At 32.8% G+C, this 72089-nt stretch overlaps 2 protein-coding genes and 1 long non-coding RNA gene across 5 annotated transcripts in view; 1 reads left to right on the top strand and 2 right to left on the bottom strand.

Annotated features, from left to right (window-relative positions):
- LOC117687062 (uncharacterized) overlaps positions 1-2815 on the top strand; it is a 7132-nt gene extending 4317 nt beyond the window's left edge. The window contains exon 3 of the long non-coding RNA XR_010711941.1: positions 2520-2815. This is a non-coding gene — a long non-coding RNA (uncharacterized lncRNA). The remainder of the gene's footprint in view (positions 1-2519) is intronic.
- A 25821-nt stretch (positions 2816-28636) lies between these two features.
- Positions 28637-44757, bottom strand: LOC105320988 (scavenger receptor class F member 2-like). 2 transcript variants are annotated; one of them, XM_066066460.1, is made up of 9 exons: positions 44564-44757; positions 37154-37381; positions 35139-35396; positions 34458-34589; positions 32790-32927; positions 31677-31814; positions 31317-31454; positions 29938-30055; positions 28637-29846 (listed from the first exon to the last, which is right to left on the bottom strand). In XM_066066460.1, the coding sequence occupies exons 2-7, from the start codon at positions 37347-37349 to the stop codon at positions 31330-31332; spliced, it is 987 nt and encodes a 328-aa protein (XP_065922532.1). In that variant the 5' UTR covers positions 37350-37381; positions 44564-44757; the 3' UTR covers positions 28637-29846; positions 29938-30055; positions 31317-31329. The 2 variants fall into 2 exon arrangements, with proteins under 2 accessions (XP_065922532.1, XP_065922528.1); XM_066066456.1 differs by lacking the exon at positions 44564-44757 and adding an exon at positions 38261-39021.
- A 12258-nt stretch (positions 44758-57015) lies between these two features.
- LOC105320987 (uncharacterized) lies at positions 57016-66294 on the bottom strand. Of its 2 annotated transcripts, none has more exons than XM_011419138.4 (5): positions 66207-66294; positions 61591-61888; positions 59115-59174; positions 57995-58070; positions 57016-57622 (listed from the first exon to the last, which is right to left on the bottom strand). In XM_011419138.4, the coding sequence occupies exons 2-5, from the start codon at positions 61754-61756 to the stop codon at positions 57475-57477; spliced, it is 450 nt and encodes a 149-aa protein (XP_011417440.3). In that variant the 5' UTR covers positions 61757-61888; positions 66207-66294; the 3' UTR covers positions 57016-57474. The 2 variants fall into 2 exon arrangements, with proteins under 2 accessions (XP_011417440.3, XP_011417439.3); XM_011419137.4 differs by having other exon boundaries at positions 66186-66288.
- Positions 66295-72089: the final 5795 nt, after the last annotated feature.

Below are 72089 nucleotides of genomic sequence, written 5' to 3'. Positions count from 1 at the left end.
AAACAATCGCAGATAAATCACCTAAGTAACACATGTGACATTAGAGCATTACACCTTTTGATTTTTAAGTTCATGTTTTGTGTAAATCTTTGAAAAGTTTGATTTATTTTCGACATTTCATATATAAAATCAAGGGATTTGTTAACACATTTTGGGGAAAACCATTAAGTTTACATTTTTCACAAACATCGTAATACATTAGCGCAATATCAAACTCTTTTTTTGTACCTCCATATGATGTGCAAACAAATGTCACATGTACACTATGAGTATTTTGTTTATTGTACAAGTTCCTCTTCTTCATTTCTTAATTCCTTCATATGGCATTTTTGTATGACTAGTTAGAGATTGATCAACATCCCTTCCAGCTCCACCCATCAGCTGAACCAAAGTACCCATCTCTCTTTGAAGACCATATCGATCGCCATTGTGAACCACCCATAAAATTACAACCATCCAAGATGGGTTTTTACAAATTAAAACAAGAGGCCCATGGGGCAACATCGCTCACCTGAGCAACAATGTCTTATATGGGCGTTCAAAAGATAGTGTTCCATATGGCCCCTCGATACAATAACAAACAATAAATATTGTAAAGTATTCGAATTTAACACTTATTTTTACATACCTTTCATCTTTGACATTGTACCTTTATGGAATACCATTTTTACCAACAAAAAAAAAGAAAACCCTATGCAAGATTTAAAAAGCTAAACTTTTGGTAGGGGTACTCTGTAAACTTCCAATTCCCTATATTTCAGTTCTGCCCCTCTCCCCTTCCTCCTTCCCCCACTTTATAAAGCGATCAACTTACTCATTTCATTGATAAATGCACTCAAATGAAAAATGTTGTCACGTGTCATGTAAAAGAGTTATCAAAGTCAATGCACTGTCAGGCACATTACTCTATTTTTTTAAGGCCCACACATTATTTTCATCTTTATTAAAAAACAATAAGTGGCTACCAACCAGGATGATTTTACGTTGTTATATTTTCTTAGGAATAACGATAATGCCTTTATCTCCGTAACAAAATGTGTCAGAACTACGGAAACTGTTTTAACGGTGTTTTTTTTTTACTCTTGTCTGAAAAAACTTTCAAAATTAATGTGGAATTCATATAATCCATTGTATAAAGAGGGGACCCAGAAAGCAGTTAAGCATACCATCTTTTAATTTTTTTGTACAAGTATTTAACGTTAAGCGAGACATTTTTTATGATCAACCAAAATTTTAGCGATCAAAAGATACAGAACTCACAATTTTGCAAGATTTTTAACTTGGTATTTTCTATTCAGCATTTAAAATGTAAAAAAAAATATGGCCTCATATCTGTGTACAAAACACTGTATCTTCCAAATATGGCTAATAAATAGAACTTGTAAATGATGGTGGCATATGGATTAACAAAAGGTAGAGTCTCCTAGATCATCGTGACTTTACCCAAAATATTTTAGTACATATTTTATTTTCCAGAAATCGCATTGATTTCATTCACTTTATATTCTGTGAGAAACAGTGCGTTACATATTTCTTCAATAATTTTCTTTCTTTTCTCTGTCAACTCCATTTTCAACAACATGCCGGTGTATGTATCTCGCAACCTTTTTACTCGCAAGGAACGATAGTTTGTGAAACTCTCTAGATGACCGCAACGGAATTGCTGAATCTTCCAAGGGAGTATTAGAAAATACGAATCTGACGCCTGCTTAACGAATATGGCACACTCCATTTTTTTCGAAGAAATAGATGTTTACATATTTTTTTTTTATTTATTTATTTAATTAAATATATTACTCATTTTATTGACATTTGTAAGATGGCTTTTGAATATCCAACAATTTACATGTACATTTTAAAATATAAATAATTGTGTGTATTTTCATGACTTAAGTATTGTTTTGCCTGGAGTATCAGATACCTTATACGCAACTTTGATTTAGATAAAAGGGTAGAGTTTTTTTAACTTGGTATATGGATTACGTTTTAATGCTAAATAATTGCTGCAATGTTGAAAGAATCGAAAAAAATGTGAAATGTTTACGTTTACTGTTTTGTACTACCATTCGAACATTTGCCGATTCTGTTTTAAAAACTTAAATATTAATTATTCATATAAAATAAAAGAAAACAAACTTGAAGCAATTGTTACAGACTAATCCACACTTTACAAAAGTTCTGTCCCTTGGCCGCCATCTTTGGGGAAAACCCCACATATTCCTCACAGTAGCCTTTGAAGTTTAGTGGGTTGTAACTTCGTCATTTGACATTAGAAATCCGTTTGCGTTGTGAGTTTTGATTGCCCCAAGTTAGGGTAACCCACACATCGAAGGAATAAATTAAATTCCAAGAGATTACTTCACAGGACGCCCAAATATTTGGTTGCATAGGGAACAGTTGTTTTTTCCCTTTTGACCTTTGGGTTGACCCCGCAAAGGGGAACAACTTTTGCAAAGTGTGGATTAGACTGTTTCAACACTTATGAAATATTTTTATAATATCTGATTTTTTTTTTAAAGAAGACGAAAAAATTTGGCTTGTTCACATTTCACATGACGGAAACAACAAAGATGACCCTATACATGTGATGAGAGAAGAGTTATTTCAGAATGTGATACGAAATATCAAAAACAATATTATTGGGGTCATTAACATTGTATACGACGTCACTTCTTCCTTCCCAGATTGTCAGACTAACAGAGATGCTGTTAAACGGTTGAAATCAGAATTAGTACATACTTGATAGACGTCTACGATATTTTTGAGTTACTCGGGTGCAGAAACGTGAAGACAATTTCTTTTTTTTTAATTTATAAACAAAAATTTGTATACATAAAAAAAAGTAAAAATACTGAAAACAAAATCTATAACATGACAACAAACAAGTATTTAGGCAAATTACATTATGGAAATACAATATTTTGTATTTAACGCACTTAAGCAATGCAAATTATTATCATGTTGATACAAAGCTTATAAGATAATTGTTATACGTATCATGAACGATAACAAATAGATGCTCCATAAAACTTCATGTTTTTGAAGAAGAATACTTTTTTGTAAATTAATGTGTTGCTAAAGATAATGTAGAAAAAAAAATGCAAGTTAATTGTGAAAGGGTTATTCACTGGAAAGTTTGATTGTTACTGTACTACGCAAGGTGTGCAAAGTGTACACATGCATATAGAGAAATCATACTACATTTGTCTGTGTATTCTATTTAGCGCTTTTGGCGGAATGCGTCATCCGCTAAATCAAGTACATCGCTTAATGTCATGCATATATGTATAAGAGTAGTCACATTCAGGAATACGCTAATTCAAATCTACGCCAACTTGTTCAAAAACTAATTTCCGCAAAATATCGTACACGCCAAATATAATACGTTTACAGTATTTCATTAGGAACAGGTTCAGTTTGGTGTAAGATTACAATGAAAATACTTTGTTTGAGAAAAGCAAATACTTTTGATTATTTTGGTAAGATTTGTTGTTTAAAGAATTATTCTTGAAGTTCTATAAAGTAAAGAAAAATACATTTGGGTGATCTTTTGTTTAATTATGCAAATCCAGTCTTCAACCCTAAAACCTTAATGAATAGCTGAATTGAAGTTGACATTACAAAACGGATTCGTAGTGTTATATTAGACAACGACTTTGTAATATGCAAATCAAAATAAAGAAAATAGAAACAAAGTAAGATTTTTTTATTTTTGAATATCACTTAATCCATGAAGCATACATCTATAGTATGGAAAAGATTAAAAGATTGGTTTCCCTACTTTGTTTTCTCTCTAAAAGAATGAGCCATCCAGGGACAGCCACGCTTTGGACATTGTGCGATTTCTTTAAATTTTGTCCAGTTAAAAAAAACCGTGATCTAATTTAACTCGAATTCCGATTGCTGTAATAATGTTTACCATAAAAACATCTACATCGCAGAAAAAAAAAAACTTGTCGTAGGTATAAGTAAACACAACTGTACTGACTATTCAAAAAATAGCATGTTAATGCCCAAAGAACAAGAAGTATATCCCTCAGATTTTCTAAGATCTAAAAATGCAGTGATTGCAAATACACTGATAAAAGGACATCAAAAGAGTAGCATGTGAAAACATAAGTTTGCTTAGCTAACATTATGGCCGACCGTTAAAAATCAACAACAATAGTTTCGTTGACCACAAAAGGCAACAATGACGTATTTTGATACGCCAATAGTTGGACTGGAATAAACTATGTCAACTATTCTGGAAGTCATCATCTACATAACAAGCTTAATCAGAGTTAACAATAACAACAAATTGACAAAACATGGACATTAATTTCAATTGATGTGGAATGACATAATAAAGCACATTTAACTTTACATTAAATTAATAGAACTAAAAAGTTTGCTTATAATTCTAAAATATCTATACTACAATATTAAAAATTTATTTTTTATTTTTTCTCAATCAAGCTTCGCTAATTATTAATCAAAAAATCATTTAAAAAATCCGGAAATCATCTGGATTTTTTTGATTTTACAATCTTGCACATGCGCAGTAAATTCACACTTATTCACCTGAGGCTCTTTAGTTTAGGGTTCCACAATATCACGTTTGCATGAATAAACTCAGAAACGATATTACAGATACATGTAAATTTTCATTGAAAATTTGTTATAACGGGAGATAACTATAACTCAGTGCATTTAAAATTTAATGATTTTTGTTACGGACGGACAGACAGACAGTTTCACAAGGGTAAAACAATACACCCCCTCTCCTTCAGAGCGGAGGTATAATGAAGATATCAAAGTTTTTCACTTTTGTGTTTACAAAAATGTAGGGACATATAACCATTATTAAATAAATACCGTAGCAACCGTATTCTATTTAAAAGAGTATAAAGCATAAAACTAAACCGATGGAATCAAACGTGTTTTCGTTCTACTGATATGAAAATGTTGTACCTTATTTTTTGTTTCATTAAGTATTGTTTTTTAATATTGTTTCTCTTTTTCATTAAATGCATTGTCATCTTACATCAATATATGTCAAATGAGTGTCTTTTATTTGTCTGAGTTAAAACATGAAGATTTGAACAAAAGAGTGTTAACTTAAAGCCACACAGAAATCCTAAACTCAACCATACGAGGAAAAACTATTACGTATTTGCAATCTTAAAAGTTGTATGATTATATAAACAAATTAACCTTTAATAGTATACACTTTGGTTCCAGTCTTTTTATCTCTGGGAAGTAAATCTCAAGAGTGCAATATACGGAAAATGGTAGTCAATCTTTGTTGCCCGTTTTGTTTCTTTAATGATGCCCTTAGATTTTTTTTATTCTTAGAAACATTATAATTATTTACTTTCTTCCATTGAAAAGGTTGGATTTATTGTTATTAATGAGGTTCTTGGAATTTAAAGAATCTTTAATTTCGCAAACAATATTTCTTAGGTCGTGTGGATATACCTGGGTTTCTAACATTCTTAAAAAAAACAGTATTCTATTTAATTTTTTTTACAATGATTTCCCTAAGTTGATTATAAACTTGGAAAAATGTAAAGACGACAGAATCACCTTTCACCAATCACGACTGAGCTATTAAGGCTAGAAACAATATCGGTTACCGGTCTCTGTCATTTTAAAATCAACTTCTGATCAGTACAATTGAGTATACAAAGAGGAGTTATATGTGGATATTGTCACCTAAAGTTCAGAGGTTTTCAAGCAGTGTACAATTAAACGTAACGAGGAGGATTACTCTGCTGGAAGGTATGTATGTACAATTATTTACCGTTGTAAGACAGGGAAATTGAGAGAGAAAAAATCAAAGTACTAAGAGTACGGTAGACGGAAGCATGGTTGTTAATAAAATTACGGAACAAAAATTAAGGTGGCATTGAAAAGCTGACAATAATAATGTGGATGAAATTCATTATAACCAAAATGTTTTTATCTGTTTAATACTTAAAGAAAATGGAACCGGATATCCAGATAATAAGAACGTTTACACATTCCAAATTTCGTACAAACATTGAGCAGGTTACAAACTGTTCTTTACTTCACTTAAAAAATGGGGCAAAGGGTTTAAAGAGCCAAAATAGCTGGAAAACTAATGGAACTGTATGTTCATGGTAACATACACAATTGCCTAATGTGTCTGCGGGTATGATTCGGAAACTCTAAGCGATCGATTGAGTAAAAAATCCTCCGATCGATATGACATCACTTAAGCAGCATTATGTCATATTTCAATTAGAAACATGTAAATTTAAACTTCACCTCTGGTTTAAGTTATAAAAACTACAGGCGTAAAATATCACTAGAAACTCTTATAACTGAATATATCTTCGATGTTTCTGTATAACGTATAATGATCATTAATGACGTCACAAGCATGTTTAATAGAGACATTCAATGTCGGTAGACAAATCATCGGAATACAGTGTAAACAATGCCAAAATATGGGTTTTTTTTATACAGATACCAAAATGTACATAAATATCGGTTAGGATATAATCAGGATAATACAGACATGGATATTTTGCGTTTATTAGCAAGTGTTATAAGGTAAGCAGATAGACATTTATATGGCTTGACCAGCCTTTCCTCTGACAATGTGCACAAAAATGACAAAAGTGTAACACTACCCCGGCTATTATCAAAGTTAAATTTGGCAAATATCAAAAGCACATAACCTAAAATACTTGAAAAGTGCTGCTAGAATCATGTGCCTTGTTGTTGTAAATAAAAATTACGTAGTATTTTCAATGAAATTGAAGTAGTTGAGGAGGTTTCCGATAAATAATGACAATATTTGTTTTATGCAATTTACGATAGGATTTTAGCAGTAATACTAATACATGTAAACATGAACCAATTGCCGATTGAATTATTGCATCAAAAATAAAAATGATCTTAGGGGTAGTGTTACATTTTTTGATTTTTTGTTTAAAAAATGATCTATTTTTAACTGTCACGTGATACCATCGCACGACAGCTTGAAAGATTGACTCGATTCTGAAGGGGAAAAATAATATCCTAGCGAACATATATATTAAACTCGGAGTTGCCTTAACTTACCCACGTCCTAATTCCGTACAAAGTGTCAGAACATACTGTGGAGCAGTATAAGAGAGTTTTGCTTACCAAAAAAACCCACAAAACAGGACTAATGGATTGACGGAATGAATGACGGACGGGTCAAAACATTTTTGTGGACAGTTTATGGCATTTTTAGAGGTGTTGGCGCAATTGATTGCGTCTCGTTCTTTGTACACGGCATCCCAGGTTCGAAACCGACTGTCGCTATCGCGATTACATTGTAAAACTTGGCACTTTATAAAGGTTTTCTACCTTTCAGATGAAAGACATTTTGTATATCTTGTGTATAAATGTATTTTAATCTTTCAAGTGAAATACCTGTTGTATTTATTATGTTTTATTAAAATCATTTTTCTTTTAACTGGAAATATTGCAACTTTTTTACTTCCTGTAATTGACCATAAAGCGTTGTTGTACCTAATGACCCTTTCCTAAATAAATCCAAGAACTTACAAAGTTATTGCCCTTGTTAATAAAAAGCTTATTATCGCTACTCCTCTTAAACCCTTAAAGACAGTGACTTGAAACTTTTACTTATATGTCAGTGTTGTCGGACTGACCTCTAATATTTGTTCATTCTATTTCTAATACAACATTTGATGTGTTAATCATTTTAACATGTTATTGCTTTAAAACGGAGTTTTTTAGAAACAGAGTTTGTAAAGCAGTGTTTAGTATTGGAACATCAATTTCATAATCAGAAGAACTGTTATCAATTGGCGGATCTAAGACCTGTAATAGTAATAAGTTGCCTGATTTAAACAAAGTAAATATACTTTTTCAAAACTCCCTTAAATTGATTTCACCACAAGGAGAGTGAATTTTGGAAGTTGTCCTATTTTTTTTTCTCAGTGGTAAGATTTTCTTGCAAATCAATGCTCATTAAATTAATGGCCTCTTAAGTACTTCTCTTAGTTGCAACACAAAAAATACTGTGGAATCATTAGAATTCGTGATGGCTCAATTTTCGTGGTATTCGTGGGAAGCCTTTTCCCATGAATTTACATCCTCCACGAAAACAAGTTTAGGAAGATTAATCTTTGTTCCTGAAACTTAAAACCGACGCAACCGTGAAATTACATCCCCACGAATGAGTAAAAAACTTACAATCCGCGAAAACTGGCCCCCACGAATTTAAATGATTCCACAGTAGGAATTGAAAAAAACAATGTGAGTGCAAGGGGAGTTTGTATAATTAACGAAATGAAATAAGGTACAACTGTAAATAATTTAATGTTGAATTGAACATTTTAAAATATATTGATCTGATTTGATTTAAAAATATTTTTTATGCAAATTATTAATTTGAGATTGATGTCTCTCGGAATATTTTTCTTGATCATCAAGCTGACTTTCTAGTGAATCGACGTGTTGGAGAGATGGTACTTTTTCAAATTGGATATCAGAGAACTGTTAATTAAATGATTCATGATTGAGTGTGATCGAGACTGCTTTTTGAGTGGCAATAATATGTTTTACGGTGCGACCGTTAGGGCGAGCACAGCATGTGATCAAACAATGAATTATAATAAATTAATAAAATAAAATTAACAACGTGAAATTTGAATGCCAAAAAATAAAACATACCTATTTTTCAGTAAATTTTCATTATTCATAGTTTATAAGATTTGTTATAATTTATTTATTTATATGTAGAACAATGGTTTAATCTCAGATACAATGTTGTTAAATAATAAAGATTTTAATATATAAATATTCATTGCACTGCATCTCCTCTTTTAAAGTGATTGTGATTATGATTGATTGATTGATTTCCCCCTTTTTTTTTAGCAGTAGACATTTTTTCTTAAACTTACATATAAAACTTGACTCATCATAGAGCTCCCCCCATGCTATTTTTTTTTTCATTTTGTCAATTTATACATAGAAAATCGACTTACCATGGATTTGCCCCTCCACTTAAAAAAAATAATTAATGTTTAATTTTATTTTTAATTTACGCTTAAAAATATTTGCTTATCATGTTAAAAGAACATGGTGTTGCCTTTCATTATGAAAACTCGGTGACAGGCTCCGCTTTATGATTGGCTGCAGCTGCGAGTAGCTGATCCAATCACAGTGCATGTAAATATAAACTTTAAAAGAAAACAATCAAGTACAGTGCTTCTCCAACGATGGTCTAACCAGATCGCTTTAAAACCTACATGTATCTATTTTACTGGGATTGAACATGTAGCTCTACAAACTTGTCAAGGCTCGCGTGATCAGCATGGGAAGTAAACATGGCAAATGTAGAAGTTGCCTATCCCGTTAGTATATATACGTCCCTGCTTATGGTTATTGCTTTTAAAGATTCAATGATCTTTGTCTTATTTAATTTCTTTGGTCCGCAATATTCACGACAGCGATACCTGGTTTTATGGAATGAAAACTTTCACATACATGTAAATCGGCGACTTTCTCACTCCGGTCCTTACAAAACACGATGAATAAAACATTCTGTGCTTTCCCTTCGTTATTACTTAATTCGTATTTAACATGTTTAATATCATCGTTAATTATGTTCCGACATTTGGTAGTCAGCATGTTTTTAAGTTGTATTAATACTGTAGTGTGTATATAACCCGTTGTTTAATTCGATTAAAATGTAAATATGCAAGGGGCGCAACTCAAGTTGCTCGCTAGATAGCGCCACCACATCACCGAGTTTTCGTAATGAAATCCGCCAAGGGTTTACGGGGAGCAAAGTGGACCGAAAACCCTTGGCTAGCGAAGATGGAAATTACCGTAATTATAGTGAATAAAATATTTGTGAGCATTCATCCAAATTAGTGCAATTTACAACTGTTTCCTGTATCTGAAGAAATGTCCTTATTCGTAAGCTGTTCTTTATCTTAGCCTTTGCAAGATTTTAAGAGGATTTTGGTCATTTCAGCAGATTTACAATAACTTCAATTAGAGTAATTTCCCCTTATCAGTGCTTATTGTGACGTCAAAGCTGACGTTGGTTAAGTGTCGTCTTACTCTTTAAAACTCCCCTGAGAAATAAAAGTATGCGAAGTATACTGTTTTATTTACTTAAAAAGCATGATGTTCTTAAAATTACACATCTTATAAGCTTTTCAAAGGTTTTACTTTGATTCTCGGGAGAACATGATGTTGGAACGTGAGGTTGGAAACCATTGGTACTATGAATTGTGGGTCAAAATTTACTGACTCCGAAAAAATATATCGGATCAATGTGTAAACGTTTGTGACGTCACACGATTATTTTTGATTGAAAGTGTACTGAGGTGAACTTTAGAGGTAACATTTCTGTATGTCGCTTACACCGTTATTGTTTTTACTGTCTAAATTTGTCTTGCTGATTCTCGTGAGAGTGTGAAGTGATAAAAATTGCCATGATTACAGGGAACTACTGGGACGATTAAAACGATGCATTACTGGTCCGATTTACTGACGCCAAAAAAATCCGTTGAATGAATGTGCACCTTAGTCCGAATTTTCTATTCACACACGCCTTGCCGGTAGAGCTCGCTTCGCGCCGGCGCTGCGCGCCGGCGAGCTGCGCTCGCTATTATCTTTTGAGAGAAATTTTTATAGAGTGTCTAATGCGTGTAAGTCTTTGTAATAACCGGTACAACTAGTATCACCCAAAGCGCCGAGGCTTGTATTGTGCGCCATAGAAGTACATGTACTAGTATCACTTTCACTGAACAGGTGATACTGTCTATTTCTATTCTTTTATTTATTATTTGTCATTTAGTCAATTAATCACAAGCACAATAATAATACACATGTATTGATATTCACCAGCGTGTTAATTTATCTATAGTTCAATGGCTAAGGAACTATACACGGGTGTATATGGGTGTACACATATATACAGTGAAATGTCGCTAAGTCAAAAAAGTAAGTCTAGCGTTGGATTTTATGCACATTACTCACGTTAAATGACACAGGACTCACTCCTACATAAGCCATGCATCACATAATGATCACTCGGTTGGTAGTGCAGATTTTCCGGATATTTTTAGATTTGTAGCTGATAAGAACATTTTTACATCCTTCATGGTGGACGACCTTGACCATATTTAAAATATATTAGTAGAAAGGAACTATTCTTTTTAAATAATTGTGGTGATTAGCTGAGGTTGATTATATATGATCAAATCTGTTATGAACCTTTTGGAGTTTTATTAAAGTTAATCCCCAGATTGTATCTGGACAGCCCATAGTACTTAAAAAATGATTTATTGATAATTGTATATTTTGATATTAACAATATGTTAATTCGCAGGGAAAGTAGTTTCGTAGCTCTACAAGAATACTTCCATGTACGCACATTTTTCTAACATGATTTTTTTAGGCTTTTCTGGCAAGAATGCTGAGTTATGGACGAAATACTACAAATGAATTACGTTGTATAATTTTAGAAAGAAGATAAGGAGAGTTGATTTAATAAGTTGTCATGTTAACTCCTCCTCACTTGCAAACATCAAAATCTTTTGTAAATCTTTTGTCTTTTGTCGGTAAGATGTTGTGCTCTAGTCTTAGAGTAAGAGAACAATCAAGTTGTTGGCAAGATGATGTACTTTGGCGTAAGAGTAATAGAACAATCAAATTCTCAGAGAGATGGTTTGTTAAGCTTAAGAGTAAGAGAACAATCAAATTGTCAGAAAAATGGTTTGTTTAGCTTAGGAGTAAGAGAACAATCGATTTATCAGAGATATGGTTTGTTTAGGTTAAGAGAAAGAGTACAATCAAGTGTCAGAGAGGTGATTGTTTAGCTTAAGAGTAAAGGAGCAATCAAGTTGTCGATGAGATGTGGTGCTTGAACGTCCTTTTATCAGCTGTTTATGAAGAAATAGTAATCATTACGGCATTATAGCGGTTTTTGCAATGTTAGCAACTGCAAGATTTAATATGAAGAAGTGGTAGTCTTTACGATACGTCGTCAAAAGTGATATGCCAAATTACGTTTTTAAAAGCGGTAATATGTCTCCTTTATACCGAACATCCAATCATAGCATTCGTAAAACTCCAATTACACAGGATGAATCTCTGCCATTCCGTCAACTGAAATGTGACTGAAAGGTAACTGAAATGTGACTGAATGGCATAACTCTGCCATCAGTCACCTTTCAGTTGACTGAATGGCATAGGTTTATCCTGTGATGACTGTACAAGTAGTAGTACTCGGAAATTTTATAGGTTCAAACTTTAAATACTACTTTGGACGCATCTAGTTTAAAGCAATATGAGCTGTATTTTTAAAATTTTATTTTAGTTGAAAAACCTGTTAAAATGATAAGTCTGCATGTAACTTAAACTTTGATTATAAATACTATTTAAGTACATCATTGATTTTTTGTCAGCAGAAAGATTTCTCTTCTAAGGAATATATACCAAATCAATTTTTGTACAGGTTGACAATAATTCAATTTTCCTTCAATTAAGGCTTCTTGGCGCCTTTGCAACAAACATAAAGCTAACAGAAATTTAACAGCCGTGGTGTTTTATGTCATTTTAGCAGAAAATAACATTTCGTAAAAAAAAATTTCAACATAAAAATTTCAGTTCATATTGCTTTTAGAAATCCTATAGATACAGCTCATGAATATTACATGACCATTCTCACCGTAACTCCACCCATTATCTATTTGTTTCACATGTATCCTTTACTGGTTTATTAAAACGTTGGCTGTCGTAGTTAATCGATTGTTTAATTTGAAAAATCTGTTCTAGTGTACAGACAAGGATGTTTCAATGTTTTCATGAATTTGTGGCCTGCAAGACATCAGCAGTGAAAAGTATGGTACATTTATGGTTCGAGATATCGTCCATGTAAAGGTATGTTTGGATATAGCATACGTCATATCAATTTTGATTTAAAAAAAATGTTTGCGCACATTTTTAGTCAAAAGAAAATGATATCTTTGCTTGCAGTATGACATTGTTTTGGAATTATTATTTGTTATTTTGATATATTAATGTAATTTTCAATCTTTTATTTAGTCTTATTTTGAATTGAACTACAGTACACAACCCTTTAATCATCGCATTTAAAATAGATAGGTTTTTTAAGTAAGGGGTGTAGAAATGTTAAAATCAAAATGCCTGTTTTCATCATGGTAAAGTAGAATTTTGGTACTTTATATAATTTAAACAAATTTTACCTTTTACTTTATTAATTATTTCAAAAATCCCGCAACGATTGGTGCATTGCAATCGTGTACATAACAAATTTATATATTTTATATGTTAAATGTTGTGTAGGTAACTTTTAATATTAGATACCTTAACAGGTAGAAACTACATGTACATATGTGGTTGTCAGATTAAGATTGACCACGGAATATTCAAGAGACAAAGGCTTAAATACCAGGCTGGCCTGTCATTAATTATCACTCTCCGATCCACATAGATGCATACATATAAAAGCATTTTTCTATTAGTTTTGTTGTTATATTACACCTGTAATCAATGTTATATTTATATACAAGTCTTTGTTTTTCAGTTGTTATTTTCTAATATCTTGACAGAAATTATTAATCGTAAGATTGAATATAACTTCGAAAATATTCAAACCGAATCACAACAGATTCAAACTGCAGGTCGCTACCGGTCTGAAAAAAAGGACGAACGACCTGTGATCTATAGGTTCATACGTGTGAAAAACTTGCAGTCAACTTTGCAGTTCGAGCTGATTAAAAATATTTTCACACTTTATTTTAATTATTTTGTCTACCATTACTTAAAATTTTAAGGTTAAATCTACAATAAATAACAAACAGAAGACCGTTTAAACAAGAAATATTTTCCCTGAAGGGTGGAATTTCCCAATACATACTTTTCTATGTTTTGTTATGTATGTGGTCAGATGCTATATTATATGTTGCCAAATATTTTGAAAATGTATCAGTGGTGTTTTTCTAGTCCCGTCTGACCCCCTCAATATTTACTGTTATTGACATCTTTGTCATTTATTTGAATAAATGGCCTATTTTCATCTTCAACTATGTTATATGTTTTTATTCTCATCAAAAAATCTAGTGCAATCGTCTTTCCTCTTAATAACAAAGGAACATAAATACATTTGTGTTTTAACTTTTGATCTATTCTGTATTGATACTAGACTCGGCAACATGATCAGAAAGAAAACGGGTATATCGTCTGCAGCAGATAACATAGATGTAGATGTTAATTCTTGATCTTATTGTGACGTAAGAATTGCGTGGTTTTAAATTTTCGCCTTAATTTGATTTATTTGTTTTCGGTATTTATTTTTTTTTACCTTTAATGTATAAACTTCAAATAGAAAATATAGATATTTAAAGACTTGTTTGTCTTAAAAAATAACTGTCACAATTTTGAATTACTACAATTGCTATAAGAAGTATCAAAATTTAATGAAAGTTTTTAAACATAAAAGCTGCTTTGTTAATTACAACAATGAAAAAAAGATAATTTGCCATTACCTTGATTATTATTTCCCTTTAATGTATTATACAATTATTATTATTATTCAAAGTAAGGATATTAAATTGGTTGTGAAATTGCGTTGCAGCTGAACATTTATTTTGCACTCATTTTAAAACATTCAGTACCTATGAATAATTGATAGAATGCAAAGGATATTTCATTGTTAAATCCATTTTATGTAAGGTGAAGAATTTCAAAAGATGCAATACCATTACTTGTAAAATAAAGATTTGAATACTTATGACACGCATACAAATATTCTGAGGATGAAATGTTTACTATCACAAGAGCTGTATTTTAAAATCAAGAAATATGGACCGTGGAAACAAAAACATTTATTCTGCAGTAGCTGCATGTCAAAAATATTCAAAAAAAAAAGTTTTCTCAAGATTAAAAAAAAAAATTACAGAATCACCCTAAATTGTTTGAGATATGGTATATTTTAATCGTTTATATTAAAACAATATTTAGTAACTCATTTCTATATTCGGTCCAAAGTTTCTGCTTCCACCACTTCTTGCGTAATATCTCGATGATCATATGTATGTAAATACCTTTGTACTCAAACTACATTCATTTCCTAGAACAAACACAGGATGAACCTCTGCCATTCGGTCAACGGAAAGATGACTAAAATGTAACTAAAAGGTGACGGAATGGCAAAGCTGTGCCATTCAGTCACCTTTCCAGACCTTTCAGTCAACATTCAGTTGACTGAATGGCAGAGGTTCATTCTGTGAAAAATGCCCCCACGTCCGCTTCAGATCTCAAAACATAATAAACAATTAAAAAGTCTATGGAGATTTTGAATTACAAATGACATGACTATCCCGGACGATACCGTTAGAAATTGTGCGAGGTGCCCCTTGTGTTTCCGAATGGAGACAAACAATGCAAACATTTCCCCATTTTCCTTGCGATGTTTGTTTCGAGTAAAACCAGATGATGTATGTATCGATGAAAAAATCTTGTAATTTGTTCCCTTTTAGCGTTTTAAATTGTACTTTATTGACAGGTTTGTTTATAAAATAAAATCATTTAAAAAAATTATTGGAAACAAGATCAAAGGACATAATAAAGTTAAACTCTCCCTCATTCATTATCGGACGTGTTAATTCTTAAGTATTTTTTATGCAAGTACGATATTATGATTTGATATTTGAATTGATTTTTAATACAGTTGTTATTATCTCGAAAAAAAAATCCCAGTTACAATTACCAAGTTAACCTCATCATAAATATCGTAACAAAATGTTTTGCTTTAAGTCAAATTTTGAACAAAGATGAGGTTGAATTTGATGTGCGGGATCAGGTATTTAAACTTTTGAATTATTTACGCTGTTACGTGCATCAAATTAATCCATCATTTTACAATCGACAAACTATTGTATGTACCGTTTGATCAATGAAGGGCTCTTTATTTTGCCAATTACAATCGTAAAAGAGTATAATAATAGAGAAAAATGAAAGATTGTTTTTACGGTTCCTTCTCTCTCTCTCTCTCTCTCTCTCTCTTTCTCTCTCTCTCTCTCTCTGGTCTTTACAATGAAACAGAATATTACTATGAAACAGGATATACTTTAAAAAGTATACAAAATAATATTATTCAGGAATAAATAATTCTTTGAATATCTTTCAAATTTGCTGGTATAATTGAATTTAAATTATCAGGTGATTCAGAATATTCACATCAAAGTGTAGATATCATTTGTGAGCATTGGCTCTCGGATATTTTTTTTCCCTTTTTTTGTTGGAAAATTGGTTGGAAAATTAATAAATAAAAAATCTTTTTATCTTTTTTTCCAGAAGATATAGACATATTTACGAGACTAGAACACTGCAGACAGTTCAGAACGGAAAACGTTTGGCATCTATATTACTCTAAAACTGTGTTTTTGGACAACACGCAGTACAATGGCGAATACGTATGTTGTTATTGCAGCATCAGTTTTGTTCTGCATTGGATTCATCGGGAATTCTATCACCGTCGGTTTTATTGCTGTGTCCAAAAAGCTCCATACACCAACTTACGTCACCATTGGATGCCTTGCAGTCTCTGACGTACTCGTTTCCGTGACGCAATATGTCAGTTTTCTACCTGATCCGGTTGAATCTTTCTTAAATGAATACCCTAAAAAAGACATATATGCTGTATTCACCTTTTTTTCCATTCACTCTGCATTTTTTCACATGGTTATTGTATCGTATGTACGATTTGTTATGATCACTGATCCCCTGCAAAGTTTACAACTGACTTGTCGTAAAATTATGTTGAAGTCCTCTGCCGTTTGGATAAGCTCAGTCGTTATTTCTGTGGTATACGGACAGGCTCGGTGGTTTACGATCGAAATAATGACCTGGATCCAGATTGGGTTTGTTCTCTATGTTTCTGGAGTTCCATTTATTGTCGTCATGTATTTGAATTTAAGAAAACTGTTTTACCTGTATAACCAAACATCATCTGTTCGCCGGCTCAGAGTAGCTAATTCGATGTCGTTAATGTTTTGCATTATCATAGCACTGTATCTCCTCAGCACAATGTATCCTTTATTTTTTGCAATAGACGGCGCAGTGTTGAGAAACAGATCACTTCTAAATAGGAAGGTATATATTGTTCGCAAAATGTTTAATTTTTCATTGTTTGCAAACAGTTGCTTAAATCCTTTGATATATTTCATGTTTTCACCTCCTGTTTTAAGACTTCTATCGCGATTGAGAAAACGTTGTCACCATAGTACAGATGCACATGCAAACAATCCTAGAATGTCTGCAATTGGAATAAGTTCATAAACAGTTTTGTCCTTACCATTTACCCGATAAAGTGCAATAGCAACCAGGTAATCCGGATAAAACAATTCCGTACCTGTGTTTTCTATTTTATACAATGAAAAACAGTAACATATACCGTCCTTTAAGTCAAATGGAATCTGCCTCTCGTGATTTTGCAATATCAATTATTTACTTTATAGCTAAACAGTGAGAAAAATGATATTGATCATTCTTGTACTTCGAAGTGCTATAACTGTAACTTTGGGTTTCTCATCAAACAAACACACAGCAAATGAGTGATTTATGCTGTAATCTAAGGGTGATGTGCAGCCATCTTGTACTTTTGAGGATAAGAATGTAAACATATTTGAACTGGTTTGTTTCTGCCCGAAACTTGCCATATATAAAAGCAATACATATTAAGTCCTACATGCCATTTTGTTTAAAGAAAAGGGCAATGCCTTTTTAATCACACAGAACAACTGTCGAACTGCGCAGCTACAGAGTTATTTTGAAGATTTAAAATTGGAAAAAATAAGAAGGAGGTTCATTGGTGTCCTCTTTACAATCATTAATTTATAAATATCTATTGGTAAGATTTTAATTAAATCTATAATACACTTACTTAGGTAGCTCAGTGTAGTTAATTAAAACAACCTGATATTCTTTTTCTGATCGTTTGCTTATTTGCTCATCACATCAATCACTTGCACACAACACTTTCTCACTGGCATTATTGTTAATGGAAATATTAATAAAAGAACTTACTTTTCAAGGTCATTATTGTGTCCAATGAAATAGAATTATATTTATCAAAATCTTCACTTACTGAATGCTGAAGTTGAATTAAATTATGAGAAATAAAAACTGAACTCTCTAGGAAATTGACCCTAGAATTACCAATAGAAATCAAGAAATCTTATTAACGATTCCAATCAAGATGCATCATCATGTACTACAAATGAAAAAAAAGAAGAAATGATATCAAATTACTTTTTTGTGATTTACTATTTATTCATATAATACAGTGTCGCTTCTTGTTGTCTATTGTAATTTAAGTCATTCTATTGTTCTTAAAGATTGTGATGTTCTGAAATTCTTTCACTGTTTTTTACTAATTTTTACAGACTTGTTTGTTATTGATATATGTTTTATTGCATTTTAAACATGTTTTCCCTTGGTGTGAACAGTAATGCATTACTTTGTAAAAGTTGTACATATATTTTTATATAAGATTAATTTTTTTAGTCGGTTACATTTAAAATACATGTACAGAAAAACACGATTATAGCAAACCCGCTTTCAATAAATTGACGCTTACAGCAAGTTATTTTCATTCCCTGAGACTTTATTACATGTTGTAAACCTGACGGATATACCGAATTACGCTTATAACGAAGTAAAATCGTCCGTCTCTGGGACTTTGTTATAAGCGTCTTTTACTGTACATATATATTTGTATAAATTTCAGTTTTTTTAGTCGATCTCATTTAAAATATTTTTTTTTAATTCAAAAATTTTACATGGGTGCATAAAATACTTATGTTAGTGACTACTCTAATAAAGATGCATTTATGAAAAAAAAACATTTCATTTTTTGTTAAAGTCATATGAATCAACAGCAATTGGTCTTTGTCCGTCGTTGTGCGTCGTGAGAAGTGCGTCATGCGTTCAAAATATTACTTGTCTAACTTCTTGAAAAAGAAAAGCATGGCCGATAACTACCATTTTTTGCTTGAAGCGTTTCCAGAATAAGATAAATCTAAATTATGAAATAAAGGGTTGAACCATCCCGAGGGCTCACAAGTGGGATTAAAATAAAAAGACATTTCTTCTTCAACACATGTATGAATAAAACTAAATGCATACTTTATATGTTCACTAGGCCAATACCTAAAATTCATGACCAATATGTCAGGTGTTCAAAAGTGAAGGGCGGGCAAATATGGCCATATTGTGAAAATATATTAAATCTTTGAAAGTCTGCTACTCTACTCCCAAACACAATTTGGTTAGGATGTCTATGAAGCCATCGACTAAAATTGTGATATTAATTGTCCTTGTGTCAAAGGGTTAAGGCCTTAGGGCGGTGTCAATATGGACATAATTACGTCCCCACAAACCAGGACAAAATAGGCTACCCACGAATTTTGACCCCCACGGATAAAAATGATACCACAGTATAGTGAACATGTATAATCCATAACTTTTGCCACTCTATTCTGTACATTTTTGACAATATTATATATACAATATATTTGTGTGTGTGTCGGTGAATATCAGGTTTCAACCAAGTGGAACTCGAGCTAATACAACATCATCAGACTAATAATAGGATGTGATATGAAAATGTCATGAAGCAATTTTATAATATAGCATCTATACTTTTAAATCAGTGGCGTCGGACGGAAATCGAAAGGGGTGGCGCTAGACTTAGCTCCCCTTCCCCGGTTCCGACGTATATGTGAATGACGGCAGTTTTCCAATGTCTGCACCGGAATCACTACTTACAGCTGTTTGCTTTTAACATATAAAAGATGATATTTGTAAACTATCACTGAATATTTTACCTAAACAATAATAAGTCTGAAATTTACTCAACCCTACTTTCATTCTCGATCAACCACAACCAATCAAGTAAAAATGAAATTAAGTTGGTGAATACGCTTTGGCTTATCTAAACATCAAAATATACATACTTACATGACATAATATTGTATAATATCTTTACAAAGTATTTCTTTAAAGTAAATTGAGGAAAATAAATCTGATAAATGTTGCATTAAAACACGAAAACATGCACCAGTACGTATCGTAAATGTATGATTTTAGTTTTGACTAAAGAAGATAACAGATAATGGCTTCACTACAACATGACAGGAAGTGAAGGGCTTCTTTCTCAGCCTTCGAACAAATATCTTGAATTTTGATTAAAAGTATTCAAAAGATTTGCATGCACTCGCGTGTTTGAAATACATTATATAAATAGTGCCTGTTTGGGAGGGTAACATTTGAAATTGACACCCCTCAAAAACCATTGTCAACCTCCGCGTCGTGTTTCAAATCGTGCTTTTAACTGAAAACTTGTTATTGCAGTTTAAAGCTGACACGATTTCATATATGCTCAGTATTTCCCTTTTATCTCCGACTACCGCCATATTAGTTTCTTTTATTCTACTAATCGTTACACTGTACTAAAAATTATATAAACGCGCTTTTACCAAAATATATATTGCAGCCACTGCACCGGTAAAGATTTTGAAAAAGAAGACGGAACAAAACAAATCCAAGTACACATATACTCCATTACTCCGTTTTAAAATTCAATAAACATCTTTCTTTCAAACGGAATCTCTAAAGAGATTTTTGATACGGGTTAGTGTGTCTCGTTACATGCAACTGATTTGGATTTAGGTTTATTATCAGTCTTTTAATTTAGGATGGTTTTGGAAATTGAGTGTAAGTCTTGATTTCAATCAATTTTAAATCGCTATTAAAGTATTCCCTATATAGCTTGTAACCTTTTTGTAGGCTTACCTGATGTCTATTTTAAATGAAATAAATGACAATATGATAAGACGTTTTGATTAAAGTAATCCCACCAACAAGTGCCGAATGTATCTAGTTCTTCTGGTTGGTGATTTCTCTAATTTTATCCGAACTTTAATCTTAATTGATTTTCGAAAAAATAAAATCGTAAGATCGACGTATACTTGGATGTCGCATAATTGAAACGAAGTCGGACAATGATAATTCATTTAGTGACATAACTTTTCAGCAGAGTATATTGTGTTACCTATCAATACTTAATTTGTTTTTTGTAAGCTACTCTTGATACCAGAAATGTATAAGAATTACTTAATTAATCAATAAAGAGCGGCTGATAAATCTGGGGCGACTAGTATCAATAAATGCCATTGCCATTTTGAGATAGCAAGTATCCTGTATCACTAAGCATAAAACCTTGCGTGTTTTTATTATTTATATTTACTTGAAGGCTAAACTGTCTGCAATAAAAAATAGGACGATCTAATCCAAACGAGATAGCGTCTGTCGTATGGTTCTCTCTGTAACTTATAAAAGAACCATTTTAGCAATCTCTTGATCTTTGAGCATTTGTGTTAAACAACAATGTGACGTAGCCCTGTCTTTTTCATTGCTGGCCACTCAGCCATCGCCCTTTAAAATGAACAAGACCTTCCGGCCTTTGAGCTAAGACTACGCAATCGGCGCATATTTCGCTTGAAACTGCGTCATTTTTAACTTGTTTTGACGCATGAAATAGATAATTACGTCCAACCAAATGTTCAAGGTATTGTTAAAATGGCTCTAAGTAAATGTTAAATGTGTTAGATATACATGTTCTTATGATGACCTTTGGGAGATAAACTTAAATCTGATATTAATAGTTTTAATGTCAAATAATTTGACTTTGAAAATCGTTACATCAAACTTCCAGACATATCTATATATAAGGAATAAGGAATCATTCTTTGAGTAATGTCAATTCAAATTTGTGAAATTCAATTCTTCGGACTATTTTTAATTATCGTGTAAATTAACTTTTTTCGGACTTTGTGTTAAGGTGGATCTCTACACCAAATAAGTGTAAGAGATTTTTGTTGCATGCATTTGTTACCAATACTAGGCACAGTATTCAACAATAATAGACCTCAAAATACAATACACTATTTTCTAGAGAATTTTTAAAATATCAGTCTGGTTCCAGATAACCCCTTATTTATCAAAATTTTAAACATTTCTGTTTTAAAATTCTTATGAAAGTGAAATGTTATTAAGTTTAGAAATGAAAAACAAAAAAATCATGAAGAAAGTTTGTATGATTTTTATTGGAATCCACATAAATATGAAACTAAAATATAAAAAAATTCTTTTAAGGCAAACTGCTGGACAAAATCCCACAAAAGCCTGAAAATATAAACAATATTCGTCGGTCAATGGGATGAAGAAAAGAAATTGAATGAAATTGAAAAATTAAAGGAAATACTTAATTATTGCAAAAATCTTGGTATGAAAGATCCTGTTTAAGACTTGTCTTTCTTTATTTTACATGGTCTCAAATATCTTGGGATCAATTTTTTAATTAATAAAAATCACGAAGAAAAATTAAAAAAGGAACAAGTCTATGCTAAATATGTAGATATAAGATTAGTAGTGCTTCTGATAATGTTTGAAGCTGAAAAATTATACTTTTGATGAATGCATTATATATATTTAACTCTTTAAAACAAAATATTAGTAGTTAATTATATTATAAATTGCCTTTTACTTTTTTATATACAATAGCAATTATAAACAACAACCATACGCATATTAATACATACATTAGATGTCCATAGTGATACACATGCATGTGTGGAAATGCTCCTTTTCAGACTTCTGTCTTTCCCTCATTTGGCTTGCAAATCCGGGCTTCCACTGCTATTGCTACCTAGCAGTATTTATGTCAATCAAAATACATTAGTTTAATGTCAAAGTTTCAATGAAAGTCTTTTACTGCAAATGTTTTTTTTTTTAATTTGGAAAGTTAGAATCAATTCAAGAGATCATACTACGGTACTTTCGTTTTATATTCATCATACATATATAGTTTAAATGAAAATTTGACATCTGCTTACCTATATCGATAATCCGTCACATATGTATGATCGTCTGTTGCAGATGACATGACAAAAATGTATTGCCAATATAGCAGCAGAGCAGTGAAACTGTATATTATTTAGATTCCACGTTTTCCGTACAAAACAGCTGATAATCAATGTTAGTTAAAAGCTTTAAACAGGAAAAAAATTGACATATTTTCTAAGCGTTTTGGTGATTTCCTATCTTATCTCCTTAGTTAGAAGAGTTCAATTAAACGGTGTATAGCTATTTTGTACCACGACATAATGTTATCAATCCGGAACACAATGGCGTTTCGAACGGAAGTCAGACATGTTGTGACGATGTAGCCTTCCACCTTAATTGCTACAAAAACTTTTCATCTATTTGAACAACTATTTTAAAAACGTTTCAAATTCCGCGCAGCCTTAATCCCACCTGAGGCACAATCATTGATGGACAGCTTATCTTTTAATTGACTTCTGTTTATATTGAATGGCACTTCATCTTTCATCTTATAAATCATTTTATGTAAAATGTCATGATTTACTCGATCAATAGCTTTTAAATAACTAAGCTTACATCTGTAATTATTATATCAATCATTCACTGTGTTGTTCCATTGTTCATAACACTGGCGTCGGAAGCAAATTGAAAGTGGAGGGGCTAGACTAATCCTCAAAAATATTAAGAAAAAAGTAATTTCCATGATTGGGGGGGGGGGGGGGGGGGGGGAGTACACATATACTTCCAAAAGAAAAAAAGCTTACCCAATTTTTTTTTCCAAAATCATGAAATTCCTAATTCGTGGGGAGGGGGGGGGGGGGGGGGGCTAGTATGCTTCTGAATACAACTTCTCAATCTTTCGAGGTATATTTAGGAACAATAATCTTTCCTGCGAGAAAAAGTGGGGGGGCTGAACCCTCTTTCATGCTATGTTTCTAATGGTTAGGTATAACTTTGCAAAAAAAGTGGGGGGCTTAGCCCCCCCCCCCCCCCCCGGTTCCGACGCCTATGCATAATATATTATTCTGAATTGTAAACTATCGTCAGTTGGAATCAGACCTTCGGTGCTGATGCATACCAAACTCACGTTAAAGTATATTTCATGTAAAGCCTATATAAACATCTGAAAACTAAAACGTGTGTTAGCTTGTTGGAGGTTTCATGAGGCTGGGTCCAACAAAAAGAGAATAAGCTCACGGTTGGCCCAGTATTAGTACTGCACGGGAGAAAGCCCCCGTCGGGCGTGATCAAATCCAATAAAGCCCGAAGGCCTTTATGATAGATTTGATCACGCCCCGACCGAATTTATCACTTCATAATATTCAAAGAATGATTCCTTATTACTTATATTTATACAATTTTACGATTAAAGCAATATGAGCTGTATTTTTTAGAATTTTATTTTGCTGCAAAAACAATTGGTATGATAAGTCTGAATGAAACTTAAACTTTTATGATAAATAAGGTTGGAAAAAATTATTAATTTTTGTCAGAGGAAATACATCTCTTCTAAGGAACATATAGCAAATCAATTTTTTGTACAGGACGACAATAATTCAATTTCGATCAAATTAAGGTTCCTTCCTGAACGGCCCTTTACACAAAAATTTGGCTAATTTAAAATCCATAGTATTTTTTGTCATTTTAGTAGAAAATAACATTTTAGTGAAAAAAAAATTATTCATGAAAATTGCAGCTCATATTGCTTTAAATCTTTAAATATAAATAAGCAAACCCCGCTGGCGCCTCAATTTGGCGTCATTTGTATTATGGGTTTTATAGTACAAAATCGATACGTAGTGTTATCACAGACAAAGACACTGGATAATGTTAATATAATAACATGTATACTTTTGTCTCGAGCAAAAAAAAATAAGTTCAAAGGGACCGTAAATATACAGCGAAAAATATGAAATTGCCCATTGTGCCAAAGCAAATGCATGTTCCAGAAACAAAAGGTTTTTGATTAATGTACTGTGTTCTCAATTACAACCTTTATGATCACTGTACCAAGGGTATTAAACTAGGTCATAGTCTGTTTATTAATTGTATTTTAATTAGATGCACACAGTAAGTTTATAAACTAGATCAAATATCTTATAAATCTATTTCCTTCGTAAGCATTTATAAAATAGATACGCAAACGACATTGACTTTAGTTAAAAATGGAAAACTCATTTGTTGGAAATTATAATTGTAAACAATCTTATTAATACAATTTAGGTGCTGCAGATCACTCACCACGATTGTTTCCACCCAAAGTCCGCAAACGTATACTCTTTACATGTTGTTACGCATTTAATCAACTGACACACTGAGAAATTGAGATATGTAGGATTCATAAAACTATCTGGAAGGGTGGCATCTGTGGAGACAAAATTTTTGGGGTAGCATTTGCAGTTGATCTGAAGGCCCTGAAGATGGATCCTGTGTACAGTCGGTTAAAGCATATGCACCATAGCATACCATCGCATTAGAATCTCATATCATAGCATACAATCTCATAGAATCTAATTCGGCATATCATACCATAGCATAGCATACGACATAATTTTAACTCGGTTTTAAATGTTTTTATTTGGAAGAATAAATTGTCACATTGCAGATTAGTAAAAAAAAAACCTGGCTTCTTATTATTTGAATTTGAAGAGGCGGTTTTGTTCAAATCTCATTGCAAAACATAACATAGCATAGCATACCACATCATTAGGCCTTTCATTTCAATTGTTCATAGCATAGCATACATATTTCATAGCATTGCATTAGAATCTCATAGCATATCTTTAAAAGCGCATACCAAAACATAGCATGAAATTTTAAAAGATATGCATGAAATGTCTACAAGGAGAGCGGTTAAATTGAAAAGACATCAAACAAAATGCGAGTTTAGCGTATTTAATGAAACTAAAACTAAACAAAAGACGCAGAGGCTTTGACTTTACCTGATTATCATTCGTCGTTAGATTGACGTATAAGGAAGTCCCATGTTTCACATCATAAAACTCCAATTCCATTATCTTCTGACCGTTATGCCCAAGTTAATAATAAAGGTGAGGGGGTTGAGCAAGAGTCATTTTTTGTAAAGTTTATTACTTCACCCCCCCCCCCCCCCCCGGCAAAAAAAAAATCAGCAGGTATTTTATGATATTTAAAGTTCACATTCTGAACACAACATGCGTTCATCTGTTCAGTGCTAAGCGTATTCAATGCACAGATAATTTAAGATTTCAAGATGAACTTAAGAATGCAAAATGGTTTACCTTCGAAGGGTAATTTTACCCAATAGACTCCTGTGACATAAAAAATGCATGCCAACGATATGACATATTGTCACTCAACCCATCCCCGAATAAAAAAAAAACAACCCAAAAAATAGAAATCATATTAAATTGCTGCTGGTGATGCAGAAATACTAGACATTATGATGTAATATCAAAACTTTATTCAAATGGCAGCAAAAGAAAAACAAGACATCATTGAAATGGTGACGATCTCAAAGGGCCTCGCTTAAATTATAAACAGTAGGATGAAAAGAATTTCAGAGCAAATTGCGTTGACCTTGATCTATAATTCAATTTTTTCTAGGTAGCATAGAACTTGTAATTCAATATCATTACCCCTTATATACGGTCATTTTTGTTCAATCTAAGCACAATTAAGCAACTGTGAAATAATTGGGAGGTCTGCTTTGACTCTTACATTGACTTAGTTCACGTCCACTGCACGAAGTTAACCAACATACTTATATTAAGTAAGTATTAGCCAAATAAAGCTAAATGGAGAGTGTACATATGCCCTAAAAAGACTATTGTGTGATCCGCTACCTTGACACTTGATCTACGGTCATCATTTAATGTCACTGCTTCCACTTGATCATGTGGGCGAAGTCTGAGCTAGATTGGAGCAAGGGGAAAGTAGATATGCTCCGGACAAGTATTTTTCATATAACTCTTTTCTGACCTTCACATTTGACATTAAAAATGTGTTCAATGTCATAAAACACACTTTACTCGAGAGCTCTGTTTATGTGAAGTACGGCCCAAAAATCCTAAATGGACAGTTTGCATTCTTTGAAAAAAGAGATGTTTATGGTCTCCGATTTGACTTTGACCCTTGAACTACGATCTCTATTTAAAATCACTGCATACCACAAAGCCACAACCATACTGTGAGAGAAGTATGGGCCAGATTTGACCAACGGGGAAGTAGATATGCCTCGGACAAAGACTTTATGTATAATTCTGCTATGACCTCAACATTGAATCTAGAAAAAAATGGGTCAAGGTTACACTAAGACAGTCTCCTGACAAGCAATCGTAAACGGACAAACCGACAAACAGACTGAAATTGAATTATTTTTTCAGGAAAAAATGGATCGAAGACACATAGATCAAATGTTGTGATATCAATGCTACATGTACATCCCTGTTTATATAACTTTGGATTTGGGATAAATAAAGTGTAATGTCCATACAGTCAACTGTTTAGGTAAATCTGTTATTTTTCTTTAAGTGCACATGGGTATCCAATCATTTTGTCATCTTTTTGCACAGTAAAATTGATTTTAAATGTATCATTAGGTCAATAATAAGATTCGTTGGGTGTCAGCATACTTCTGTTAAAGTAATCTGCTTGGCTGTGTAAACCTCTTATCTTTATGATGCAAATACCAGGATATGCAATGTATTCACGCATTTGTAGATTACGTTTTCAAAAAGCCAAAAAGGGAACCTTTTCAGGTGAACTTTATTCAGAATTGTCTTAAATGATCTTGAAATATTCGATTACAATTATGCACGTATTAAATGCCTCTACAAAGTAATAAGTGCAACTCTTTTAAACAAGTGAAAAGCTGTCAAAGTGACAGCAAACCAGGTTTTCTTTTATGTGAACTGTATACATAATCAATGTCAACCCTGAATTGATAAACACTACCTACCGTATCAAGTGAAATAGAGTACCCTATATGCAATATTTTGCCAGAAATGACTACGTTCAAAAGCTGATATTTTTTTTATTTATCAGAAATCAAAATCCTAGCAAAATGCACACCTCTGATGTATGTACAAATGATCTGCAAAAATTCAACTTCCTATCTTGTAAACTGTATGAGAAGTTAACCGTACAATGAGGGTACTCTTTGGCACCCACCCGCCGTTTTCACAATTTTTAACAACCGGAATTCTCCGTTGGAAAACCCGGTTAAAAACTGAAACTTATCGCTAAAATTCATCTATTCCAATACCGATTTTTCTCGCACTTTGTTACCGTCACTGCATTGCGGGGATTCCAAATCTGTTGATATAACTATGACTTGTTGGGGAATGTATTTTACGAAAAGTCTACTGATGATGTTGACTTTACCTCGTACGTTTTGAAGCTTGTGAGACAATTTCCTTATTATATGCGACGTCAAGAGAATGACAGACCTGTCTTTATAACTGAATTTTGCTTCAGAACAAAACAAAAATACAGTTAACATTAAAATCTTTGTAACATAATCTCAATACAGTGAGTTTTATCACACAGTCTGAAAGAATCTCATTCGTCATATCGTACCATAGCATTCCATAACATCGCATACGACATGATTTTAAATAGTTTGTTTTGAAAGAATAAATGTTTATATAGCAGATTAGTGGTTTTTTAGTCAGTAATACAAAATATCCCAAAGATTCTGTATCGTCAATTTATTCAAAACACGTCTGGAAACAGACACCAGTCCTTTTGTGGGACATTCTGTGAAAGCTGGAAAATTATACCAACAATAAATGAACTGTTCATATACAAAATTATACATAGTTATCATATGATATACATATCAAAATTGTACATAAAGGAATTAAGCTTTTACTGTTTATAGTTCTACATAAAGGCCTAGAAAAATCTGCAATGAAAATACATGTAGCATAATACTAAAAATAGCGATATCGTTAATTACAGATATAAACCAAATTTCTGTTTTATTATCGACCATTATGAAAATTAACACCAGCATATACTACTTATAATGTTTTACACTTACATGGTTGCCTATTAAAATACCTCAGGATGAAAATTGTTGAAGGGACTTGTGTCCGAAACTCGTGCTAAAAACACCGGAAGTATATAATAGAAAAACAAAATCAGCATGGGGAGAAAATATTATTCCGGAAAAAATACAATGACACAACAGTGGTAAATGTTGGTTTCTTATCATTTTACTTCGAAATGTGTGGAACTCTTCTGTTTATTTATGAAGGCGTTTTTGTTCAGATTTCATAGCATAGCATACAATACCATATCAGTAAGTTCTTGATTTCAATTTCTCATAGGATAGCATACAAATCCCGTAGCATTGCATTAAATTATCATAACATATCAATAAAATCACACACCATAGCATAGCATAAAATTGTAAAACATGTGCATCAAATGGCTGTAGTTAAATATTTCTAAATCTGCTGTTATATATGTTAAATTTATGATTTTTATAAGATCATGTCTATCATCTTTAATGATAAAAATTGTTAGAGATTTGAGAAATATTATTGAAAAATTTGAACTTATTCAAATTTTACATGTAATTATGTAATGTTGGAATTTAACTGAACAAAATAGGTGAGTAAACATGTAAACATCGTTAATAACCTGTAAACATTGTTAATACAGTATGGATCATTGATCTTGCAATAGTTCTGTGGCTTTTATTTGCGCAGTCGACGTCAAAATACATATTTCTTTTATTTGACGCCTCAATGATGCAGCATTTATGAATTTACTCAACGATGTCGTATATTTCAACAGCTAGTTCCCCTAATTCTTGATATTCGTTACATGGAACGTTGTTGTTTGATACTGGCAAAAGCTCGCCCTCATCTTGTAACGCAGTTGAGTTGATTGGCTGATGCGTCTCATGCCGTCTTCGCCTGAAATATTATGTTTTAAGAAATATTTAGTAGTAATAATGATATTTATGTTGCTAATTATTTCAACTTTGACAGCAACATTATCATTTACCTTGCTTTAACAGTACAAAAAGTCAGTATGCCATTGATGATTAAAAAGAGGCAGAATGCACCAAGAAGACCATAAAACGATACGTCCCACATATGTACCCTCTCTGCAGTTGACGATACTATAATAATACGCTTTGGTTATAGAATTAAAAATCATAAATTTTTGACAGTTTGCATAAATGTTCCAAAAAATATCCCCCTGACAACCAGCATATTTCAAGAAAAACCTCAGAAATTCATTCCCATCCCCCATAATAAAAAGTACATGTAGAATCTTCCACAATGTTTGAACCCCTTAACGTGTCCTTGTTATTAATGTATTGAAAATAGTGATACTTTAGGTCGTTTGATTGTCGCATCTCGTCATCGGGAGCATTCAGGAATATTTTACCGTTATCGGTTTTAATATTACTGCAATGTGATTCATGGTTATGCCAATAGTTGTGTTTAAGAACACGTTAGGTAATGAAAAGTGAAATGAAAAATATAATTACCAGTTTAAATTGCTATTTGAATCGGAATCACAAAATTGAATGGAAAAACAGAGTGACAGACACTAAAAATTACATGAGCCATTATTCAACCATTATTCAAAAATTAATATTTTCTGTTGCTAAACCGTACTTTTCATGGTCGGAAAACTGTAACAAAATGCACTGTAAATGTGAAAGCTTTAACCTGGCAGATTCAAATGACCTTAAAATTATAAAATATATGAAACAAAGCATTGTGATTAATTCCTGTAAAAAAATGCTTTATTATATAGATATCTGTAAAACAAATTATATGATGTAGAAGCAGACGCTGTTATAATTGTTCATATTGTATACCTGTGCTCACTCCTACAGTGTAAAAAAAAAATTACAACCCACCAATGTTCGAGTTCAATTTGATTGTTTACATATTATTCTTCAAATTAAAAAAAAATACGTGGATTAAACCATATAAAACCAAGGGTTGAGAAACCTTATTACATCTTGCTAAACATGGTGGTGAATATTGACTTTGATTTTTGACAGCAACTAAACTTTCATATCTCCCATTCTTACTTGTAACACTACTCTATCTCGTCATGTTTGTCAAACTACTTGCACTTCTATTTAATGCACTCTAAAGCACACGCAGGATGAATCTCTGCCATTCAGTGAACTAAAATGTGACTGATCGGTTACTGAAAGGTGACTGAATGGCATAACTAAGCCATTCAGTCACCTTTCCAGACCTTTCAGTTAACATTCAGTTCATTGAATGGCAAAGGTTCCTCCTGTGACATTATCTTTTGTAAGTCAAGAGTACTTTATCAGACTGGTTACTCACTAATTTGTGTTTTATACATGTAACAGTAGTTGGAATAATTCAGAGCATATGTAATATACATACCATTACGTTCATTTCAGATACGTCCCTTCCAACCAGATATACATCCATAGTCGCATATACCGTTGACATTGTTACATCCATCACATGTTTCTATACATGTCTCAGAACAATTGAGTCCGAAAAAACCGTGCGAACATGCTAACAAAATTAATAGAACATATGTAAACTATCTATTTGTGAAATTACTAATTTGATGCCTAATTTTTTAAGATTTATATTTTAAACAGTTACACAGGAACATGATTATTGCAAGAACATGCACGATAGATAAACATTACTGCTTTGCTTTGCAAAAAAATTCATGAATAAAAACCAACAACAAATTCTAAATTTCTACAATAAATATATATTTTAACTTACATGTCTTGCACAGATCGCCTTCAAAACCAGGATCACATCCCGTCAAGCACGCACCGTCTATATGGAAACACTGCTGAAAGTCACGACAACGTCCACATTTTTCAACACATCTAGGTCCAAACGAGCCTTTGTCACATGCTATATCAGGATACATTTTTCATAATACAATATTTTTTTTTTTCAATTAATCAGAAAGAATTTAACAATTTCATATTATTTATAAAAAAAATTCCGCTATTTTCGTTTATTCAACAGTTTTTTTTTATATAAATACATTTGTTATACATGGTATGAAGCGGTCACACGACACAGTTTCTTTTTTATCCGATAAAGCCTTTGACGCAACTGCAGTTTTTTAATTAACGTCATTAAATTTTTGACAAACTTAAATTTCGCCAAAATTTATCAATTTGTCTGTATTCCATTTATCAAACATTTATTAAAAATTATATTTATTTTTTAAAAAGAAATACAAAGTTTATCTAAATTAACCAGCTAGTTGTTGTTTGATAGTCTCTAAAACATGTATATCCCAATATTTTCTTAGTAAATTTTACAAGTTGTTTTTGCAAACATTTGAAAAAAATGTGAAATGTACCCAATTGACATAATCTAACAGTCACCGAAAAGCACATACTCATTCAAACTGTATTATATATATTAGATTCAAACTGTATTATAGATATTAGATTCAAACTGTTTTATAGATATTAGATTCAAACTGTATTATATATATTAGATTCAAACTGTATTATAGATATTAGAATTTGGTCCTAGCTTGCACAACAATAAAACAAGTGCAGTTTTACATGTACCATCCCCCAACTTCGGGCAAGTAATTTTCCACTATGTTTTTTGACATATTAATACTTTTCCTCCTCTTTTGAAAAATAAGAGCAATATATTTGTACTGAAGCCACCGAGCCATATTTGTACAGTACTTTAAATCAAATGTCATGATCATTGATGTGTCCAAAACTATGACCGGAAACTTATAACGCTGTGCAAAAAGAAGAAGAAGAACCGGACACGAAAGCCACTGCGTCTAACTAAATATGGATTAAAAATTGCATTGTGGGCGCATATCTTAACATTAATGATTTGTAAACTCACGTGTTTTACAGGTGTCTCCTTGATATCCAGCTTTACACCCTGTTAAGCATGATCCATCAATATGATAGCACTGATTAATATCAAGACAGTTACCACAATCTCGATTGCATCCCGCACCATAAAAACCAACGTTACACACTGTAAAAGTGTCGATGTACAATGTAAGTTAAATGCTTTACACATAGCATTAAAACTTTCATTTCTAAAATCATTACACATATCAGATAAGTGTACTTTATACGAGATTCATTTATTTAATGCTTTCTGTCTTCAAATGATAAAAAAAATGGTATCAGATGTAAGCAGGACTGCAACTTTGGTGAGAGTCTGTTCCAAGGCACAACATTTTAATTATATATGCATACCTTTTTTTGTTTTATACAAATTAACTATACAGTCGAGGATGAAAAAATAAAGTTACATTACTGGGTTTTTGATGTGAACACAAATTTTCTCCTTTAATTCATGATCAACGGGAACTAACTCGTTGAAGTTTCGAAAGTGTAGTTAGTGTTTCATGTATATATGTTGTGTCATTTCAAACGGATTTAGAAACGATTTTAAAAAAATGTGTTTGCAATATACAAAACCGCCCTGATGTGAAGTTTGTTCATACACAATTAGGAAAGATAATTAAGATGCTGTTACTTTTCATATGCTGTAAAAGAGCTTATAAAACGAAAAGCAGAGCTCCTCGTCTGAACTTTGCATCTTATCAATTTATATTTACAGTCTAAGGTATGTCACAAGATCGTTCATTTGTTTATACCATAAACAAAATGAAAAAAAATGATCTTTATATGTGTCAAACCATAGAAAAAAGTCAATATAGAGCAAATATTTTTTTGAATAAATATAACATTTACGGTACAACAGTACTGAAAACAGTGGCATGACTCAAACCTTGTTTACATAACAAATAAAAACCACAATTGTTTCGGACATTAATTCAAACAAGATATCTGTGAGCCAATGCTCACTAGTGATACCCCCGCTCTGATGTGAATATGCAAAATAAGCAAAGTCGACATTTACCAGAAAGCTGGCATCTGATTGGTACAGAAATATATCCGACAATATGGCATGACAAATAGTGTGTTAAAATTTCAAGCAATTTTGGCTAAAATAAACAAAGTACTCATTTAACAGGAAGTTTACGTCCGATTGGTACAAAAATATATCCCACGATATGGCATGCCTTAAACACTGTGTAAAAATTTCAAGCATCTGCGATTAACTGTTGCTGAGAAATCTTTGACGAAAATTTGTTTGAAATTTTTGGTTAAAAAATAAGCAAAGTCGTCATTTAACAGGAAGTTGACGTCCGATTGGTACAAAAATATATCCCACGATATGGCATGCCTATACAAATACTGCGTAAAAATTTTGAGCATCTGCGATAAATAGTTGCTGAGATAAATACGACAGAATTTTTTGTTACGGACGGACAGACAGAGAGACAGACACACACACAAGGGTAAAACAGTATACCCCCTCTCCTTCGGAGCGGGGGTATAAATAGTGTTAGTTATTTACAATATCACTGTTTACGTGATATTTTCCACAATGCTATATGTTCAGTGTAGCTACTGTTATAACTGCACGCAACAGCAAAGAAAACATGTTTTTAAAAAATATACCTGAATTTCATTATATGTAGTTCATTACCTTCTTCGCAGTAGTCTCCTTTCCAACCAGGGTGACATCCAGAATCACATAAACCATTGACATCGTTACATCCATTACATTTTGAATTACACTTTTTAGTGCAATATTGTCCATAAAATCCATAACGACAGGCTATCAAATAAAATACTTTATATCAAAAGCATTTTAATTCTTTCGTTAAGCAACTCATGGCCAAACAGTCAATCAGTAACAAAAAAGGTGATTTGGATTGACAAGGACTGAAACTTATATGTACATGGGTATGAGATAAATCAAAGAGCGTTGCATACGTTATGCTGGTGTCTTAATAGTCTTTCCATCATATTAGAGTATTTTAGACAACAACCATGTCAAATGTTTTATGGTTTACATGGAGTGATACTATTCAATTTTTTTTTAAAATCCTCCCTTTGTACTCCTTTGATGGAAGTATTTTATTTTATACTTTTCTTGCTGTCACCCCTTTTTGAGATAAAGGGACACAGTCTAACGTGTTTTCTAGAAAATCAAACTTGTACTCATTGAAAAGAAATTCATACATAATACTTTAATGCAAACATATTCATTAGCTTTCATATTAGCACATGCTTGCCCAATGTAATAAATAAGATAATTGCAGCACAATAGATATCATTGTATTGTAACTAACCTGATGTAAATCAACTGTAAATGATTACTTACAGTAGACTCCAACCTCACAAAGTTCGTTAAAAGCATGTTCAGAATATCCTTCTGGAAATGGAGGGTGCGTTCGGTTGTTGTAATATATAACGTATCTTCCACTTTCGCGGTCTGGGCATTTGATGGTTATCGGATTTGGTAATGTTTCTACTGTGAATATGCTGTCCATAAAACAAAGTATTCCATCTTCTTTGGTGGTTGTGTTGGATATGTAAACCGAGAAACCCAAAAATCTTGCAGTATATCCATTGATCGCGGCTGAAAAGAGTGTTTTGGTCGAGCAATCAGTGTAGTTACTATTGCAAAATACATGTAATATATATGGATAGACGTTTATAAGCAACAGGTTATGTTGTACATTTTAAACATTTGAAACTTTTAGATACATTAATGTATAAATCACTGTATCAAGTAGACGAACATACGACTGCCGCTCAATGGCGTTGAAATATCATGCAAAAACAAGATTGTTGTTAGTATTAAATTCCATCGGCATATAAATTTAATTTGGCTAGCTTTGTATTACATGCAAGTACCATTTTAAGTAATTGTATCCTTTTTTAAACAGAATGTGACTACATGTAGGTATACATGTACCAGCCCCAATAAACCAATTATTTTAAGTTAATATACATGTACTCATTATTGTAGTTTTTTCAGGAACATGTTTAAACATATGATTAAAAAAATTGCTTGTGAGTATAATGTGTATACAGTCATTTCATGCATATCTTTTACAATTGAATGCTATGCTATGGTATGCGATTTTAATGATATGCTATGAGATTTGTATGCTATGCTATGAGATTTGTATGCTATGCTATGAGAAATTGAAATGAAGGGCTTAATGATATGGTATGCTATGCTATGCTATGGTATGAGATTTGAACAAAAACGTCTCCATACACAGAAGAGTTCCACACATTTCAAAGTAAAATAATAAGAAGCCTAAGTTTACCACAACTCTATCATGTAAACATTTATTTTTTCAAATAAAAACATTTAAAACCGAGTTAAAATAATGTTGTATGCTATGCTATGGTATGCTATGGTAGGATATGACGAATGCGATTGTATGCTATTGTATGAGATTCCAATGCTATGCTTTGAGATGTCAATGCTATGCTATGAGATTTCAATGCTTTGCTATGATATGGTGTATGTTGTAAAAGATATGCTTGAACTGACTGTATATCGTGTACCCCACCCAGTGTTAAATTGTTTGTTGAAGAAATCCCATTTGAATCTGTCTGAAATTCAAACTGCTATTGTACAGGAAGAGATTAATGTTATACAAATCCGTTTGCCAGCTATAAGGAAGTCTTTGACTGAAAGGGTGGGCAAACAAGAAACGCTATAATGATGCAGTTTTGTAAATTTTTATTTATATTAAAAGGCTGCGCCTGAATCATTATTGTAAAAAGCTGTCCATCATGATTGTTTTCCTCAAAGACATCACACGTTTTATTTTTGGATGTTTTTATAAAATTGTGTTTTTGTAATACCTTTTTTTTTAATTTAATGACTAGTACATAATTAATTCTAATTAATTACCTTTTGAAATTGAATTATTTAAGAAATCGGTTATAACATATTACTAGAACAGCCTACATACATATATTAAACCATTCAGGACATTGTAAATTGGAATCTAGGTTTTATCATTTCCGCGAACTTTACTAATTTAAAGACAATAATGCATTTGAAGCATTTTATTGTAAAATAATAAAAATAAATGTAATCTAGATACATAGATGTCAACTTGATAATTGTTCTCAAGAAGTCAGAATTTGTACCTTTTATTGGTGGTTCATTACAGATAAAAGTACAAAAAAACAATCAGCCATTTTTCCCCTAAAAATATGTGCATTTAACATTGCCAGTTTACGACGTCCCGATAAACGAGTTCGTATTTCAGTTTTTATAGTTGGTACGCTCTTTCTATTACATATGTAGCTAGTTATTATTTACTTGACGTATAAAAAATAAAAAAAAACACCCAGAAAAAAACTTACACCATTCATTATTATCCGTTCTGTATTGTATAAATATGTGATCAATAACATGTACTCTTCCAAGGTCTACTCGCCATTCAGCTATCTTTTTATTGTACGTTGATATTGTACACTGTCCTCCAAATGGAGATAAATCTGACATACGTCCGTCTACAGCACGGTCCGCACCCCAGTCTCTGTTAGGGTAGGGATGCATCTGCCATGCTGATTTGTTTACAGCAACATTTACTGAAAGAAAAAAATAAGTATAAAAGGTGGAATAACACACCTGGAAAAAGTCACTCAAATTAACAGGAAATGTTTTGATAATGAAAATATAATGATAAATAAACTGTACATATGTCAAATAAGCGAAACATTTGCAGTTTCGGGATGAAAAATGAATATCTACAATAATTATTCCAGTAAGTAACAACAAAAGCCCATGAGGGATTCAAACTCGGAATGTACGGATCACAAGTCCGACACTTTATCCACTCGGCTGTAGAGTAAGTAACATGTTTCAGTCCAAAAAATCCTTATTATAAAACGAAAAGTCGTTTCGATCAGCGGTCAGCCATTTTGTAATGATGTGTTATTCCACATTAGAGTTAATCGTATGGAGATAATTTGGACCGTGATATAATATTGTATGTCAATAATAGTTATGAAGTATTACATAGTTTGATTTTCGTCAAAGGTAACTCACTATATCAAGGCTCATATTTATTATGCCATGATGCCATCATCGAATATCACAGCTTCTGTGCGAGATATGTCCAAGGATCCCGAATTGAAATCACTCAAGCGTTTTTAAATTCTGATGATTTGAGAACTATTTCAAAGTATAGTAAGCCACCTTGAACAAACTTTTTTGAAAATCATGCGATCTATTGAGTATTTCATTTACACTGAGTGCACCGATGAAAAAAAAATCAGCTTCATGAAAAGACAAATCTCTTTTTAATGTTCATTATTTTTCATTTTTTAAACCATTAATTGCATAAAACTACATGATGAGCGAATGTGGAAACATAAACATTTCCTGTCAGTGTGAATTCAGTTTGATTAAAATGCAAAAATGACAAAAACATTAGCTCAGTGACTTAACGACAAAAAAAAGCATACCGTAAAACTGTCCCAAGTGAAGTGATGCACTCAATATAAAAAAGAAAACGACATTCCCCATTTGAAAACGTCAGACATTAAAAAACTGTAACGATAAAATATACTTTAATTGCTGTTTAATTGATCATTAGGTGCATTGCAAGCTACACCACTTTGGATAATTAACAGTTCAAGGAAACATTTCTAAAGCGCAAAACGTCATGAAACAATTTTCGCACCAGGAAACATACATCAACTGTGTTGTGATGCCTGTATAAACCAAAAACGAAAGTCATGAGTTGAATAATTAGCTAAAATACTATGGTCGGAATACTCTGAATAAAAAGAAACATAGTAACTTATATTATACATGGAACTATGACTAACAAAACTGCATGCACAGGTGTGTATATTATAATTGCATTATTTGGCAGGTAAAAAGGTGTTTTTGAACACTTATTGAATTAAAATATCATTACATTACATTTGGCAAGAAGGAACATAACGAATTGATACATGCGCGTAAATTATGCGCGTACGGTTCGCCGTAGAATTCAAGTCACAATAAAGTTTTCTTTTAAAATCAATACATTCAGTCAAATTATGAGGGTGGGGAAATGGTACTTTTAACATTTTAGGTAACTTAAAATATTGGTCAGAGAGCATGGTACTGTAAATTTAAATGCCATATAAGCGTTTTGTTTGCCGTAAAATATTCTAGACTTTATTTCATTTCTATAAGAAAATAAATCTAGGAAATCTTGGACTTTACATCCTAACGATCAGATACAATCTACGAGCAGTAATTAATTGATATACATTATTATATTACCATATAATATACGGTAATTTTCGCCATGATCTAATTTTCGAATTTTGAATACGTATAAACAATATTCAAAATCATTTTCTATAAAAAAAACCCAAAAAACAAAAAAACTTTTTAAATCGCAAAATAATAACACAAAGTAAAAATGCTACAAAATGTTCACATTTTCTCCATTTCGCAAAGTTTGTGACACGCGAAAAAAAACATGGTATATGGTCTATTTTATCAACATTGGAATAATACAATCGTTTTACAGAGTCAAGTATGTCGCATTACAATTCTAATTATAACTTTAACAAATTGCAGCACTTGTATGTCTGTCAATGAACAATAATCGTAATATACAAATCAAAGCACTCAATGGAAAGAGTATTTCTTCTCCCTTCGTTATGGTAGAAATGAATATTTATATATCAATTACATAACACTATAAAATTCGTTCAATTGTCACATATTTTGACAGAGATCTGCAATGAACGGAAGAACATTTTGTAAGCTTAATTTGTTAGCATACAAAATACTTTAACAGTGCATGTCACAACATAATGCAATTAAGATCGACAGGTTTAAATAGTTATATATCCTGGAAATTGTTCAACAGATGAGTGAAACATAATCAATAATTAACTAAAACTATTCAAATGTTCCGTAAACTAATTACTTATTATAATTTGGATACACATACAATAAAACATTAATTAAAAACCGTGTTTTCATTTACATGAAGTGGGTGTGATGTAATTTGTGTTATCCGGAATTGGTCGGGTCGACCATGCATGTATTTGTGTATAGTGTGACAATAAAAGAGCATTCTACAAAAGACAAATGGCGGTGTTAGTTGTTAAAACGTTGTCTCAATGAAAGACAATACATGGTGTCAGAAGTGAACAGTCACTGAGTTATGGAGCAGTTAAAACCTCCGTCGCACCTAAGTTTTGAAGGGAACTTGGCCGAAAATTGGAAAGAATGGCTGCAAGGATTTCACCTATACTTAATCGCGTCGGGAATCGACGAGAAAGCAGGCAAGCTAAAAGTTGCTACGTTTCTACATGTTGCTGGTGTTGAAGCGAGACGCATTTATAACACATTCAACATTTCGGAGGAGGATGTAGATAAATTAGATGTGTTGGTTCAATGCTTCCAGGATTACGTTGAACCACGTAAGAATTTCACATATGTACGTCACATATTTTTCACACGTAAACAAAAAACTCATGAGACTATTGATAACTATGTCACAGACTTGAAAAACAAAGCATTACATTGTGAATTCGGGGATTTGAAAGAGTCGCTAATTCGGGACAGAATAGTATGTGATACAGTGCTGCTATCCTGAAAGTTGACAAGGATAGGATAGGATGCAGGATGCACGATACATGATAGAAATATAAAGGTTAAGTTCTATCCTATCCTATCCTATCCTGCATCCTGTAGCCAATCAGATTCGAGTATAAATTTCAGAGTTTTTTTGCAAAACGAAAATTTGCTTTACAATGTATTTTCAATGTCAGTTTAATACGTTTTACAAGTTAAACCATTTAAGAATAATTATTATATCAAGAACGCGGTGCATAAGAAAGATGTACGCTAAAATGTCGGCGCTACATCTTTGGCAATTCGTACGCAAGTACGGAGTTACTGCGAGAATTCGATGCTACATTTGACAACGTCAGAAATAGATTTCTGTATTTACTTCATTAAACGTCTGCAAAGTAATAAAAGCTTGAATTTATAAACGACCAATTCGGCATTTTAAAAGATAAACATGTATACAAGAAACAGACATTGCTTCACGTTTCATGTAATTTCTTCGATGCCCAATAACAGGGACGCATATTTCTGTCCGATATTAACCTGAACATATCGAATTAATAAATGTTAGCTAGCTATACATGCTTAAGAATTTATACTTTAAAAATAACTCCGAGTGGTTTAACTATAAACGATATAAACTTCCTAAAGGAATTATTTATTTCCAGATCGCGTTTACATTTATCGCCGAACGAATCGCTCGAATAATGATAATTACGCTCAGTTATACGTGATAAGAAAATAATTTCTTCTTCTTCTTCCAGTAATGTGCCTGGCACCAAGGTTGGGCATTATCGCACATGATTAAAAGGTTAAAATCATGCTGAGGAAGGCCTCGTTAAAATCTGGTTAAAATCTTCAATTATTAAAATGGGTAGGATCTGGGGCTGATTCGGGCTTTGAAGGCCTCGAGTGAATCAGCTGTCACTATGGCTGGTGAAAGTGAGTTCCAGATTACTACTCCGGCTGGAAAGAAGGAGTCCTGATAACATTTTAAGTGGCAAAATGGTTGTAGGAACCTCATAGTATGTCCTCTAGTATTACAGCTGTTTACAGGATGTAAATGACTAGATGGTATGTCGATGTATCCATTCACAATCCTGTACATCATGGTGGCTCGTGATGTTATCCGCCTGGACTGCAGGGTATCAAGATGGAGATGATTGAGCATGGATGTTACGCTGTTCTCCCTGCTATAGTCGCCCATGATGTATCGTGCAGCTCTTCGTTGTACCGCCTCTATCTTATTGATGTGGGTCTTGTTGGTATGATCCAATACTGTAGAGGCATATTCCACCTGAGGTCTCACTACGGTCTTATAGCTGGTTGCCTTGATGGACAGTGGGCAACCAGATAGGTTACGACTCAGGAAAGCGGTGGTGTTGTTGGCTTTCCTGGCAATGTTGTTAATATGTGATCCCCAGTTGAGCTTGTTGTCGATGGTAACACCAAGGTACTTTGCTTTGGTGGTGAACTGCAAAGTTTGGCCATGGATGGAATAATTGGCCTCGATTATACGCCTTTTGTTGGTGATGCGTATTACTTCACATTTCTCTGGGTTGAAGCTCATCAGCCACTCAGACTCCCACACTTGTAGTTGGTTTAAGTCTTCTTGAAGGGTGATTGTGTCCTCCTCATTAACTATCCTGCGGTACAGCAAGCAGTCATCAGCAAAGAGCCTTGTTGTTGATTTGACTCGGGATGGTAGGTCATTGATGTATACCAGGAACAGTAGTGGACCAAGCACTGTGCCCTGGGGTACTCCATATGTTACAGGAGCAGCTGATGACATCTCTCGATCAACAACCACTTGTTGGCTTCTGTCAGATAAGAAGCTACTGATCCACTCCAGGGTCTGTCCTCTCACACAATAGTGCTCCAGTTTGAGGGCTAGTCGATGGTGGGGGACTTTATCAAAGGCTTTGCTGAAGTCAAGTAAGACTGCATCTACCTGTTGGCGTTGGTCGAGGCTACTTGCTAGATCATGGATAGTTGTTATCAGTTGTCTTACAGCATTTAGATGTGAGAGACACTGGACGGTAGTTAGATGCTCTGGATGTGTCTCTTTTCTTGAATAATGGTGTGACATATGCAGTCTTCCAACCATCTGGGACTTTCCCTTGGTCTAATGATGATTGGAATTTGATGGTTAGTATAGGAGACACTGATGTTTTCATTGCTTTCAAAAATCTGGCTGATATGTTGTCTGGTCCACTAGCCTTGTTTGGGTGCAGGCTTTGCAATAGCTTGAGGACACCCTTTTCTGTGACTTCGATGTTATTTACCCCTGGATAGGTTGATTGGCCAAGGTCCGGCAGGTTACTAAGTGATTCCGTATGAAAGACAGATGAAAACTGTTGATTCAAAATCTCTGCCTTTTCATTTGGACTGGAGTGAAGCAAACCCTCATTCCGCAAGGAGGAGACACCTGAACTGTCACAGCTCTTACTCTTGATGTACGAGTATAGCTTCTTGTTTGAATGGCCCTCCTCGCCTAACATGTTGTTAATATATTTGAGGTATGACTTTCTACACTCTTTTCTGTTGGTACTCTGGGCCTCCCGATATTTTCTCCAATCATTCTGGGTGTTTGTTATGCGGGCCCTCCTATGTGCACGACGTTTCCTTCTACTGAGTCTCCGAATGTTTCTATCACATCATGGTTGGTTGAATCGACATGAAGTGAACTTTGATGGTACGTGTGCATTAATGGAATGAGTGCAGATCTTCTTGAAGTCATTCCACATCACATCTACTGGTGCATTGTTGTTGGCATGTTGTTGAAATTTGGCCAGATTTTCCGCCAGATCAGAACTAATAGCCTCAGTGTCTGCTTTGGCCCAAAGATATACAAGTCTCCTCACTGGACGGCGTCGATGTGGCGTAGTGTTGATGTCAATTAATACAATGTCATGATCGCTAAGTCCTGGAAGTGGTCTTGCCTTATTAAGAAGGGATGGTCTATTTGTGGCAAAGATGTCAAGGATGTTACTACCACGTGTTGGGAAGTCAATGACTTGCTGACATCCAAGATCACTAAATATGTCTATAAACTGTTTACTGATGGTAGTTGGGTAGTTATGTCCCTCAACTGAATCACATGCCCAGTTGATATCGGGAAGATTTGCATCACCGCCAATCCATAATGTGTGATCCAGATGATTTCTATGCAACTCCCTTAGTGTGGCGCACATTTTGTTTGTGTAGTCCACATCATTGTTTGTTGGTCTGTAGATGCTGCACACAATGATGTGTTTGCTGTTATCCTTAGAAGGGATTGACGCAGCAACCATTTCTGTGGGTGTATCTAACACAATCTCTGAGGCATCTATATTAGCCTTGGTAATGATGGCTACTCCACCATGAGAGCTGTGTGGACGGTCTTTCCTAGCAGCAAAAACATAGTTATCTGGCAGGACCTCTCTCTCGTAGATGGTTGAGTTGAGTCATGTCTCACTGGCCAAGATGATGTCAGGGTCAGTGTTCTCCAGCATGCTCCAGAACGCCTCACGTTTGGGTCCAATACTCTGAAAGTTTATAGATAATATTCTTGCCTTGTTACTTTCTAGTGGCTTTTTGAATTGCTCTTTTTTTGGAGAAGATGCGAGAATAGGATCACCAAAAAATGAAGTGTTTGGTGGGGTATGTACACTTGATGGTGTTGATGATATAGTGTCACTACTTAAAGATAAATTGAAATCTTCAAAAAGACTGGTGTGGAAATTAGGAAGGCCACACTGACAGCAGTACCAGCTTAGATCTTGGTTCTTCTCAAGGGGCAAGTAAATCCCTGTATTCATGCCAAGGCAGTCCTTATGACACCAAGTCTCACACTCGGTACAGGCAACAGATAGTACAGTTTTTGACCATTTGACTGCCTTACCACACTCTCCACATGGGAATTTCGGTGTTCTGGGGCCTGGGTTTGGATGACAATCATATGAATTTAGAATGAATAATGCACACATATAAGTCAGATGGTGTTTAGTAAATCGTTTTGGTGACAAAAGAAATTGCTGTTTGTTGATTGTGCCTGGTTGTACATACATCACTTGGGGTGAGAATCTGATGTCCTCCCAATTTGATAAAAATATGTGACTAAACAGTTCCTCAATAAGTGCATCGAAGTAATTTATCTGTTTTTTATGCATAAATATATTAAAATCAAAAATCGAATCGCTTACCTGTTTGTTTACATTATTGTGTCCATCCCGCGTACGATTTAATTTTACCGTAGCACAGGTAAGTAAGTTATCCCGCTCGAAGAATATTCGGTTTTAAGACTTAATTATTCATTTAGAGTACTACATTAATTGATAAAATCATTTAATTCTTAAATTTCGTTTCATTTAACTTGCATTCCTATATTTTGAAGGTATGGGATATGATAGGATAGAGCTTATTTGCAGGATAGAGGATATAGGATAGGATAGTTTTGTCAACTTTCACCATGGCAGCACTGTATATCGAATGAAGCATGCAGAGCGAGACTCTTGCGAGAAGCAGATTTAACACTCGTTAAATGTATAGACATATGCAGGGCATCTGAATTATCAGAACATCAGTTGAAGACATTACATCAAGAACCAGTGGCAGCTGTATCTGCTCACGCTGTATCCAAGAAGCATAACCATGAAAAACAGCACAATAGTAGAGAGACTCACAGAAAACAGAAAGCCAATGTCCAAAGTACGCACACAGGCAAACCATGTGGCAGATGTGGTAGACAACATCAGAAGGTAAAATGCTTTGCATACAACAAACTATGTTACAAGTGTAAAAGCCCAAATCATTATGCTAAATATTGCAAGACTGGATCTAGTCAAGTTTACATTCACTAGAGGAAACAGAAGAGGACCTATACCTTGGCACAGTGAGTGTGGACAGTATTCATGAAGAGCTACCGTGGACAGAATCTGTGACTATTAACAATGTACCAGTTCCATTCAAGCTGGATACAGGAGCTCAAGCAAACATAATACCGCGAAATGTTTTCAACTCCTACAGATTTCTCGGAACCACTTACAGAGTGTGAACGTGAACCTGATTACCTACAATGGTGACGTCATGAAACCAGATGGAAAAGTTGACATTAGATGCCGCATTCGTAAAGTTGAACGTACACTTCCATTTTATGTCACAAACAAGGGAAGCACTCCTATCCTTTCTAAAGAAACATGTGCTCGTTTGGGATTAATACAACACATACCAGCAGAGTCAATAGACAAGGACGTGTGTATGTCAAAAGACAAATTAATCGAACAGTATGCAGATTTTTTTAGTGGTTTAGGAAAACTACCAGGAAAGTACCACATTGAAATAGACGAAAGTGCAAACCCAGTGGTTCACCCGTCAAGGAAAATACCCGCAGCGTTACACATTCAAAATGTATTATTCAAAATATTCATTCAAGTCAGGAAAATCCCGTGGCAAACAGCAAACCCTCGGTAACCAGGTCAGGAAGAATCTCGAGACCACCCGCCTACCTATCAGAATATGTAAAATAACTTGATGTACTTGTGTTCATGTTTTGTACGTCTACTATTCGTTTGTAAAAAAAAAAAAATATTACTTATAAACTCCAATTGATTGTAATTTTGAAGAAACAATTTTGAATTTTAAGAAACTCTAAAACTTCAATGTGTGTGATATTCATAGTAAGTAAAGTGGGGGGATGTGATGTAATTTGTGTTATCCGGAATTGGTCGGGTCGACCATGCATGTTATTTTGTATAGTGTGACAATAAAAGAGCATTCTAGAAAAGACACATGGCGGTGTTAGTTGTTAAAACGTTGTCTCAATGAAAGACAATACAGTGGGTAACTCAAAAATGAATTGCATTCCATGGCCGCTGGGTCAAGGATTCTGGTGATAGAGCTTATGATTTTAAAGGGTAATTAATATATGTTCAATTTCGTCACTGTTTGTTATGATACAAGTATGAATCATATTTATTCAGAATTTAGAAAGTTTCTTAGATTAAAGAATTCCGGAATATAAATTAACGCTTTTGTACACTTTTGACATATACGTATGTTTACACGATTGAATTTTACTTAGTGTGCTGTCATCGTGGTATGTGTTTTGGGTTTGTTTTTTTGCAAAATATTGCATACATGTGTATGGTGCACACGCTTGTCTGAACCCCCCCCCCCCCCCCCAGTATTTTTTAATTAGGAAGTCGATATATCCTTAAAAAAAATTGGCATAATACTTGTACTTTTATTCTTTATGATTTATCAGATAATATAGGTAAGAGGAACTGCTGATTTCAATAATGTCTTTGCAAAATATTCCATAAAGAGTTCACCATTCGTATTGAAACTAGTCATTCTTGCAAATTTTTAAGATGAGACTTTTATTTTTTTTTTCAATTTTCAAATTGACCGTACATCTTTTAAAAAAGTACAGAAATCTGGTGAAGTCATATTTAGATAAGTCGAACCTAAATAAACTTGATAGATAAATTAACTGCACAGTAAACCTACCAAAATCATTTATAGTGTCATGTAGTTACGAGTTTAAAAAAACAAAAGCAAAGTGGTTGTCTACCATATAACTTTCATAAAACTCATAACTAACAAAAAGATATATGCATCAACACTTATTTAATGAATATCTATAGAAAGTGTCAGCCAAATTAATTGAAAGTGTACTTTTGTTTACGGAATTTAAAAGTAAGTTATGTCATGACTGCGCACGGCAAAGTTCAAAATATGACGTCAAGATGACGAAAGCGCAGTATTTATAACACACTTAATCGTGCGTCTCTTAGTTTACAGCAAAGAAAACCCCGAACGTCAGATGACGTTATTTATTCTTTTGACTAAATGTTTACTAACATATCTTTTGGGACTATTTGATGTCCACAATAAATTACAACAACCCCATCATGTATTGAAGTAAAACACAAGCAACTGATATTTGACTCATTTTTTGCACCATTGAGCGCTTTGGATAGTTTGTATCGCTTTCACCCCTAATTAGTCCCATTCTTTTTGTACTTGTACTTCTAGTTGCGTCGTGACGTCAGGCACGTAAAAATTCTTAATCAGTTCTAAAGAGGACTATCTATCTTTAGTAACTTATCATTGCTGAACAAAACAATATATTCCTTCATCATTTGATACATAGAATATCATGACAATTCCTTATAGCGAAGTACATTGAAGCGTTTAATAGGGTTAACTTAAGAAAAGTTTCTACGCAATGTTTTGACTGACCTTTGCCCAATCAGATCGTAGTTAGGCGGAGTTAAGTCATTGCTCGTGACTTGAATGAGAGAGAGAGAGAGAGAGAGAGAAAGTTAACGGGTTAATGGAGTAAAGTATAGATGACGAAGATGACGCGTTATGACAATGGTCAAAGAGCATGATGTAATACATTGGTGGATCTGGAAGGACTTTCCTTCAAAACCATGCCACACCTCAATGAGCTCTAAAACTACAGCCAAAGAAATAGTGATGAGGGTGGACTTGTGAAGCAAATGTCTTCACTTAACAGTCAACGCAGGCTTCCGTTTCTACAGAATAGGCACAGTTACCATATAATTTAAAGGAAGTACTACTAACCCGGGAATCCTTCATTTTTCAGTAATAAGATAAATCCAATTAACGCGTAACTTTTACACAACTTCCGCCTGTCGAAGCTTTCCAAGGAAATAAAAGAAGTGCAAAAATGTCTTCACATGTGGTAAATATATACAGTCATGATTGCACATGAAACTGTAAAACATTTGTGACTGCATTTTACCATAATGGGTCGTTAAGAAGATTTTTTTTTCAATTACATATAGTATAAATATCCACTTTACTAACGTTAAAACACAAATCCAACGGCTTATCATATGCATGCGTCCTTTTGATTGCAATCTTTGTTTAATTTAAAATTTTTTAGTTCTATCACAAAAAGCAAAACATTATGCAAAGATGTACAATTTATATTAATGCCCTGACGAGTAATGATTGAATGCATAAGTAGTGATACTTTGTTAAGTCATACAGTGAAAAATTCGAAACACATTTCTCACCCCGCAGCATACATTCTTTTGCATTGAATGTATATTATCTAAGAAAAGTGCGCGACAAAACACAAAAAGTAAACATTTTTAATTTTCTTTAATTTTATTTCCAATCTGGCGATAATTGAGCACGGCTGTTTCAGGGTAATGGGCCACCATGCATGACAAAGGGCATGACCCAAAATTCAAAACATCAAGTAACATCATACATGAGTTAGTCACTCATTTTTTTTTTGAGAAACCCTATAATTCCATCTTCTTTTTCCTATTTTAACTTTTTCCTATTCTTATTCTTTCTTTCTCGTGTATTTCAGATTGTTCTATTTTTTTGTCGAATGCGCCTTTGTAAAATTCTTCAGATATTCTACTAGGTCTTTTTTGGGAATTTGCGATAGGTTTTGGCTTGTTTCTTTTCAATTTATTTACATACTATGTACGGGACATTTCCTTAGCATAATAATAAGAATTGAGCCGCATTGCTTTCAGAGGCGGTGAATATCTGGGGCCAATTTCACGCCTCTTATTCCCTTCAGCTTGTTGGGTGATAAGAGGCTACTCTCCTTACAATGTATTATTGGCCTCTTATTTCATATAAATATAGATATTAAGTATTAGTGTGGAATATTTATCGTGCAAGATACACAGAATAAGAGAAACAAAGGTTTAACTGGACTACTGTATACATGGTTATTTCTGCCCCGTGGTATTTTCATCCTTCTACTCTTGCAAAAAGTTCCGTCCAATCTTGAATTCGCCCAGACATAAATGTATTTTATAGAGCTAGTTTAAGACATCGTAATTCGCCCGGTCTTAAATTCGCCCGTTGACCACGAAGGCGAAATGGGCAAAAACATAACGTTGGTGAATATTTCCCTGTATACAGTACTTCATCCATAATTCTATGCACATAGGTGTAGTCCCTATCGTCACCAGCTGAAACTTAAAGAGTATTTATCATGTTCTCATGAATCTACAATGTATGTAGAAAGTAAATTAATTTAGGCAAAGGATTAATGAACTGCCATAGGTAAAAGGCAAAAGTTAAAAAGGCAGTGCAAGCTCCAAAGAGAATGAAATACGTCTATGGGGAGGTAAAGAAATGTTAATTTATTTGTTTTGCCCCCTCCCCATTCATCCAGATGTTTGGGTTTTTTGTGTTTGTATTTGCACTTTTGTCATCTTTTGTTTTAATACTTGAAGTGTTTTATTTTATATTTTCATGTTCCGGTTTTGAACCAGTTGGGTTTTTTATCGATTGCTTACAAGGAATGACTCAAGTTCCCTTGGGATCAAAGACATGATGTTACAACACAAACAAAAGGAGAGCGACTCAATGTTTTAGAGTGTAGGAAATGATGAGTTTGTTGGGAAGGCAATATGGATCAAGTGTGACGGGGAGGATGAGAAAAGAATTGTGATTACTGGTATCTGCCATTGAATTCAGTGATTCTGCCCTGATGGACAATAGCTTTACAATAAAAGAAATTATTTCATGTTACTGTTGTTTTTTTGTTTGGGCTTTTTCTTTATTTTTTGATTTTGAATATTGTACGCGTGTGTCTTTAATTTATGGAATATTAATTGAAAATTGTCATTTATGAAATATTATGATAAAATACATAATACGTTAGTGTATTGTTTACTTAAGTTATTTTCTCCACGTTCCGGCCTGCCCTAATCCACCCTTTGTCATCTAGTAGACCCGAAAGAAGCAACCTTTTAAAATTCTTGTTTTTACTTAGCTTTCCAGCACATAATATCCACCCTCTCTTTTGCAGTCGTTGCCAAAAACACTGTAGGACTCAATGTCTTTAGAAAATTCAACAAAAATGGTTGACATTTTGTCACCAGAACTGAATCCCTGAAAAGCGTCTCCATGCAAAGAGTCATGTTCAGTCCATAAAAGAGGGGCATACAACGTGCTTTAACAACATTAATTCCATCGGAGTTTTTTCTTTCAATACCCGCTCTAAAACATGAAGCGACAAACAGTATGTAAAAACTCTTCGTCAAAAATATGTGTATATTAGAACCTTGGGTTATCAATTCAAAATACCCTTATATAATTAATATAAATAAAGTAATACCAATTTACTTAAAAAGAATTACTTAAAGTTTAATGCATAAAAAATACCTGGTGCATTCTGGCAAAATGATGCGATTCTAGGAAATTATATCAAAGCATTTTAGCCAGCCTGTCAAAATTATCTAATTTTAATCTACTTCAAAAGTGATGCAATGTTTCAAAATACTCTAACAACAAAATACATCATTACCAGCACGATCCAACGTCCAACAACATTTTTAATAAGGTTTTTACCATATTTAATTCATAAGTCCCAATCCTATAAAAGAAATTTATCTTTTTTCTGAGATTCAGGAGATCCACCAAGAAGCTGGTGACATTTTTTTCGTCCTTCTGTAGATTAACTTTGATAAATATCCTGTACCATTTAGTTTTCTTTTTATTTGCCTTTATTTTTTGTCAGCGTAGTCGGCGCATTCTTTACATAGATAAACTGCGCAATCCGACAGTTGATCATCTTTCAATAGTGACCACCTAGATTAACAACAATATTTAAACGATGACCCATTAGTTATGTACATATAACCTTGCATAACATATAAAACAAGATATCTGTGAGCCAATGCTCACTAGTGATACCCCCGCTCTGATGTGAATATGCAAAATAAGCAAAGTCGACATTTAACAGAAAGCTGGCATCCGATTGGTACAGAAATATATCCCACAATATGGTAGCCTAAAGAAATAATGTGTTAAAATTTCAAGCATCTGCGATAAATAGCTGCTGATAAATCTTTGAGAAAAATTTGTTTGAAAGTTTTGGCTAAAATAAACAAAGTACTCATTTAACAGGTAGATGACGTCCGATTAGTACAAAAATACATCTCACGATATGGCATGCCTTAACAAACACTGTGTAAAAATTTCAAGCATCTCCGATAAATAGCTGCTGAGAAATCTTTGACGAAAATTTGTTTGAAAATTTTGGCAAAAAATAAACAAAGTCATAATTTAAAAGGAAGTTGACGTCTGATTGATATAAAAAAATATCCCACAATATGGCATGCCAAAACAAATAGTATGTTAAAATTTCAAGCATCTGCGATAAATAGCTGCTGAGAAATCTTTGACGAAAATTAGTTTGAAAATTTTGGTTAAAAATTAACAAAGTCGTCATTTAACAGGAAGTTGACACCTGATTGGTACAAAAATATATCCCACATTATATGGCATGCCTAAACAAATAGTGTGTTAAAATTTCAAGCATCTGCGATAAATAGTTGCTGAGAATTCTTTGACGGAAATTTGTTTGAAAATTTTGGCAAAAAATAAACAAAGTCGTCATTTAACAGGAAGTTGACGTCTGATTGGTACAAAAATACATCCCACGATATGGCATGCCTTAACAAATAGTGTGTTAAAATTTCAAGCATCTGCGATAAACAGTTGCTGAGATAAATGCGACAGACATTTTTGTGACGGACGGACGGACAGACGGACGGACGGACAGACAGAAATTTTTGTGACGGACGGACGGACAGACAGAAATTTTTGTGACGGACGGACGGACAGACAGACAGACAGACAGACAGACAGACAGACAGGGGTAAAACAGTATACCCCCTCTCCTTCGGAGCGGGGGTATAAAAAATAATACATTTTACATCCATGAATACTGTGAATAAACAACCAAATATGAAAAAAAAACTTTATTATACAGTATATACAAAATTGTTATTTTAAATGACGAAAAATAGGCTGACCTGTCAAGTAAGGTGCCAAAAGGGTCGACAGTATTTCGGCAATATTTCTATACTACTGGTAGAATATTTTTGTAAAATGTTACGAGGCAATACTGTTCATTATGAAGTCTTTCTAAATTAAAAAAAAATCTAAAACTTGTTTCCAGATTTAAAAAAAAAATGAATATGTTTCAATCTTATAATAGAACTTTTCTTCTTTTGAAGAGATCATATAGTCCACTATACAGCCCTCTTGTGAAAAATTGTTATTAATTCGATATTTTGTTGGTAAGTCATTTTTAAAATCGTTAGGTTTTTGTACATCCATACCTAAAATTGTTCGTATTTTGTTAAGTCGGACGAAGAATATTTCGATTTTTAAGTCTTTCCTCCTTTCAGGTGAAAGACCTTTTGTATTTCTTATGTTTTTTAGGGCTTTTCGACTTTCGGTCGAAAAGACCTATTGTTTTTGTTCTGTTTTATTATTATTTTTACTTATTCTCGACACACTTTCGTCAGCGAGTTTTTGAAAACGGAAAGACATATTGAAACAATGATGAAATAGTCTTATAGCAATTGTTTATGACACGCGTATGCCTTGTTTTGGACTTCCGGTTTCGGTACTTCCGGTTTACACAAGCAAGATACTAGAAATTAAAAGAATCAATATATTGTTTTTATTTTTTGAAGAGGTTCGTTTAAATTTTAAAATTAGATTCATCTTATCCAGATGTACAAAAAGTTAAGTGGCGGCGAGTTTATCTCTTACCAGTTTTGAGATTTTAGGCCTCAAACTTGAGAAAAGGGGGGATGAAAAAACAAAAAAACTCAGAAAAGCTTAGGAATGTTATAAAACGCAAAAATATTGTTTAGATAGACGTTATTAAGATATATTCCAAGTTTCAATGAAAAGTATTGAGTACTTCCGGTTTTATGAGCCGATGAAAATCGTCTATGGGAGTTTCTATGTTAAATTAAATTCACGCGTGTAACGTTTTCTCAAAAAGTTTTCAAGCAAATATTTTTATATTTAAGGTCTTCCGTTTCCAACGGAAGACCTTATAGTGATTGTAAGGTTTTTTATTATTATTATTTTTTTTTTCCCCTTTTTTTGTCCACAAGATTTCTCAGAGATGGCTGGATAGATTTTATTGAAATTCTCAGGACTAATAGAAAGTGTTAATATCTCGAGGCGTTTTTTTCATTTTGTCAAAAATCATTTCCGGTTGTCCGTTTCCTGTCCCGCGTTGAAAAAGCTTGTACATTCGAGATCTAAAAAACGGTAGAGACTTAAACATCCAAACTTTGTTGGATGATAGACCTATAGTTGTAGATGTGTTTAAACTATTTTGTTTTGTTCGTCGTAACTTCCGGTCGTCACCGGAAGTACTTCAAAATTAACAACTTTTACGCATTAAATTTCTTTTCAGTAGAATAAATATTTAAGCATAAATCTACACAAAAGTATTCTTTGCGATGTTATATCAACAACAAAATTCCACTTCCGGTGAGATATCTCAATTATCTCAGGTAGCTTTTTTGAAACACATTTTGTACAAACGAGATATCAGTGACTATAAGAGATCAAAGCACAAGACTTTCATGGATGATAGACATTTGATTGAGGATGTGTTTAACCGGTTTCATTTTGTCTTCCGTCACTTCCGGTCCACATAGGAAGAGTTCAATCAAATCGAGCTGTTTAAGAGTTTAGCTGTTTGTCTTTAATATCTGTAGTGTGCTCGATGAACAATAAAATGCAAAGGGCAAGTATACAAAATATAACTAATAAAATTTACATTCAGCACTTCCGTTTGTCCGTTTCCTGTCCCGAGACAAAAACCTTATTTCGATAAGATCTCAAATACGGTGACAACTTGAACAATCAAACTTTGTGGTATGATAGACCTATGTATGTACATGTGTTTACACTATTCTGTTTTGTTTGGAGTAACTTCCGGTCGTCACCGGAAGCTCTTCAAAAATAACTTTTTTTACGCATTAAATTATTTTGCCATAGAATAGATATATAAGTATAAATCTATACATACGTTATCATTGCAATGTTATATCAACAAAAAAATTCTACTTCCGGTGAGATATCGCAAATATCTTAGGTTCCTTTTTTGAAACACATTTTGTATAAACGAGTTCTCAGAATCTATAAGTGATCAAAGCGCAAAACGTTCATGGATGATAGACATTTTATTGAAGATATGTTAAACTGTTTTCATTTTGTCTTCCGTCACTTCCGGTCCACACAAGAGGAGTTCAAACAAATCGAACTTTTTATCAGTTTAACTGTTTTTCTTTGATATTCGTAGTGAGCTCGATTAACAGTAATGTACAAAAGACAAGTATACAAGAAATATTTAATACAATTTACATTGAACACTTCCGTTTGTCCGTTTCCTGTCCCGAGACAAAAAACCTTATTTCGACGAGATCTCATAAACGATGTCGACTTAAACAATCAAACTTTGTGGGATGATAGACCTATATATATATACATTTTTTAAAACTATTTTATTTTGTCCGGCGTTACTTCCGGTTGTCACCGGAAGCACTACAAATTATATGTTTTTTCTTTTTTTATTTCTTTTACATGGAATGAATATATCAGTATACAATCTTAGATGTGTCATTTTTATAATGTTAAATTTTCAAATAACTGTTCCTTCCGGTGAGATATATCAAATATCTCTATGTAGCTTTCCCTTTTACAAATTTGATGCCCGCAAGACTTTTGTCACTGTAAGTGAATGAGACACAAAGCTTTCATGAATGATAGACAATTGATTGATGATATGTTTAGTGGGTTTTATTTTATCATTTACAATACTTACCATATTAACTATTTTCTCTATGCAAGAGAAGCAATGTCTACGGTTAAATTGATTCATGTATATCAAATCGGAAGACCTTTTTGTTGCTTTTGCAACAAGAGTCTAGTTTGTATTTGCAATCAGGGACATAATGCGCAGACCGGTAAAGGTTTTGGGAAAAATATTCAGAAAAAAAAAGGATTGGTAGGGGTCAGTATTAAAAACAGCCCTTTAGCTGTATCTTTTTTATCATTCATCCAATTTTCAAAATCTTTTCGGTTAATAGTTCAGAATAAAGAGTACAATTTAAAAATTATGGTCCAAGGGGCCACTTTTTGACTCCTTATAGGGTTTGAAGGGTCTAAAGATCACAACTTGTTTAAATTTCAAAATTATTTTTTGGAAGAGTTATCTCGCTTTGCTCTAAGAATGTAGAGCACAAATACAATATGTCATACCAAGTTTTGCGTCCAAGGAATGAATACTTACTTTGAAATGATTTTTTTGAAAATTTTCTTCTGGAAATTTGATGTGTAGCTACTTGTTAAGTTCTGGAGTTATCTTTCTTTTCACACTGCACTACCCATGAATTCCTATCTAAGCAACTTGTTATACCAAGGTGTTCAGAAGATTTGGAAATAGATTAGACAAACATTTTTAAACATTTAAAAAAAAAAAGGAAACTAGGGCTGTCGAAAAGCCCTTACTTTTTGTTGAAGACAAAAAAAGTTCTAGTTATTATTTTTTTTCTTCTCTTTTTTTCCGGGGACAGCTTTTTTATTTCAATAGATATTGAAACATTTTTTTCTTTATGTTATTGGCCATTAAAAGTTATGGTACCAAATGACCCTTTCCTTGATAATTCCCAGAACTTACAAAGTTATTGCCCTTGTGTACGAAAAGCTTGTTATCGCTACTCCTCTGAAACCATTAGAGATAGAGACTTGGAACTTTTACCAATGTCTTCATTACACTTAGAGGGTTCTTCAATCTACTAACACCGAAAGGATCCGAGCCCCCCTTCTTATAGTTATTGCCCCTGAAAGTATTACCATTTCTATAAAATCACTTCCAACTTTTTTATTATTTGTCATAGAGACTTTGGACCACTTGGGATGGAAGCGTCTACCTTGGCCGAACAAAATGACATAAAGGTCATAGGGCAAGGTCATCTGAAAATCTCTTAATTAATGAGTTTTTAGATCTCTTTTGTTTAGTGTAGTAAAGAAAAACTTTTTCATTGATGTAATAGGACATTTTCAGACAATTTAAAATTCATCCCCTTGGCTCCTTCTTTTAAATAGTTACAGAGTTATTGCCCCTTTTGCACGAAAAGTTTGTTATCGCTACTCCTCTGAAACCATAAGAGATAGAAACTTGGAACTTTTACCAATGTCTTCAGTACACTTAGAGGGTTCTTCAGTCTATTCATACCGAAAGGATCTGAGCCCCCCTTCTAGAAGTTAATGCCCCTGATAGTATTTACATTTCTATAAAATCACTTCCAACTTTTTTATTACTTATCATAGAGACTTCGGACCACTTGGGATGGAAGCGTCTATCTTGGCCAAACAAAATGACATAAAGGTCAAAGGTCAAGGTCATTTGGAAATGTCTTAATTAATGAGTTTTTGTATCTCTTTTGTTTAGGATGGTAGAGAAAAACATTTTCATGGATGTAGTAGGACATCTCAAGACATTTCAAAGTATAACCCTTTGACCCTTACCATGTAACATTTATAGAGTTATTGCCCTTATTGTACACAATGCTTGTTATCGATACTCCTAATTAACCGTTAGAGATAGAGACTTGAAACTTTTACTAATGTATACTTAGACGCTTCTTCAATCTACCATATCGACAGGGTCCAAAGTCCCTTTCTAGCAGTTATTGCCCCTGAAAGTTTCGAACATTCAATAAAAAAAAACAAATATTAACTTTTGAATCAATCATCATAGATACATCGGACCACTTTGATTGAAGCGTCAGCCTTGTCAGATGAAAATGATATAAAGGTCAAAGGTCAAGGTCAAGCAATAAAAAATTGCAAACTTAATCGTTTGACACTTTTTTTTATGAAGTAACGCAGAAAAATTTCTTTTTTCTATTGAAGCAATCTTATTTCAAACATAAAAAAACAATGAGGTGGAAAGACCTCTAATTGTTCGAGAACAATTAGTCTACTAGTTTTTTATTTTTTTGTACTTAAGATAATTTTGTTACGAGTTTAATAAAAACTTTGCTTCTTAAAGGTACTTTTAACCTAAGTTGCGGTTTTTCTTGATGTTTTAAAGACAAAATGATAAAAGTCATTGTGGCCATCTTCAGACACACATGATAAAATATTTAACAAATCACTGCCTTTGCATTGTTCAGACACCTGTTCAAAAAATTGATGCAGTGTTTGTGATAAGATTGCTAATGGAATTTTTACAACAATGTCACAACTGTTTACATGTTTTGTACCGTTGAATGTGGTTTCAGGGAGTCCAATTGGATTGGTTTTTATGACGAACACTATGTGTCGACAACATTTGTTTTGTCCATATCATAACGCTTCCATTCACAAACTGTAAACTGAGGTTAAGATTTGTCTCCTCTGGTAAAGCATTGTGTTGACGATGAGACCTGAGAAGTGAAATGAAAGGATAATTTTAAACTTTCTTCGAAATCTCTATGGAGTTTGTCCAGATACATTATAATATAAAATGATCAATTACATTTATAAAATTCCTTCACTGAGTATATGAGCTTGAGTGAAATAAACTAACAATGTTCAATTCTTTTTCAATCATATCGTAATGTGCACAATTTTTTTTTGCCCTTTTACACTTCCAAAATGTTTCATCCTCTATTCGCAAAAAAGTTATAATTTTTTTTTTATTAAAACACTTATAAAAAAATTGTTTTGAATTCGCCCAGTCTTCCATGCTTGTTCTCCCCATTATAGGAACCAATGGAGACCATTTACTTGAAACTGTATTTCATGATAAAACTTACATTTTGATTATGTCGGCAATTCCATATAAGACGGAAGCGGTAGTTAATGCAATGATGACTGCAAGTGGGATCCAGCCTGTTAAAAAACATTGGACACTAAAAACAAAAAATGAACTGCTTGAAATGATATTTGATTTGACTACCATAATATTGCTAAAATGTTCGGCAAATCCTAATTTTATTTTTTCACTTTTTTTCTTCACTCAATATCATTCACAATTTTAACATAAACAAGATTAAACTGTTGTGTGCATATATTGGACGAATATGATATTATTAACTATACTTTAAAATCTGATCGGATGAGAAGTATTTTATAAGATAATGCGTACATATTAAATCTCTTTCAAATTACAATATATATTCTGTTGTTGCAACTTATCACTTAAAATGGCTCAATTAATAATTTTCTCACAACAGATTTGATTATCCATTACGGCTCAAATTCTCTGAAAATTCCTTTTCATCATATCTTAGGCACTAAGTACATATAAAGGAAGAAAATTCTCTAATTTTGTGAATTAGCTTACAAAATTAAAGTGGATAAAATGCAGTTTATTATTTTTAAGATGAAATGGTTAATGTAATCCCAAATAGAAAGAAAACAATTTAGTAATTCGGCGCATGATCCCTTGTCCAAGTCAAACAATCTAACCGTTGTGCCAACAAAACCATTCTTCAGATGTTTAATAGCCAAAGACTCGGTTATTTTCAATTGTTTTTAAAACGAAATACAAATTCTGCATTTATTTTAGGGTATCAACCCGAACAGGTGAATAATAACGAAATTTAACACCTTTATAACGAATTTTTTTTACAGTTTGAAAAAGTTTGCACTACCAGTTAACAAAATAGTTTGAATGAATTTATTTTCGTTTAATTGTTTTAATTCACGATCCGGTTGTTAAAGTTACAAAGTAATGAATTTTTATTTTAAGCCTAAATTAGCAAAAATTATAGTATGGTGAAAGAAAACACGTATATAGTGAAATCGCTATAAATATTATTACGAATTCGATATACGGATATAACGAAGTAACTCCATGAGTCCCTTGGACTTCCCTATAACCGAGTTTTACTGTACCTTCTAGACTACTATAACATTTTCATCATAACATACCTTTTATGCAGTTTGCACCATATACATGCTTTCCATCTTTCATTTTTGATAAATGAACATCTAAAATATACAGAAATATATAAACTACTTATTAAAAGGCAAAAAGATAACATGCATCTTTAACTACGAGACGATTTTACAATATTGTGCACTTATATTTCTCTTCTAATGCTTTTAACAAAGGTTTTATAATACAGTTCATTTTGTAGTAAAGGAACGACTTGGAGTAGCCCTGTAAAATGTGCATCTAAAATATACAGAAACATATAAACTACTTATTAAAAGGCAAAAAGATAACATGCATCTTTAACTACGAGACGATTTTACAATATTGTGCACTTATATTTCTTTTCTAATGCTTTTAACAAAGGTTTTATAATACAGTTCATTTTGTAGTAAAGGAACGACTTGGAGTAGCCCTGTAAAATGTGCAGGATTAGACATCAAACCAGAATGAAAAAAGATTTGAGGAGAAACTAAAACAGGAGGCTCTTAGGTCACATCGCTTACCTGAACAACATTTTCTTGTATCATTCTTTATGAGTTTTTAAACATTTTCCCTATTTATCATCATTTGAGGATGCTTGCAAAGTATTATAACAAATTGTAGCTCTTGATAAAAAAATTCTAAATACTTTTCCTTTATATATTAAACTTTGAACCCCTCTTTTGGGTCCTATTATTGGCCCGAGGTAACGATCTTAACAATTTCATGGTTATAGTAATTTCATAAATTGTAACATTGTGGTTCTGAGAATGAGATTTTCAAACAATTTCCTTTTATATCTTCATCACATGCATTTTCGTGCATTTACAATAATTTTTGATCCTTTTAAAAAAAAAAAATGATATATTTTACATATTATTTAATGTGTTTTCCTATGACGTTGTGTGTATTTGTCTTTATGGAATACATATATTTTTAATCTCATGTGTATTCAGTAATCATGTGTATTCAGTAATCATTGCAACATGCGCTTAATCAATTATGCGCGGTGCAAGCATCTTTATAAGAAGTGCAAACTTCGTAATGATGATAAAGACAATCACTTCATATTATCCTTGCCATCCGAAAAATGGCCAACGTTAAACGAAACTTAAAAAAACATATGTCTATCTAATCAATTAAGGAGTTTTGGAAAAGCAAACGTACACAATGTCAAAATTAGGAAAATTTAAAGCGATGTGGATCTATCGAAACTTGAAATCGCCACGATCGGCGATTGAATTCGCTTCAGGGAACAATTCAGACAGAATAAGAGTTTGGTAAGAAATACTTGGACTTCTCCTCATTTTATCAGTTTGTATGAGAAAAAAAAAATATGAGAACTTCAAAAAATGGAATGGGTTGTTTCTCTTTGCCGGTTCAACAACAAAATCGAAAGAAAGGGGGGAATACATTCCGATTATTCCCCGTTTTGTTCTACCAAATATTTGGGCGTCATTTGAAATATCTTTATATAGAAGCTATTTCCCTTAATTACCAGGCAGGACATTCTCCAAAGACAACGGCCAAGGAACATACCTTTTGTAAAGTGTGATTTCGCATTTGGATGGTTTGTGCATGCATATTTTTATGTAAGTTTATGCATTTTAAATGTAAACGCGAGACGAAGGACGAAAACAGATCGGATTAGGTTACCGGGGAGACTCAGATGTGCTAAAATCTTAAAATTAGGTCGCTGCGTCGTGGTTTTTTTTAATTTGTTATGTACCTTAGTGAAATGAATTTATTTGGGGTTTTTTCCTATTATTTATTTTCTTGACCAAAAGCGAATGTTCAGGTTTTCAATGTGCAAAGTTGCTAAGTTCGGATAAAGTTTAAATTTCGATCGATATGCCTTCCAATTTTTGAAACTTTTATCGATTGAAAAAAGCAATAGATCCTTTATTAAAAGTATATTTGGATTTTTCGATTTCTTGTAATGTTTTATCTTCACATGTAAATATGTGTTTAAAATGTGATATATTGTATATAAATTGTGTTTGCGTTACAAAAATATATGTATGGAATAACGTTTTGACATTGACTAGTTGATTATACCAAGTTCAATGTTCCACTGAATAATACGGGTTGTGGGGGTTAAACGGAAATATATATATATATATATATATATATATATATATATATATATATATATATATATGCTTAACTTTTTAGAGGTTAAGTCTTTGATTGTATTAACACTACCTTTTGATGGGAAATAGACTTTGGTTTCTCGCCTAAACAGCAAGGTTTGCATTATAAACAGAAAGGTTTTTACAGATAATCGAATGCATGTTTAAATGTCATATGAAACGACTCTCGATAAATTCAAATAAATGTGAATGAATGTGTTAATAAAGTAGATTTTTAAACAACTACCATCAATAATAATTTATAAAAAAGTAAAGAAATTATGATGATTGAGAGTCAAGAATTTGCAACTGAACATTTACACGATGTGAAACCATTGCGTATTTCATTGAATATTACCCGGTATCTCGCTGCTTGCACTATCTGGTGTACAGGTAAAAATTGTACATGAAACTGCTCTGGGAATTTGTTGATCATTGATTTGGTCTTCATGAAGTGGCTTACTGATGGGGACAGCCTCATCAGCGATATTTTCTCTGTCAGCGGCAAAAATCTCCCTCTTCATGGTTTTTTCCCTTGTGGTTACTCAACACGATGACAGGCCGGTCATCGTACTGGCGTCCTTAACCCTCTTCTATGATTTCAAATCGTGGCATTGCAATGTAATTAAAAGAGTAAACAGTGGGTTCTTTGGAATCTGAAAAAAACGAGGCGGGGCGTTGAAGGAATAAAGTGTGTTTAAGTGATGACAGACGTCATGAAGGGATTTTGGTATAATTTTCAAAATACTTGACATTCCTAAGTAAAATTGTTTCTCATTTATTTACAAAGTTTACATTGCAAACTACTTGTGTCAGAAATTTTGACTCAAATTAAAAACAAGTCTTGGCGGTTTCTTTTCACATTCAATTTAGCATTTTTCAGTAAGCCATCGGACGTGCAACTATGCATTTAGGCTTCATTTTGAATCATTATGCCTTTTGCATATTTCTATTTCAGAATTATCATTATAAATTGAATAATATTTTTCAGGTTTTAATTTTATCTTGTTTCAAGCTTATTTTTTTAAAACTGTTTTGTTTTGTTTCTCTTTATAGCCGGTTAAGGGGGATGTCTACACCAAAGAAGTGTAGGAGATTTTTGTTGCATGCAGTTGTTACTAATAATAGGCAAAGTATTCAACAATAATAGACCTCAAAGTACAATACTCTATTTTTTAGAGAATTTTTAAATTATCAGTCTGCTTCCAGATAACCCCTTATATGTCAAATTTTTAAACATTTCTGTTTTAAAACTCTAATGAAAGTGAAATGTTATAAAGTTTGAAAATGAAAAACAAAATAATCATGAATGAAGTTAGCATGATTTTTATTGGAATCCACATAATTATGAAACTAAAATATTTTAAAATTCTTTTACGGCAAACTGCTGGATGAAATCCCACAAAAATCTGAAAATAGAAACAATATCCGTTGGTTAATGAGATGAAAAAAAGAAATTGAATGAAATTGAAAAATTAAAAGAAATACTGAATTATTTCAAAAATCTTGGTTTGAAAGATCCTGTTTAAGAGTTGTCTTTCTTGGTTTTACTTGGTCTCAAATATCTTGGGACCAATTTTCTAATTTAAAAAAAAATCACGATGAAATATGTATATTAGAAGTATATGCTAAAATGTAGTAATAAGGTTAGTAGACATAAGTGCTTATGATAATGTTTGAATCTGAAAAATTATATTTTTGATGAATGCATTATATTTATATTTAACTCTTTATAACAAAATGTTAGTAGTTACATTGCCTTTTAGTTTTTTATATACAATGCAAATTATAAACAACCATATGCATATTTTATACATACATTAGATGTCCCTAGTGATACACATGTACATGTGGTAATTAAAAACATGCTCTTTTTCAAGATTGTCGTTCCCCTTATTTGGCTTGCAAATCCGGCTTCCACTGCTATTGCTAGCCTACCTAGCTATATCTATTTAAATTAAAATACATTAGTTAAGTTTCAAACTTTCAATGCAAGTCTTATACTGCAAATGTTTTAAATTTGGGAAGTTGGAATCAATTAATACAAGAAATGGTACTACGGAACTTTAGTTTTATATTAACCATGCATATAGGGTTCAAGTGAAAATTATCTGCTCACCTTTATCGATAATCCGTCACATATTTATGATCGTCTGTTGCAGATGACATTACAAATATGTATCGCCATTAGCAGGGAAACAGTATATTATTTCGATTTCACGTTTTCTCTATATAACAGCTGATAATCAATGTTAGTTGAAAGCTTTAATCACGAAGGGAATTGACATATTTTCTAAGCGTTTTGGTGATTTCATTCTTATCTTATCTCCCTCATTAGAAGAGTTCAATTGAACGGTGTATAGCTATTTTGTACCACGACATAATGCTATCAATCCGGAACAAAATGGCGTTTCAAACGGATGTCAGACATATTGTGACGATGTAGCCTTCCACCTTAAGTCATATTTTTAGATAATCTAATGGTTAAAAAGGGAGGCATTTGAAGTGAATTTGAAGTGTGAATCACTGGTGAATCACTGGTGACAAAATTATACACAAATAATCTATACATTGCCACAACTCGTGTTCTCGTTCAAAAAATGAAAATGTTGACCTAATCACACAACTTTTATACATAGAAGACATGTAATTTTTATTCGTGAGGGGAGAAATTTTAAAGACATGAATATTAATGAGAACAGTGTCACGTGGAATTTAGCTTATGAATAAGGTGTACGTAATTTCACCATATTTGCCCCAAAAAACCCAATATTTCAATCCTGCGAATATTAAACATGTCTTACGGCTGTACAACATCAATGTAGTAGTTATACAATAGGTTTTAATTGGTTATGTACAGAAGGACGAAGGTGGGGCAAAAATGTCACGAGGACGCGCAGCGTCCGAGTGACATTTTTGACCCGCCTTCGTCCTTTACATAACCAATTAAAACCTATTGTTTAAGTCACATGTATCAGAGCAACCAAAAATCATATAGCACGCGCAAAGAGAAATGCTGGCTCTTCATTTCCCGCTTAGAGGTCGACAAGAAAGGACGACATATCAAAAGAAATGGAAGTAGACCACACATGCGAGGTTTTTTTTTGATTTGGGTGGGCTATGGGACACCACACTTGACGATATTACTCTTTCGCAAGCAAGTGAGCAGATAGAGAAGGAGATTGAGTGCGAAAATTTGTTGGAGAACATCGCGTTGTCTCAAGCGATCGACTTGTTCAATCCCGGACCTGCCGACATGGAATCGAACTACTTTGTGGATTTTGACCTCCTTGCGAAAAAAGAGGGAGGATCTAGCTTAATGATAATGACTTGAAAGATTTGCTCAATTCGACAGAAAACAGTCAACAAATTATCTACAATTATGAAAAATATGTGCGACAAAGCCGGAATTCCCGGATTCTTCTCTAATCATTCGGGTAAGCGCACCTGTGCAACCGCTCTTTACCAAGCCGGGGTTCCGAAACAGGAAATCATGGAACGCACAGGACATAGATCCATCGAGAGTGTCCGTAAATATAAGCGTCCGAGTGAAGAGATGCTGCGTGATATTTCCATTGCATTGGAGCCAAATGAACCAGTCCGCAAAAAGGCCAAAATCTTGGATGGAATTGAAAATCCGAAGTGTGGAGATTGTAAAAACATGTTCAATAACTGTAAAGTATATTTCAACCTTTGAAAGAGTCTTAAGTGTTGAGTATTTTTTTTTGTTAAATGCCGTGTGTGAACTAGTTATGTTTACCCATACAGCCTGATAGGCGAAACACGCACTAGATTTGTTTGTCATTTTTTGTTGGATAATATTGATGTCAATTTGCAATGAAAAAAAATATGCAAATGATGTGTTGCGTCATGGTTTTATTAGTGAAGTTTTACCACGCCTACTGGGTATAAGTGGTTATGTACAGATACCCACAGTTAAGATCAAAAGAAATTTACCGCAGCTATGGTACATGCATACATACAAATGTAAATTGAAATAAAATCGAAGTATGTTATTTTCAACCATATTTTTTTAAAATCATTGAGATAGTAATGGTATATTTTTCACTATTTTGATCAGCTTAATTCTATTGCTATCTTTTTGCCTCAGTACCATGTCAAAAAAATGTGCTTACCGAACCCGATTTCACTGACCGAGCCCAAGTAAATAAATATATAAATTTCCTAATAATATGGCGTCTGTATTATATTTATATATGTGCTATTATCGAATTTCAAATTATCATTTAATTTTAACGTGACATATCATGCTCTGTTTATTAAAACTAATTCACTTGTCGAACTACTTAAACGCTTGTTTAAAAACACAAAAACAAAACTCCAAATTGTTTTTAATATACCTGAAGAAGAGGAATGACTACGTCATCGGACACTATTCGTCTTTTCCGTAATAAAAATGTTCTTTCAAATGCGGGATTTTGACATCTACATCTTGTCTGGGTTTTTTTTTTCAAATAGAAGAATAACCGCAAAAACAGTTTAATACCTTATAATCAACAAGGACCCACTTACTATATGTATGCTTCAAAATTTGACATTTACAGCTGCGTTGCAGTAAAATCCAGTAACAAACTTAATCTGCAGATTTCTTACGGCCTATGATTAATAATGTGATCATTTTGAACACATCTAAGTCGTACATAGAATATTTCGTCCAATATATCAATCATTAAACATTGAAATATGGTGCAATGATTTTATCGGATCAGTGTTTGATATTGCATTGAAGTTTACAAACAAATTTTATGTAATTTTGTTTTGAAAAATGAAGACTAACGATATGTGTAAAAAATGCTTGCTTGAGCAGGCTTCCATAGTTTTCATGGTCTTCCCTTTATAAAAATACTATAGACAAAATAAACAATAATTCTGGATTTAATTTAAAATCCTTGCATGGTTAAGTGATGTCAAGTCAATAAACATAAAACTCACGATCAGTTAGAGAGTACTCACGATTTCCACCAGTTCAAATCGTTTTGGTTTCGTTTGCAGCAGTGACTATGTTTTTTAAAGTAAACTTGCAACACAATGTGTTTTTAGGCGGAAATTTAAATGGGAATTTTTTATCTATTTCAATTAAATCGAGAAATTTCCGCATTTTCGCGAGTGCTTTTATTACTGAGAGATCAATTTACTTCCCGGTGAGCGTATTCATTTTTCTATTGAGGAACTGTGTACAATATACAAAAGGGCCTACGATTTCTGTCATCCCCCCCCCCAATTTTAGTGTTTTCAATGCTTTATAAAGGAGTTTTCCTATGCAACCAATATTTGAGTGTCATTCGTTGAGTAATAAGCAAGTTACAGAGCTTACAATGCTTTGGCATATGAACAAAGCTACGTAAGCAATAGTTTGTTTATAACAGTATGTAAACAAGTCTATAGTAGGGACCCAGCGCAGGCACAAACGCGGAGCTAAAAGAAACTAAAACATCTTCATTTTAAGTGCTGTTAGACCTACAATTCTTGATCAAAGAAATCATATTATGTATGTTCATTTTGCTATTTATTGTGACTCATTTTTGTGAACGTTTTGCTAGTGTTCGAGTTTAAATACAAAGAGAGTTTCAAAATGTTTACCTAGCAATTGAAATTAACTGAGACGGTTTATTGAATTTTGACGTCAAGGCAGCGAAGTAAATATACATAAAATTGGTGTTAATTTCGGAAGAATACTTTTTTTGTGCTAAAATATTGGGTAAATAAAAACAATACGATGGAAAGGGGTCAAAGGCTCAGGTAATCGGGGTTTATTCACCCACTGTTTAGCTAGAATAAAAACAAAAGGACTAAATATCAAGTACCTCTTTTTCAACGCAAACTGATTTTAACAGTTCCAAGATTTGAAAAGAATGAATGTATGGGAAGATTCACATTAAGTTTACTTTTTGGAATTTATGAAAAAAGAATAGAAAGTATATGTATCTGTTGCCATTACAAAATAAAAATAAAAGATGAGAAATGAATAATCGTGCTTTTCATTTATTTGAAATGTGTTTATAACATAGGACCAAGGGGAAAAAACCCCGTAAAAATGACGTTTCGATGGTTTTGTGGTTGCGCCGGGTCACTGGATGCAAGTGTTTTAGCTTACCAGGAATAAACAAAACAAGTCATTAAATTCAAAATTTTGATGTTAAAAAAATAGATCATGGTTTATTTTTTGGTGAAAAAAAATTATCTTTTTTCCCAGGGAGTAAGAGTAAATGTCTTAATAATTTCAAAACAACCCTCGTATCTGTAAATGTGTCTATCTATGGCCATTTTTTTTTTGTAGCCATTCTTGACAAATGAAATTGTAAAAAAGACATCGTCGGATATCGTCTCTGAATTGAATTTTTTAGATATCAATTTTTTATCCGAAAACTGCAAATTTTTCGCTTATTTGACATTTGTACAATTTATTTATCATTATGTCTTTCATAATCAAACGCTTTACTGTTAACTTTATTGACTTTTTCTAGGTGTGTTTTTCTACCTTAAACTTTTCAGTTTATAACTCTCTCAGGAGGTCTGTAATGTATGATTAGTTCAACCCCAGTCTAATAGCAATTCAGAAAGAAAAACTTCAGACACTAAAATGAAATGAAAAAGAATATCAAGCAATATCACTGTATATACATTTTGTATCCTAATATATGTTTTTTTTTTTTAGACTTTTGGCACATTTGTATGTTATACATGTAGAATGATTTTTAATAGATTTCCTCGCACACGTTTGCACGTGCACACTGTCTATCCTACAATTATATAGCTTTGAATGCCTTCCACAAAATATATATGTTCAATTCAACAAGAGCCATGTAATTTTTTCAGGTTTTATTACCTTATGGTTACAATGACTTTTTTTCTTATAAGTTTCATGTTTTGATAACACAAATTTCCACGATTCAAACAATGCACTGGTATCTGATGCTCGTAAGAGAGCGAATACAATTTTAATTATTTTTTATTTATTTCAACTTTCTACTGCAAAATCAATATAAATTCATCACTGGAAGTGTTTATAAAGTCGTCCCCATCTGTGTACGATTCATATCTAGTCGATGATTTCATTATATTTGCATTATTCCTCTTGTACCTTAACAAATAACACAAAGTTAATAAATTGTAACATTTTAAACAAAAATTGACTGTGGTACAAAAGTGAATTTTATTTCTCTGATGTACATGTAAGATATATACTATCTGCATTTTTTATACAAAATTGAAAATGCCAAAAAAAAACAAAAAAAAAAACCCAAACCCCATTAAGTTATCTGATTTAAATGAACAGATTCTGTTTTACAGGGATTATTTTAATATCTATAGCAATACATTAAAACAAATGCATCGTGGAGATATACTAATTGTCAAACAATTTGTTTCCAAGATTATTGACACCATTCCGGTATGCCCGATTTTCAATTCTGAATTATTTTAATTATATGTATAAATAGATGTGTCACAATTCTATCAGTGTCGGTAGCGTTTTATCTAAAGACATTATTGTCATGTATTGGTGATCCGTTTTTTGAGCCAATAAAAAGCCTTAAAAATCTTGGTCAGACCCGTTTCATGTATTCTGAGTTTCAAAGGAATATGTATAACGACTGTATGTATTTACATCTACGAAGTATTGTTTTCTCTATTTCTTACGGAAACATAGTTAATTCATAGCTCAAAAGAAACAGCCAATCTGAAACCTACGTCAAATTTCCAATAGGATTTCAAATACAATTTATCTGGTGTATTTATTATAATATGTTATAAAAAAGAATTAGACCAAAATCCTGACCATGTCCCTTTAAGATAATTTAGTTCTCTAGTATTTATTAAGAATTTATTTCTTGAGTTTTAATGAGCAGTTAATTTTCAACGAAAGTGAGGATAAGGATGAAAGTGATTGAAAATTTGTAAATATTTTCTATTTTTCTTGTTCCCTCGAAAAAAAAATGAATTTAAACTATCTTGAGAGCTACTTGGAGATCGACTGGCTCATCCACGTTACAAGATAATGGACTCATAACCATGTTATTTCTACTTTTTACAAAAAATTATACAATATCAAAAACATTTGACACATGGTATTTCAATAATGAAATTGTCTGAATTTTAAGTGAAGAAGTATTTTATGAATGGAATATTGCTTTTACTATGTGTCGCTTTGCGTTTAAGAATGAAACAAAGGAAATCAGTTTAACAACAGAAAAGCTGTCAGTTTGACAGCAAAACGGGTTTTTGTTCCAATGAACCGTAATCCATAATCCATTTTTCAACACGGATTTGATTTATTAATGTTACATTTTCTGAAGAAAAAAAATGAGTTCTCTATATGCATTTTTTTTTACTAAAAATACCTTTGTTCAACAGCTGGTGTCTTTTAAATAAATTACGAAAAATCAAAACCCCAAAAAGTATGCACAACTCAAATTAATATTCAATTGATTTGCAGAACAACAATTACCTAACTTCAAAACGGTAAGAGGAGTTATCCGTACAATAGGGGTACCTTATATTCAATGTTCTGCGAAAAAATAATTGCGTTCTACAGCTAGTATTTTTTCATAAGATATCAAAGATTAAAATCCAAGTATTATGCACGACAATTATATATGCATAATTGATCTGCAAAACAACGACCACCTATCTTGAAATCTGAAGGAGGAGTTATCCGTAAAAACAAGTATTACTTTTAAAGGAATGATCGGCAATAATGATATATTGATAGCTAGAAGCAATCAACATGATCAGTTTGATGTAAAATAATTAAAAAAGTACTGTATTTTTACAAAATTTAGAATATTTTGAATCTGTACACCATAATTTCATCATTATAAACCGTCAACAAATTTAATTTTGAAATAAATTTGGGAAAAGCCGTTCGTAAACTCCTTGTCTAGTTTTATATTTTTAAAATAATTATTTAATGTTAATGTATCTTCTTCTTCAGAATATTGAGTATGGCTCTTCAAAGAGCATTAACACGTATACCAAGAAATGATTGTATTAAAATATTTTTTTTCATTATTAATGCGACTGAAAAACATTGAATGCCATCATAACTTGCTATTGAGGTCGCATTATAACGTAAGCTTGTTTATAAATCAAGCCGTCTTCCTAGCTACTATTATGGAAAATCAATATATCGAGGTCAGTTCATGGAGCATCTTCTTATGATTGAGGTCCGTTCATTGAGGACAACTGCATTACTGAATGAATCTTTCGATCGAAATTCTTACGCGCGAGACAAAATGTGCATTTTTGAATTAACAGGTCTAACTGTGTTTTATGTATGTTGCATCTCTTAAGGTAAATGAATTGAAATAAAACTGAAAAAAATGATATATAAATACTAAACCAAACTTCAAGTTTTTATAAGAACTACTTATGCAAGCGGAATGCGTGCACACGTGGAAGCATTTGCCAGAAGCCTCATATGGACACAACAGTGATCGGACGAAGTCGATCACAAAAATAGGGGAACCCGTTTTGCAGTGGCCCACCCGCTATTTTCGTCATTTAAATAGCCGTTTTTCCCGTTTGGTTTAGAATTTTAAATATTGCAGGGGAGACATGTAAAATGTTTTTTTAAATAAATATGTGGTAGACAGATTTTGTTTTGTTTAAATTTACAATATCTTATTTCGACAATAATATGTATATATATATATATATAAAGAAGTTTAATCTTATGGTAATCGAACTACTGCAGGGGATTACAATGACAGTGTTCTCTTATATTTGTTTGTTTGTTTTATGCACTACATGTATTCAGTCATAAATGTACTTTTATGTGTATACATGTAGCATGCATATCAAATAAATCAATCATAATGCATTTCAAAACATGCAGGCTAGGGGATAGTGAAACCATTTCATAATATGTCATTTTCAGTATGAAATATATATACAATTAATCAAATCTTATTAAAGTTTAAATGCTATAAGATATATGGCAATAAATACATTGTCTGAATTTGAAGTTATAATCATTTTTCTAGGATGCATTTTTTTAAAATATGAAACTAGACTAAACTTTGACTTGTGCGTGCACGGGTTGATATTGCAGATGATATCGCACATTTACGAAATAAATACATGAACATACCGTATTGTTGACATTTACATAACCAAGCTTTCAGCATATCATAATGCTATTAATTCCACTACACTCTGTTTAGTTAGAATATTCTTAGTGTCTCGAAGCCGGCCTTCACCACAGTTGAAATGCCCCCCCCCCCAATATGCCCGTAATGTAGCAGAAAATTGCAGAATCGCTCCAAATCAATTTTTGTAAAAAACAGTCAAATCTTTCATGAGAAACAATTTTGAGGCTGATAATACCAATTTTGATGGACAGAATATATAACAATCTTCCAATGAAAATTACAACGTCTTTGTATAATCGTTTTCGAGTTTATCCATGCAAATGTGATATTTTGGAAACATAAACGAAAGTGCCCCCCGTGATTAAGCGTGAAGGTAATGCCCAAAAAATCAAGATGATTTCTGAATATGTTTAAGGAATTTTCGTTGATTATTAATTAACAAGGCTTGATTAAGAAAAAATAAAAACAAACTGGTTATCTGCAAGTACCAATGATGTTTAAAATATATGAGACAAAAGAAAGTATTCTTCAAATTTATTGGCATTAGAAAATGGTTAAGTAATACTTTTTAGTATTGATGGATTTAAGGAAATCAGACTAAATTATGTAAGATTTAAAACCTTCACTGAATTAAACAAATAAGAAATCTTTAAACTTTTTGCATAAACTATTACTAAGTTTAATAACTTAGTAACTTTCAAATGCTGCAATGGAACGCAAATAAAGAATTGTTTGAATTTTCATT

The sequence above is a fragment of the Magallana gigas genome, chromosome 1, assembly GCF_963853765.1.
Source record: "Magallana gigas chromosome 1, xbMagGiga1.1, whole genome shotgun sequence".
NCBI classification, from domain to species: domain Eukaryota; kingdom Metazoa; phylum Mollusca; class Bivalvia; order Ostreida; family Ostreidae; genus Magallana; species Magallana gigas.
This window is presented reverse-complemented; position numbering and strand designations above follow the sequence as displayed.

Coding starts and splice junctions, on each gene's coding strand:
- LOC105320988 (XM_066066456.1), bottom strand. CDS start 38,321: ATGGGGAATGTCGTTTTCTTTTTTATATTGAGTGCATCACTTCACTTG. Junction 35,397..37,153: donor AACGGATAATAATGAATGGT/GTAAGTTTTTTT, acceptor CACTCTTTTCAG/CCGCGATCAATGGATATACT. Junction 34,590..35,138: donor TTGTGAGGTTGGAGTCTACT/GTAAGTAATCAT, acceptor TTTATTTGATAG/CCTGTCGTTATGGATTTTAT.
- LOC105320987 (XM_011419138.4), bottom strand. CDS start 61,756: ATGAAGAGGGAGATTTTTGCCGCTGACAGAGAAAATATCGCTGATGAG. Junction 58,071..59,114: donor TGGTGCAAACTGCATAAAAG/GTATGTTATGAT, acceptor GTTTTTTAACAG/GCTGGATCCCACTTGCAGTC. Junction 57,623..57,994: donor ATTGCCGACATAATCAAAAT/GTAAGTTTTATC, acceptor TTCACTTCTCAG/GTCTCATCGTCAACACAATG.